This window comes from Homo sapiens, chromosome 20 (genome assembly GCF_000001405.40).
Source record: "Homo sapiens chromosome 20, GRCh38.p14 Primary Assembly".
In the NCBI taxonomy this organism is placed as follows: Eukaryota; Metazoa; Chordata; class Mammalia; order Primates; family Hominidae; genus Homo; species Homo sapiens.
The window spans coordinates 31,248,049-31,317,217 of record NC_000020.11 but is presented as its reverse complement, the minus strand read 5'-3'; the positions used below and the strand labels follow the sequence as shown (position 1 = coordinate 31,317,217).

Sequence of the window (69,169 nt, the reverse complement as noted above, 5' to 3'; positions counted from 1 at the left end):
TGTGATTGACATGGAACCAGATATTTGTTACTTGGCAAAAGTAACAACATACAGACCAATTTGAATATGAAAGTGAAAAATCAACACTGTCCAATAAAAAGACCAGACAGTCGTCACTTTAATTCACTTGTGAATCTGAATAGCAAGGGACATCCAGATATTAAATGACTTCTGATGTGATGCAGTATAAAGAACACAGCTTCAGCTCTGATACATTTTTGCCAAGATTATTAGTGTACATCAATAAAGCCATAAGAACTAACTTCCTACGTACAAAATAAATTGGTGAGGAAGCAAAAGGAAACTAGAAAATCAGAAGGTGGATCAGTGTAAAAACAACTGGCTCAATGTTTTCAACAAATCAGTGTGACAAAATGGGGACTGTGCTAGACTGAAAGAGATCAAAGGGATATAAATAAATCACATTCAGTCATTTAAGCATACCAGCTTCACGGAACATTTCTAGCACAATTGGGGAAATTTGAATATAGCCTGGGCGTTAAATATGAACAAAATGCGTTAAAATTGAAAAATGAAGATTATAAATGAAACAAAGCAGATTATGAAACAATGTGTAGTGAGATTTCATTTTAATAAAATCTATGCATAGAAAAAGATCCAGTAATATACAATAAGATGTTAACTGTGGCAATCTCTAGGTAATAGTGATATAGTGTTTTTATTGTTTCATTTTTTGCTTATCTGTATTTTAACATACAATAAAATATACCCCTTTTGTAATAATATTAGTTTAAAAATAAGCTAAGCATTAAATTTTAGATGCTAGAAAAACAGCAAGAGGATATCTAGAGAAACCAAGAGAAATGACATAATAAGTTCAGGCATTTCATTGAGTTTAACCCAATGGACTATAATAACAACGAATACCCTGGAATATAAATAACAGAACTGGAATCTTAATTCTTGCTAAAGATAAATAGATTTTTGATAATCTTATCAAGAAAAAAATGGAAATAATTAAAAACAGTTAAAAAGCTGGAAATAACTATAGACACCACAGAGATTAAGAATAATAAAACTCTATTATGAGGAAATATACATGATACATTTGAAAAATACTTAAAGGAAATACAGCCCATCAAGACTAGCACTGGAAGAAGTGCAAACCTGAGAAGATCAACCAAGCATAAAGACACTGAAATGGTACTGACAGGCCTCCCCCTCCCACTAAGTCTCAGACTCATAAAGTATTAACATTGAGTTCTACTTTGCTTTGCTTAAAATAGTTCAAGTTCTTTTGTCTTGGAATAATTATTATTAATACCCCCTTTATTCTCAAATGTGTCCTAGTTACATAAATTATAGAAGAATTGTATAATACCCTTAGATCTAGCAAACTTTGAAGGAACAGTTAATTCTTGTATTACACAAATTGTTCCAGAAAATAGAGGAAATGTAAAAGCTGCCTAAATGATCTTAGGAGGTCAGTGTTATCTTGACTTCAAAGGCAGGTAAAAACAATAGGAAAGAGAAACAATAGGCTGTAGCTCCTCTGCATATATATGCCAAAATCCCAAATAGAATAGTGAATAATGGAACCTAATACTGTGTTAAAAATATACTTCCTGTATATCAATTAGGATCTATCTGGAAGCCATGAGGATGAATAACAACAGAAACTCTAGCAATGTAAATCTCTAGCCTAATAGAAAAAAGAAGAATTATATGATTCTTAAATGATACATAGAAAATATTTTATAAATTTCAAAAATTAAGTATAATAGAATATTTAGCTAATTAGGAAGAGACGAGCACTATCAAACATGCTAAAGATTACATGCCAAAATTTTGTGGCAAATGTTAGATTTATTCAAGGATCTTTAGGTACAGTCCCTTTAAAATTGGAAAAAAGGCCGGGCGCAGTGGCTCACGCCTGTAATCCCAGCACTTTGGGAGGCCGAAGCGGGCGGATCACGAGGTCAGGAGATCGAGACCATCCTGGCTAACACGGTGAAACCCCGTCTCTACTAAAAATACAAAAATTAGCCGGGCATGGTGGCGGGTGACTGTAGTCCCAGCTACTCGGGAGGCTGAGGCAGGAGAATCGCTTGAACCCAGGAGGCAGAGGTTGCGGTGAGCCGAGATCGTGCCACTGCACTCCAGCCTGGGCAACTGATAGAGCGAGACTCCATCTCAAAAAAAAAAAAAAAAAAAAAAATTGGAAAAAAAACCAAGGACTCTCATTAATAATGCAAATATTTATTACAACAGTGGAGGGAGAGCCTGCCCTTGTTTTTAGGAAAAAATAAGAAATAAATTCAAGGACTAAAAAGTAGGAGCTAGTTCCACAGATTGTGGAAATCGATAAACAAATTCAAAGATTGATAGAAATAAATGGGCAAAGAATAGCCAATATAATTGTGAAGAACAAAGTTAGAGAATTTACATTCCTGGATATTAAGACTTATTATAAAGCCATAGTAATTAGTAAAATGTACTACTGATGCAAAGATAAAGAAACTAAGGAACAAAATAGAGTCTAGAAAGAGATCTAATCATGTATGATTCCATGAGAAAAGTAGAACAGTAGAGTAATGGCAGAAGGATGGTATTTTCAATAAATGGTTATCAGTTGATCTTTCCTTCACACCTAAAATCAGTTCCATGTAGATAATAATAATAATAAAACAATAAAGTTTTTAGAACAAACATAAGAAAGTATGTTTAAGACCTTGGGGTAAGTAAAGATTTCTTAAGACACAGAATGTACCAACTGTAAAGAAAGAGATTGATAAATTAGACTTCATTAAAATTAGGAACATCTGTTGAACAAAAGATGTCATTAAGAGGCAGAAAAGTTAAGCCACAAAATTGTGACAGCTATTTTCAAAACCTATAACCAACAAAGATCTTGTGTCTTGAATACATGAAGAATTTTTACAATTCATTAAGAAAAACTCAGACACGCACTCCAAGAACAAAAAAGCCAAAGTGTTGAACAGAGCATCCGAATGACCCATAAATATATGAAAAAGCTCTTAATTCCACTGGTCATTAAGGAAATACAAATTAAAACTGTAATGAGCTATCATTACACACAGAGATTAGCTAAACTTAATGAAGATTAACAATATCAAGTATCAGTGGGGGTGTATTAAAATGGTACACCACTTTGGGAAGCTATTTGACAGCAGATTAAAAAGCTGATCACATGCATATCTATGACCTCTCAATTTCCCCAATAGAAAGGCCTACATATGTGCATAAAAAGTTACGAACAAGAGTGTTCATAGTAGCATTATTTATAATGACCCCAAACTAGAAAGAACCCAATGCTTATGATCAGTAGTATGGATAAATTAGTTATGGTAATGGAACACTATGCCATAATAAAAATGAGTGAACAATTGCTATCTCCACACAACATGGACAGATCTCAAAACAATGATGAGTCAAACTTTCTGGAGACTGTAACTTTAATAGTAGAGTTACAGTCTATTCAGTCACTGATGCTTTTCTCACAGGTAAAGCACGTATCCAGGTGTGTTGCTCCTTCCTGTGATAGTGATGTGAGTTACCAGCAACACTTGGTAGTGTCCTTCTCAGCACTATGATAATCTAGCCTGCCATTGGGTAAGTTCAGTGTAGATTGTCTCCTAGTCTGTATTAGCAACATACCGTTTCAGGGGGATTCTTCCATCTTTTGGCCACACGATGGCGTAATAAGCCTAGGGAAATGAGAAAACTCTGTGATTTCCTTCGTATAAAGTAACAGGCTAGGCTTCACTGCTAAACACATAGCGCTTCCAAACATTAACTCAAAAGGAGAAATATCATGCTTGCTACAGGGAGTTAACCTTAAGTTTCATAGAACAAATACTAAGGCTCTGAGTCACTGTAAGCCAGTGGCTTCATTTAATTTAGCCAAATGGTTTTTTTTTCTTTTTTCTTTTCTCGTTTCTTTCTTTCTTTTTTTTTTTTTTTTTGAGACGGAGTCTCCCTCTGCTGGCCAGGCTGGAGTGCAGTGGCGCGATCTTGGCTCACTGCAACAACCTCTGCCTCCTGGGTTCAAGCGATCCTCCTGCCTCAGCCTCCCAAGTAGCTGGGATTACAGGCGCTCTCCACCATGCCCAGCTAATTTTTGTATTTTTTGTAGAGACGGGGTTTCGCCATGTTGGCCAGGCTGGTCTCAAACTCTTGGGCTCAAGTGATCTGTCCACCTCGGCCTCCCAAAGTGCTGGGATTACAGGTGTGAGCCACTGCACCTGGCATAGTTTAGCCAAATAATTCCTTAGAGTAAGTTTCATTTGTTCCATTTGTCCAGAAAACTGGGGATGATAGGAAGTATAAATTATTGGTATTTGTAGGGTTTTACTGAGCCCCTGATTTGCCACAGGGAGAATGATTTTCCATGTCAGATTCTCTATGTTCAGGAATTCCGAAGACTGGGATGTCATAATTTAGTAAGGCCTTGATCACTATTTGAGCACTTCCTTGAGCCAAAGCAAATACTTCTGTCCATCCAGGCATCATACTAAAGAGTATTTCTTAGCTTGTGATGACCGAAGCTCTATAATATTCATTTGCCACCGGGTCCTGGGAACTTTGGCCTGAGTGGGCTTCCTTGGCTTACTGTAGGTATTCCCTGTAAAGAAATTTTCTGACAGACAGCACATGCTCGTATTATTTACCGAATTATTTGACCTTATTACAGGAGTGGTAAGATTCCAAGATTTTCAGTATATTCCTTTTGTTTAAGTGATATTGCTGGTTGGATGGCATGAAAAACCAGTACAGGAATATCTCATTGGGTAATTCTCATATTTTCTGTGGTGCTCTTTTTAGCTTTCCTTGATGTCTAATTTTCTAACTTGGGGGGAGTCTCATATTACTGAAACCATGAATAGGACTCCCCATAGATGTGATGGGACTTCAATTTCCTCAGTCCAAATCTTAGTAGCTATTTTCATGCAAATTTATTTAGATAATTCATCTTATCTATGAGTTCTACAATGAACATAAATCTGTTGGGGAAATTGCAATGACTCTAACAAATCAACAGTCCATTTATGTGTGATATTTTGTTCTCATTAATGTTAGAAAGACTCTGTTCTTCCAAATTTGGTCTGTAGCATGACATGCCCCAAACACATATTTACTATCAGTATAGATATTGACTATATCTATGTAAAGATATGGCTAATTTAAAAGTTCATGTAATAGCTGAGTACTACTGCTTGCCTGCTTTTATGTTTGTTAGAACATCAACCTCTAACGCCTCATGAAGACAGATTGCCATCAGTGAGGTGGTGACCTGGAAGTACACCATCGACATTCACAAGTGCATCCATGGAGTGAACTTTAAAAAGTGTGTCCCTCATGGATGAAGCTGGAAACCATCAAACTGAGCAAACTATCGCAAGGACAGAAAACCAAACACCGCATGTTCTCACTCCTAGGTGGGAATTGAACAATGAGAACACTTGGACACAGGGTGGGGAACATCACACACTGGGGCCTGTCGTGGGGTGGGGGGAGGGGGGAGGGATAGCATTAGGAGATATACCTAATGTAAATGACGAGTTAATGGGTGCAGCACACCAACATGACACATGTATACATATGTAACAAACCTGCACGTTGTACACATGTACCCTAGAACTTAAAGTATAATTAAAAAAATTTTTTTTAAAGTGTGCCCCTCAGGCACTCAATGAGATCCAGAAATTTTCCATGAAGAGATGGGGTCTCCAAATGTGAGGATTGATATCAGGTTCAACAAAGCTGTTTGGGCTTAAGGAATAAAGAATGTCCTATACCATATCCATGTACAGTTGTCCAGAAAATGTAATGAGGATGAAGATTCACCAAACAAGCTCTATACTTTGGTTACCTGCGTACCTGTTACCACTTTCAAAAATCTACAGAAAGTCAATGTGGATAAGAACTGTTGATCATCAAATACACCAAATAAAGTTATAAAACAACCTTCTGAAAAAAAATTCAAGGTCAAGTAGCAAATGCTGATGTAGATGCTGCAGCGAGTTATCCAGGAGATCTAGCTAAGATTATTGATGAGGGTGTCTACACTAAGCAACAGATTTTCAATGTAAACAAAATAGCCTTCTATTGTAAGAAGGTGCCATCTAGCACTTTCATAGCTAGAGAAGAGAAGTCAATGCCTGGCTTAAAAGCTTTGAGAGACAGGCTGACTCTCTTGCTAGGGGCTTATGCAGCTGGTGACTTAAAGTTGAGACTAATGTTCTTTTACCATTTCAAAGATCCTAGGGTCCTTAAGAATTATGCTAAAGCTATAGCTTGTGTTCCAAAAATGGAACAACAAAGTCTGGATGACAGCACATTTGTTTACAGCATGGTTTAGTGAATATTTTAAGCCCACTGTTGAGACCTACTGCCGAGAAAAAAATTTCTCTCAAAATATCACTGATCATTGGCAATGTACCTAGTACCCAAGACCTCTGATGAAGATGTAAAAGGAGATTAACGTTGGTTTTATGCTGGCTAACACAATAATCACTTACAGCCCATGGATCAAGGAATAATTTTGACTTTCGGGTCTTATTATTTAAGAAATGCATTTCATAAGGCTATGGCTGCCATAGATACTGATTTCTCAAGACCAATTAGCCAAGACTCATTATACTCAAGCTATCAAAAATCAGGGAGAAAAAAATTCTGAAAAAAGCAAGAGAAAAGAAGCATATCGCATACAAGAAAGACTCAATACAGCTGTCAGTCAATTTCTCCACTGAAGCCTCACAGGTCAGGAGAGTGAGATGATATATTCAAAATGCTGAAGGAAAAAAGCTTCCAAACAAAAGTATTTTACTGAGCAAGTCCTTGCTTCTGAAATGAAGAAAAGATAAAGACTTTCACAGACAAACAAAATCTGAGAGAGTTCATTTCTACCAGGCCAGTCTATCAAGGAATGCTAAAGAAAATATTTCAAGCTGAAAGGAAAGGATGTTAATAACTAAAATGAAAACAGGTGCAAGTATGAAACTCACTGGTAAAAGTAAGTACACAGTTAAATTCAGAATACTCTAATACTGTAAAGATGATAAGTCACTAATATATTGAGTATAAAACAAAATACAAAACTATTAATAATAAGTTACAATAATCTGATAAGGGATACACACAATATAAACAGTAAATTGTGACATCAGAAACATAAATTATCAGGAGAGATACAATAAAAATGTAGAATCATATTTTGCAACCAAAGTTAAGTGGTTATCAGCTTTAAACAGCCGGTTATAACAACATATGTTTTGTGTAACCCTTATAGTAATCACAAAGCAAAAACTGACAGTAGATACACAAAGGATAAGAAGAAAGGAATCAAAGCATTCTAATATAGAAAATAATCTAATCACAAAGGAAGATAGCAAAAGAGGAAGAAAGGAACAAAGGATGTATAAAATAACCAGAAAAGAATGAACAAAATGGCAAAAGTAAATCCTTACCTATCAATACTTACTTTGAATGTAAATGGATTCAGTTTGCCAATTGAAGGAGTGGCTGAATTGATTTTTTTAAATGACTCAACTGTATTTTGCTTACAAGAGACTCATTTCAGTTTTAAGGAAACACATAGGCTGAAAGTTAAGTGATGGAAAAAGATGTTCCATGGAAAAAGAAACCAGAAAAGAGCAGGAACAGCTTTTCTTACAACAGAAAAAATAGACTTTAGGTAAAAAACCACAAAGTGAGACAAAGAAGGTCATTATATAATAATAAAGGGATCAATTAATTGAGAGATCAGCATGTCCATCACCTCAAATATTTATTATTTATTTGTGATGAGGTCATTTAAAAATCTTTCTTTTAGCTCTTTACATTATTATTAACTATAGATACTGGAGTACTATTCAGCCTTTAAAAAACAGAAAATTCTGTTATTTGCAATCATATGAATGAACCTAGAAGACACTATGTGAAGTGAAATAAAGCAGGCACAGAGAGACACATACCATATGATCTCACTTAGATGTGGAATCTAAAAAAATTGAACTCATAGACGTAGAGATTAGCATGGTTGTTACCAGAGCCTCGAGGGAGGGTGGATGGGGAAAGGGGAGACATTGGTCAATGGGTACAAACTTTCGGTTAGATAGGAGGAATAAGTTCTGGTGTTCTGTGGGCACAGCATGGTGACTACAGTTAAAAATAATTATTTATTTCTTTTTTTACAATTATACTTTAAGTGCTGGGGTACATGTGCAGAACGTGCAGGTTTGTTACATAGGTATACACGTGCCTCACATAGGTATACACGTGCTTATTTCTTATCTAATTGTTTATAAGTTTTTTCAAGTTTGCTTGCTTGCTTGGTTGATTCATTCATTCAAATTCGTTTCACACAAAATGCCAACTGGCTCTAATTTGTCTTTATTTCTTAATGGGAAGAAAGGCCCACACAGACATGAGCACTGCTGGCAAGTCTCCCACGCTTACACAGAGTATCCAGCTCAGATAAGTGATACATGTTGTCCTTCTTCCTGCCTGACATCAGGTATCTCCCATCCCTTTTAGTTCACTGCACAGAACCCTGACGCATTTCCAAAACTAATAAAGGCGGGCTACTGCTCTGCTACAGTGATCTCTGTTTGGTCACCTGCAACACAGCCCTTCATTCTGGTGGAACATGTCAGTCATGAAGCCCTGTTTAATGACCATTGCCATCCTTATGATCCTGGCTCAAAAGACTCCAGGTAACTCAGGCCTCTCTCAAAGGTTCTGGCGTCTTGCATGTGGTACTGGTATCTTGGTGACCTCTGCAGTGACTCCTACTCACATATAGTGGGCAACACCTAAAGCCTTTTCTGGTCTCAGGTGGGTCACAGATGTTATTCCCAAGGTTAATTTCATGTAAAGATCTCCCCTGGTTCTGCTCTGCCAAGACAAATTGAAGAGGTTGTTGATCCTGGCATAGTGGACAGTCTAAGCATGGAACATTTTAGGTAGTGCTGTCATTGGGATGGGGGCTTAATTCATGAGTTAGGTGTGAGAGACTGTGTGCAAGTTGAGGAGCTATAGGAGGGGTATAGCAGTTTGGAGTTGGGTAGGGAGTTGAGGTGGGGAGGTTGTAAGACCTTAGAGATAGGGTAATATCCAAAAAGTGAGTGGGGATGAGCATGGGGTGAATAATTGTATTTATAGGTTGGGCTGAATAGATGTTTTGGTGCATTCTAGAGAGGAAATGGTATTTTTTCTTGAATGGAGCTGGGGTAGAGTTGGTGCAACTGGGAGTTGGGGTATAGAGAGGTTTGTAGCTGGGTTGTGTTTTAGATTGATGCTGTGAATGGGGTTGGGTGGCTTGGATAGTGTTATGTTTGTATGTTTTGCAGTTGGGCTTTTGGTGGTTATTAGAAGAGGTAGGGCTTGAGTTGTAGTTAGTGTTTGCCTAAAGTGGGTATCTTATTCAGTCATGGGTATGTGAGGTTTATCTGGGCAGGGATTGACTTAGCCTGGGTTTGGGGGTGATTAAGCTTGAGTAAGACAGTTGAATTCATCACAGCAGGGTTGTGGCTATTGAAATAAGGAGAATATTGACTCCTTCTCAGATATATGATTTGCAAATATTTTCTCCCATTCCATAGGTTGTTTCTTCATTTTGTAGACTGTTTCCTTTGCTGTGCAGAAACTTTCTAGATTGCTGCAATCCCCTTGTTTATTTTTGCTTTTGTTGCCTGTGCTTTGGTGTCATATCCAGAAAATCCTTCCCAAGGCCAACGTCAAGAAGCTTTTTCTCTATGTTTTCTCCTAGGAGTTTTATAGTTTCAGGTCTTAGATTTAAGTCTTTAATCCATTTTGAATTTGTTTTTGTGTATGGTGTAAGATAAATATCCAATTTTATTATTTTGCATCTAGATACCTAGTTTTCCCAATACATTTATTGAAGAGACTATACTGTCATGAATATGTCCTAGAAATCTACTGTACAACACAGTTCCTATAGTTAACGGTACTGTGTTGGATATTTCAAAAATTACCAAGGGAGTGGATTTTATGTTAAGTGTTCTTAAAATAAGATTTGATGTACCAAAAATAATAAATAAGATGGTGGGAGAAAACTTTTAGGCGTGGATAGGTTTATGGCATAGATTGTGATGATGGTTTCATGGGTGTAATGTATGCTTATCTCCAAACTCATCAAAATGTATAAATTAAATATGTATAGCTTTTTGTGTGCCAATTGTACTTCAACAAAGTGATTTAAATAAGGAAATGGGGAGAATAAACACTGGATGAAAAATATCCAGTATTATTTTCAAATTCTGAAGAAAGTTTCTTAAGTGTGATTTTCAAGGGCACTGAAGAACAATAGATGTGACTGTAGATGGCTGAGATAGAGGAAGTCAGGAGACTGGAATGTTTGGAATTGTCTCCTGTCAAATCTTGGCATGTACAGAGAGATATGGGAGCAGTCTCAGCCCACCCTATAGAAAACCAAGATTGTTCTTCCTTCCTCGATAGTGAGTTCAGATTCATCTGATCTAGAGGTTTCTCCTCCTCTTCCTCTTTCTTCTCTGTTTTTCTTCTTCTTTTCCTCCTCTCTTTTCTCATATTCCTTCTATTTCACATTCTCATGCCTCCTTATTTCTCAGCTTCTTTTATTCCTTTGCTCAAGAGACATTTGTTCTCATGCTCAGTAAAGCTCAGTTCTCATTTCTAATGGTGGTAGAAAACACAAGTGGGTTTGCAAGAAACACAAACAACAACAAAAATGAAGACAGCACTCTATGCTTCAAGAGTTGTACATAGTGTAGCTTCCTTAATAATTATTGAGTACTTTTACTTGGCAGAATTTATGAGCAGGAACAGTTCTGGACAACATTTTCTATTAGGACAATCCAAACAAATTTTTCCTTTTATCCTCCCAAATGTATGCATATGAAATTAAACTGTTTGAAAGCCAAGACTTTGTCTTTTAAATCTACACATTTCTGATGTTGAGCTGAGTGTGTTGAATAGAGTAGGCTTTAGCAAATACTTATTGAATGAATGAATATGTAATGAATCATGGCTAATAAACATATATGAGTAGAAATAACCTTAGAGATTGGATGGGAGAGGATCATGTTTGGTTGCACAGCAGGCAGAGAAATAATATATCACATTGATTTTGGCTTGGGATGGAATTTTTAAAAAGGTCCAGAGGATACCTTTTGTTTTTTGACTTAAGACAGTTTAATTTGCTTTCAATACACTTCCAATGTGGAAAAATGAGCTGGGCAATGTCTATAGCTGAATGTGAGAAGGCTAGGCAGAATCGTGGCTTTCACTGCAAACAGGAGCCCATTAGTATTTTCTGGGGAACTCTTGCAAAGCACCCTTGCTCTGGCCTCTCCTTAGATATACTGAATCAGAAATTCTAGAGACTTAGTATGAATATACGTAAAAATATGCCAGGTTATTATGAAGTATGACATCTTATTAACCTCTTTTTTACACAAACACAGTGGAGACTTTCTAATTTGGTGCAAAGTCTCCCATTCCCATTTTCTGACATGGAGAGACTGGGTCCAGAGGGTTAAAATATAGCATGGTGCAGAGGGCCAGAGACTATGCTGAAATGCAAAAGCTGGTCCTCTGACTTCAATCGGAAGATGGAGAGATTATCAAAGTTAACATTAATTTGATGTGGATGTCAAAATTTGGGGCAATGCAGGGCAATCTAAGGTTAGAAAAGCTGTAGGAGTAAGAAACTGTAACTATCTATGACAAAATCTTTATTTTTATTTAAAAAATTTATTTAAATCACTGTAGGCAGAATCCTCTTGGGGTGGCCTTGACCAACTTTCTAAGGCAGCTTGCCCATTGCTCATTCTTGGTATCTGTGTTTCTATCCATCCCTCCAGTGACTGCAGACAGGAAATCTTGGGTCTCCAACTGCCCTCCAGTGTGTTTGGTAGAAAGGAAAAGTCCTAGAGGTCAGGTGTTAGCCAGAACAGTATGGATATCACTTGGGGGAGGCCCTTTGCAATCTTCTTCTCCCATAAGTATAATGGTGCTGAGAGAGAGAGAGAGTGTGCAGGTCCCATGATAAGGGTGAAGATTAAGGTGGGAAACACAGTGATATCATTGTGCTGGAGCATGGATGAATCAGTATCATTTTCAACCTCCTTTCTCTGGTTGACCAGCAGGCTGGTTGATGTTGGAGCAGTTGAAATCCCTCTCTGGATTCCTGGGGCAGTTTATACACACTCCAGTACCCAAATGTTATGGGACATCTGCCGTGGAGGCATTTCCCTCTTCTTTATTTCTCTTCCCGTTCTCCAACTTCACCTAAAATTGGGCATTTTACTTTCTCTAATCTAAAAATTAGCAAAGTATTCATTTTTTCCATGCAAGAAATAACATTATACTTGCTTTGTCCCATTTTCGTTAATGTTAATAGTGAATAAATTTGATTAATTGGAGACCTCTATCTATTTAGCACTGAGTCCATGGCCTGACACAGAGTGTTCATAAATGGGTGTGGAATGAGGGAGTGGGGGGATGGTTGAAAAGGTCCTTGAATGCCAAGCTAAGGATTTTGAACTCGGTTGAAATCTGTAGAAGGCCCTGTGTGTGTAGACATGATGCAGGATGATGCCGTCTTCTCTGTGCCTATCACAGAGAGGCAATGTGACACAGAGAGAAAAGAGCATAGGCTTGATGTCATGTAGACCAGAAATTGAATACTGGCTTGATCAAGTATAAGCTATGAGAATGCAGACAAAACAAAGCATCTCTTTGAGCCTCAGTGTCTTCATCTAAAGAGTGAAGATAACAGCAGGTTTTTATGAGGTTCAGTGAGCTATCATTTGTAAAATGCCTGTACATAGTTGATGCTGGACCATACCACAGTACATGGTAGTGATTGTTAATATTTCTTTCTAATTGCTCCTTTGTCTGTAGAACATCAAATAGGTAAGTAATACCATTGATGACTAATATTTATAGAATGCTGATTAAGTGTCAGGAACTTTGTCACTGGGGTATTTTCAGGCAAAGAGCTTATGTTCACTCATGTACACACCTGGATGACTTATACATAGCTATCAAGGTGCAATTAGCAATATGTGGAAAGTGCATGGTGAAGGTTTGTACAGTGAGCACATGTGCTCAATTTATGTGAGAATGTGGATCTGTGAATAAAGTGGGTTGTATACATGGGTCTGTGTATATGCCAGTATGCTGCCTGTGTATGCACAGTACCTGTTTCTGTAAGGCCAATGTACAAAGAGAGACAGTTGTAGTACTTGTTTGCTCCTATGTTTCAGAGGATAAAGGCATGCATGCACATAGGCTCAAATATTTGTGTGCTATCTGAGAGTAGATCCTGGCTGCCTCTGATTAGCTGTGTGTGAGGGTCACAGATCTCTGTAGGCACTTGGGGACATATGTGCTCACAGTGGCATACCTTGAAACCTCATACTCTCAGGAGAAGACTTTCATATCAACTACATCATCTAATATTCAATTACTTGTTATGTGCCAGATGCTTTTTTGAAAATACTACATACATGAACCTAGTCATTACTAAAACCTTAGGAACTTGGCTCTATTATTTTGCCTGTTGTGAAGATGATGCAATGGAGGACTGGAGAGCTGAAGTAACTTGCTTGAGGAGGGAGAGATGGTAAATGGCAGAGCCCAGATTTGAATCTAGGTAGTTTTGATTCCAGATCTTGTGCCCTTAATAGTCTTAGGGCGTGTTCCTTTAAATCATGCTTCATCACCCTATTATCACTGCTGCATGGAAACTAAACATGGCCATGTCTTTCCCAGGTGGCCTGTTCAGATCCCACAATGGCAAGAGCCGAGAGCCTTGGAATCCATGTGAGCTTTACCAAGGCATGTGCAGAAACGCCTGCAGAGAATATGAAATCCAATACTTAACCTGCCCAAATGATCAAAAGTGCTGCCTGAAACTTTCTGTGAAAATAACCAGTTCTAAAAATGTGAAGGAGGATTACGACTCTAACTCCAACTTGTCAGTTACAAACAGTTCAAGCTACTCTCACATTTGAATATCACCAACGTCTCCTCTGTAGTAATTTCTCCTCCATTCTGGAATGCTTTCCCTATAAAAAATGCATTCCTTTTTGTGGTGTGTCTTTCATCTGTGGGTAGTCATCATTGGTCTGGAGAGATTAAGCTGAGAGCTGTGAAGCTATGGAGTATAGGAATGGCCACTGGCCAATAAAGCCAATAAGATGTTGGCATCACTTAGTACAGGTGTGCCTAGAAAGGAGAAGGTCACCTTTCTGTTCTGTTTTGATACCATTCTGGTGACTGCAAAGGGAAGATGACAATTGTATTGAGTTTGGATGCTCCTGTGAACATGTAGAGGGATCAGGTCCTCCAAGTAAACGTTGTAGGCTAAGGAAAGAGACAATAGAGCTGCCTTTGATATCCAGAGAACTAACCTGGTATGTTTGCCATAATGATGAGTCCCCAGGAAGAACCAGAACAAGACAGAGGGATGAAAGTGAGTATAGAAATTTGTTAGACAAACTAGGGTAAAACTTTCTAAGTGGAAAGCAGAATAAACAGCCTTGTCATTGGGCATTCTTCCTGCTTTGAGGCTAGAGGACCATTTCTGGATGTGGGACAGAGGTAATGGTGGTTATGGTGCTAGAAAGCGATTTTGCACAGAGGCTGGACACTGTGCTTGATGTCCATACATTCCTGAGAATTGAGGAATATTGTCCTCCAAGTTCAAACTTAGTTCGCAACTAGTACTTGAAATGCTAAGAAATGTTCATTGTGTTATATATACTCCTCTTCTATGGCTAATGTCTAATTTCTCCCCCTGTTTGGATCCAGACTTCTAGAACTAGTGTTCCCAACTAAGTTCTCCAAAGTCTAGAGTCCCAATTTTACCTCAACTAAGAGAAATCTGCTTTTTGTGCCATCACTCCACTGAAATGGCCTTGCTTTTGGTTGCCAGTGTCTTTCTTGTTGAAAAATGTAAGCATTCTTTACATTTTACCATTTGCTTTGCCTTTAGCCAGAGTTTTACAACATTTCTCAATCCTTTGAAACACCCCCCTGCTTTTTTTTTTTTTTTTTTTTTGCCTTGGCTTCTGGTCTCTGCATGTTCTTTCTTAGTCATATTAGTCATATTTGGAGTTTCTTCTTCTGCCATCTGCCCTGTAATATTTCTTTGTCATTTTCACTACTTTTTCTATTTTTTTTATATACTTTGCTGGCATTTGCTCACTGTTTCTTAGATCAATGACAATCCCAGCCTAAACCAATGGATCCAAGGCCATGCACTAAATGACTAATTTATATGTGTGACTTTTAATTTGCATGAAGCTTAAAAGCCTGGTATGAAAGTTAAATGTTTATATACTAGAGATTTTCATTGACATTTAGACATGTTTGTTAGCAGAGGGTGGGGTTTTGACAGAAGCCAGGTTTCAAGGAGGAATGCATAAATTTGCTGGCCTACGTAGCATGACAAGGAAACAAATTTTACAGGAGGCTGAGGCATGAGAATCACTTGAACCTGGGAGGTGGAGGTTGCAGTGAGCTGAGATGGTGCCACTGTACTCCAGCCTGGGTGATGGAGTGAGACTCTGTCTCAAAAAAAAGAAAAAAAAAGAAAAAAAATTTAAAATTTGGAAGAAAGTATTGGCCTTGGATTCAGTAGCATAGTTGAGATATAATGTTTCCAGACTTTCTACTTTGGAAGTATTTGGAGAAGAAAAATTGTTGTGAATTTCAGGTTTAAGGTATAGATTGCTATTTCCCTGCCTCCACGTGTATTGAGAAAGAAACACGAATATGAAGTCAGCAGGATTTTTCTCTTGTTCTGTGACTTACATATCGAATTACATATTTGTTCTAATCTCTTGGATTACTCAGCCATTTCAGGCTCAAGATGTCCCAAAAATTAACTCCAAATCTGTTTACCCAGCTTTTCTGTCATCTTCCTATCCTCAGTAATTAGCACCCACAACTTTTCTTTCTGAAAAGCAGTTCTTATAAATGGCAAACACTTATTTAAAACTTTTGAGTCTGGTCATTCTTGTGGAACAATTTGGCATTGTTTGTAAGATCCTAGGAAGAATGGAGGTGGAATATAGGATGTGGGCTGAATTCACACATGACTGTACTTTCAGATTTTTCTCCATATCTGCTGCCCAAAGATACCATTGCTCCCAACTTGAGCTCAGAAATGCTTTGTATTTTCCAGTAGAGACTATCGGATGAGTCTGACCATATTTTTTGCTTGTCTGTTAACCCTTACCATGTGTACCTGAGAAAAATCAGATTACTCTTTTAGGTTAGACCCCACAGAGTGGGGTCCTCAGTTGAATGACCAAGAAGAAATTCCATTTCTGTTTAGCTTATATTAAACTACTGTGGTATTACTCGATATAATTTGGAATTGGTGACCAGAAATTACCCCCCCAACTAGTGGGCTTTTTTCCTGCTTTGTCCTGAGGACAGGATGTCCCAAAATATCTAAGAGAAAAATCTGGAAATTTCCCATTTTGGCCAGAAAGCAGTCATAGTATTTGTGGAAAGAAGAGGCTTACAAAAGAAATCAAAATTCTAACTTCTCATTCACAGAAAGACCTATAAGAGACTAAAAAGCATCATCAATGAAACTCAAAGGCAAAAATAAATAAATAAATAACCCTCAGAAGCCCTTTCAGATTCATGTAAAAAACCCACTGGCAAAAAGACAAAAAAAAATTAGAAAAACAGTTGTATTTATTTTCAAACTTAAAAAGCAACCAAATACCAGAGTTTCTATGTGCCTCTAGATTTTCTACAGAGATTCCTGAAACTCTATTAAATTGCCTCCATATAAGATTAAGCCCTCAAATCATTTGCACTAAAATTTCTTGTGTTTGGAAGAATATGCCCTAGAAAAAAATGATAAAGAGAAACTATTCCATTTAGATTAAATACACTAAAGACCTTTCACCAGGTTTACTCTGTTTTATGGAAATTAATTTTCCTGCTGTACAAACATAATAGATAAAAATAGAGAACTGTCTCCTCAGAGTATGTTTTAAATTACCAAGGCCAAGGGGGTAGATACATTTATTGTATTTTAATTTAATTTAATTACTTATTTTATTTTTATTTCCATCTTTCCTTTTATTCTTCTGTGCTGTTGCTCTTCCAGATTCCTGGATTACAGCAGTCCTCACTGATTTTACTCTTCTTTACATTGTTAAAGTCTTTATGATTGTATTTTATTTTATTTATTTTTAAAAGTTGTTTATTATTTATACTGTTTTTAAAATAAATTTTTGTGGGTACATAGTAGGTGTATATATTTATGGGATACATGAGATGTTTTGATACAGGCATGCAATGTGTAATTATCATATCATGGAGATTGGGGTATCCATCCCCTCAGGCATTTACAATCCAATTACATTCTTTTAGTTGTTTTAAAACGTACAGTTAGGTTATTATTAACTATAGTTACTCTGTTGTGCTATCAAATAGTAGGTTTTATTAATTCTTTTTTTTTTTGTACCCATTAACCATTCCCACTTACCCCTACATCCCCACTGCCCTTCCCAGCCTCTGGTAACCATCATTTTACTCTCTATGTCCAGAAATTCAATTGTTTTGAGTTTTAGATACCACAAATCAGTGAGAACATGTGATATTTGTCTTTCTGTGCTGGCTTATTTCACTTAACATAATGAATTCCAGTTCCATCCACATTGTTGCAAATGACAGCATCTTATTCTTTTTAATGACTGAATAGTATTCCTTTGAGTATATGTACCATATTTTCCTTATCCATTCATCTGTTGATGGATACTTAGGTTGCTTTCAAATCTTAGCTGTTGTGAACAGTGCTGCAACAAACATGGTAGTGCAGATACCTCTTCAATGTACTGATTTCCTTTCTTTTGGGGATGTACCCAGCAGTGGGATTGCTGGATCCTATAATACCTCTATTTTTAGTGTTTTGAGGAGCCTCCAAACTGTTCTCCACAGTGGTCATACTAACTTAAATTCCCACCAACAGTGTATGAGGGCTCCTTTTTCTCTACACCTTTGTCAGCATTCATTATTGCCTGTCTTTTAGATAAAAGCCATTTTAACTGGGGTGACATGATATCTCGTTGTAGTTTTGATTTGTATTTCTCTGATGATCAATGATGTTGAGCACCTTTTCACATGCCTGTTTGTCTTTTATATATCTTCTTTTGAGGGATGTCTATTCAACTCTCTTGTCCATCTTTGATTGGATTATTAGATTTTTTTTCTATAAAGATGTTTGAGGTCCTTATATATTCTGCTTATTAATCTCTTGTTAGATGGGTAATTTGCAAATATTTTCTTCCATTCTGTGGGTTGTTTTTTTACTTTGTTGATTATTTCCTTTCCTGTGCAGAAGCTTTTTAACTTGATGTGACCCCATTTGTACATTTTGCTTTGGTTGCCTGTGCCTGTGGAATATTGCTCAATACATTTTTGACCAGACTGAGGTCCTGAAGAATTTTTCCAGTATTTTTTTGTAGTCGTTCCATAGTTTGAGGTCTTAGATTTAAGTCTTTGATCTATTTCAATTTTATTTTTGTATATGGTGAGAGATGGGGTCTAGCTTCATTCTTCTGAGTATGGATATCCAGTTTCTGAGCACTATTTATTGAAAAGACTGTCTTTTCCCCAGTGTATGTTTTTGGCACATTTGTTGAAAATGAGTTCGTTGAAGGTGTCTGGTTTGTTTCTGTGTTCTCTATTCTATTCCATAGGTCTATATGTCTGTTTTTTTTTTTTTTTTTTTTTTTTTTTACCAATACCATGCTGTTTTGGTTACTATAGCACTGTAGTATAATTTGAAGTCAGGTAATGTGGTTCCTCCAGTTTTGTTCTTTTTGCTTAGGATAGCTTTCGCTATTCTGGGTCTTTTGTGGTTCTATGTAAATTTTAGAATGGTTTTTTTCTATTTCTGTGAAGAATGTCCTTGGTATTTTGATAGGGAATGCATTGAATCTGTAGATTGCTTTGGGTAGGATGGACATTTTAACAATATTGATTCTTCCAAACCATGAACATGGAATATCTTTCCATTTTTTGGTGTCCTTTTCAATTTCTCTCTTCAGTGTTTTATAGTTTTCATTATGGAGATATTTCACTTCTTTGGTTAAGTTAATTCCTAGGTATTTAATTTTATGTGTGGCTATTGTACATGGGATCACTTTTTTGATTTCTTTTTCACACTGTTTACTGTTGGCATATAGAAATACTACAGATTTTTGTATGTTGATTTTCTACCCTGAGACTTTACTGAATTTATCAGCTGTAAAAGTTTTTGGTGGTGTCTTTAGGTTTCTTCAAATATAAAATCATATTATCTGCAAACAAGGGTAATTTGACTTCTTCCACCCCAATTTGGATGCCCTTTATTTCATTCTCTTGTCTGACTGCTCTAGCTAGGACTTCCAGTACTGTGTTGACTAACAGTGGTGAAAGTGGGAATCCTTGTCATGCTCCAGATCTTAGAGGAAAGGCTTTCAGTTTTCCCCCATTCAGTATTATACTAGCTGTTTGTCTATCATATATGGCTTTTATTGTGTTGAGGTATGTTCCTTCTATATCCAGCTTTTTGAGGGTTTTTATCATGAGGGGATGTTGAATTTTATCAAATGCTTTTCCAGCATCAATCGAAATGATCATATGTTTTTGGTCCTCATTCTGTTGATGTAATGTATCACATTGATTAATTTGTTGTAGTTTTTTGAGGACTTTTGCATCAATATTCATCAGAGATATTGGCCTGTAGTTTTTGGTTTTTTTTTTTTTTGATGTGTCTTTGTCTGGTTTTGGTATCAGGATAATACTGGCTTCATGGATGAGTTTAGAAGTATTGTCTCCTCCTCTATTTTTCAGACCTCATGGATGAGTTTAGAAGTATTCTCTCCTCCTCTATTTTTCAGAATAGTTTGAGTAGGACTGGTATTAATTCTTTAAATGTTTGGTAGCATTCAGCAGTGAAGGCATCTGGTCCTGGGGTTTTCTATACTTGGAGCCTTTTTAGTACAGCCTCAGTCTCATTTCTTATTGGTCTCTTCAGGTTTGGATTTCTTCCTGGTTCAATCTTGGTGTGTCGCATGTGTCTAGGAATTCATCCATGTCTTCTAGGTTTTCCAATTTATTGACATAAACTTGCTCATAGCAGCCATTAATGATTCTTTGAATTTCTGTAGCATGAGTTGTAATGTCTCCTTTTTCATTTTTGATTTTATTTGTTTGGATCTTCTATCTTTTTTTCTTATTTAGTATGGCTAAAGGTTTGTCACTTTTGTTTAACTTTTCAAAAAAACAACTTTTTGTTTCATTGATCTTTTGTATTGTTCTCTTCATTTCAATTCCATTTATTTCTAGTCTGATATTTATTCTTTCTTTTCTTATACTATTTTTGGGTTTGGTTTGCTTTTGCTTTTCTTATTCTTTAAGATGCATCATTAGATTGTTTATTTGAAGTTTTTCCTCTTTTTCTGACATTGACCCTTATAGCTATAAACTTCTTAGTACTGCTTTTGCTGTATCCCATGGGTTTTCATATGTTGTGTTTCTGTTACCATTTGTTTCAAGAAATTTTTCAATTTCCTTAATCTCTTCAGTGTCCCACTGGTCATTCAGGAGTATATTGTTTAACTTCCATGTATTTGTATAGTTTACAAAATTCATCTTGAGGCCAGAGAAGATGCTTGATATTATTTCAATGTTTTGAATGTTTTAAGGCTTGTTTTGTGACCTAACATGTGATCTATTCTTGAGAATGATTCACGTGCTGAGGAAAAGAATGTGTATTCTGCAGCTGTTGGATGAAAACTCTGCAAATATTGTTTAGATTCATTTGGTCTATAGTGGATATTAAGTCTAATGTTTCTTTGTTGATTTTCTCTCTGGAAGATCTATCTTTGTGTTTGAAGGATATATATCAAATATATATTCAAATATATATATGTGTATATATATATTCAAATATATATGTGTATATATATATTCAAATATATATATGTGTATATATGTATTTAAATATATATATGTGTATATATATATTCAAATATATATATGTGTATATATATTCAAATATATATATGTGTATATATATTCAAATATATATGTGTATATATATATTCAAATATATATATGTGTATATATATATTCAAATATATATATTTACCAGATATACTATTCTAGGATAAGTTTTCTTCCTTCAGTACTTTTTAATTTAATTTAATTTTTTTGAGACAAGGTCTTGCTCTATTGCCCAGGCTGGAGTGTAGTAGCATAATCGCAGATCACTGCAGCCTTGATCTGCTGGGCCTAAGTGATCCTCGCACCTCAGCCATCTGAACAGCTGAGACTACAAGCACGTGCCACCACACCTGGCTAATTTTGTTTATTTATTTATTTTAATAGAGATGAGATCTCACTATGTTCTGCAGGCTGGTCTTGAACTCCTGAGCTCGAGTAATTTTCCTGCTTTGGCCTCCCAAAGTGCTGGGATTACAGGCATGAACCACCATGCCTGGACTCCTTCAGTGCTTTAAATATGTTATGCCACTCTCTCCTGGCATAAGCCTATAAGGTTTCTACTGAAAAGTCTGCTGCCAGACATATTGGAGCTCCATTGTGTGTTATTTGTTTATTTTCTCTTATTGGTTTTAGAATGTTTTCTTTAGCCTTGATCTATGGAAGTTTTATTATTATATGCCTTGAGGTAGTCTTCTTTGGGGTAAATCTACTTAGTGTTCTATAACCATCTTGTACTTGCACATTGATATCTTCCTCTGGGTTTGGGAAGTTCTCTGTTATTTTCCCTTTTAATAAACTCTCTACCCCTATCTCTCTTTCTCTACCTCCTCTTTAAGACAACTCTTAAATTTGCCCTTTTGAAGCTATTTTCTAGAGCTTATAGGCATGCTTTATTCTTTTTCATTTTTTTGTCTCCTCTGACTGTGTATTTTCAAATAGTCTGTCTTCAAGCTCACTAATTCTTTCTTCTGCTTGATCAATTCTGCTGTTTAAAAATGCTGATGTGTTCTTCAGTCTGCCAATTGTATTTTTCAGCTCTAGAGTTTCTACTTATTTTAAATTATTTTATTCTCTTTATTAAATTTATCTGGTAGAATTCTGAATTTCTTCTCTGTGTTATCTTGAATTTCTTAGAGTTGCCTCAAAACAGCTATTTTGAATTCTCTGTCTGAAAGGTCACATATCTCTGTTTCTCTATGATTGGTCTGTGATGCCTTATTTAGTTCATTTGGTGAGGTCATGTTTTCCTAGATGGTGTTGATGCTTATAGAGTTCTTTGGTGTCTGGGCAGAGAAGTTAGGTATTTATTGTAGTCTTCACTGTCTGGGCTTGTTTGTACTCGTCTTTCTTGGGAAGGCTTTCCAAATATTTGAAATGACTTGGGTATTGTGATCTAAGCTCTATCTGTTTTAGGGTGCACTCCAAGCCCAGTAACACTGTGGTTCTTTCAACCTCATAAAGGTACTGCCTTGATAGTCTTAGACAAGATTTGGAAGAATTCTCTGGATTACCAGGAAGATACTCTTTTCTCTTTCTTTACTTTCTCCCAAACAAATGGAATGTCTTTGTTCTGAGCCATTTAAAGTTGTGGGGGTGTCGGGGGGAGGAAGATGAGCACCTCTGTGGCCACCACCACTCTGGCTGTGCTGGGTCAGACTTGAAGCCAGCACAGAATTGGGTCTCACCCAAGGCCTGCTGTAACCACTCCCTGGTAGTAACTCCCTATGTTCTCTCAAGGCCGTGGGACTCTATAATCAGGAGGTGGCAAAGCAAACCAGGCCTATGTCCTTCCATTCAGGATGGCAAGTATCCTCAGACCCTGAGTGGGTCCATAGGTGTCATTCAGGAGTCAGAGATTAGAGTAAAAAGCCTTAGAAGTCTACCTGGTGTTCTGTTGTACTGCAGGTGAGCCAGCACTCAAACCACAAGATGCAGTTCTTCCCACTTTTCCATCCCCTTTCCAAAGGCAGAGGAGCCTCACCCCATAGCCATCACCACCATAGGACATGGAGAGTAGTGCCAGACTACTGCCAATGTTCCTTTATGGCCAAAGAGCTCTTAAGTCAGCTTGTGGTGAATGCTGCTTGGCCTGGGAATCACCCTTCAGGGCAGTGGGCTCCCCTTTGGCCCAGGGCAGATCCAGAATTGCCATCCAAGAGCCAAGTTCTAGAATCTAGAGTGCTTGGTATTCTACTCACCTGTGGCTGAGCTGGTACCTGAAGCCAGCAAGTCTCAGAGGCCCACCCAAGGCCCTCAACATAGTACTTGGGTATCTCTGCTGGTTATTCAGCACCCAAGGGCTCTTCAGTTAGCAGGCAGTGAATCGTTCCAGGACTGGGTTTTTTCCTTCAAAGCAGTGGGTTCCCTTGTGGCCCAGGGTGTGTCAAGAAATGTCATCCTGGAGCTAGGGCCAGAAAAAGGGGCCTCACGGCTCTCACTGGCACCCTATCCTGCTGTGGCTGAGCTGATATCCAAGATGCAAGACAAAGTTCTCCCCACTTTTCCCTCATCTCTCCTCAAGGAGAAAGAATGTGTCTCTTTCAGAGCCACAAGCTGTGCAGCTTGGGGTTAGAGGAGAGGTGATACCAGCACTCTCTTAGCGGTCCCGGCTGGAGTCTCAGTCAGTTGTGTGCACCCCTAGTCTACTGTCTCTGGGCTGAGTTCAGCATTAGGACTTGCCTAAGAGTTGCAGTTCTCTGGCCTACAGTGCTTTTCAAGTTTACTTAGACATCCAGAGCACTTTAGCCCTCAGTGGCAAGGTTTGCAAGAATTCAAGTTCTGGGATGGGCAACTCCCCTCTAGCTAGGGCTGATTTAACTGCTCCCACTGTGTGTGTATATGGGAGGGAGGGGGCACCAGCTGAGTTTGGTCTGGTTTTTCTTTCTGCTCTAACAGGAAAGCATTGAGTTCAATGCCTTACAATTGCTGTGCCCTCCCTCCCCCAGCACACAAAAATGCTCTCTGTACCATGCTGCTGCTCCCAGAGGATGGGGGAGGGGTGACATCTGTGATTCAAGACTTTTTTCTGCCTCTTTGGTGCATCTTTCAGTGATATAAAATTCTGAGGGCTCACCTCATTTTTGTTTCTATTGAAGATGGTTTGTGTCTGAGTGTGTGTATGTGTGTGTGTAGATAGTTGTTAAATTGGTGTCCTTGCAGGGCGGGATGATTGGTGAAGCCTTCTTTTCTGCCATCTTGCTTCACCTTCCTCCCCAATCCTTTCTTAAGACTCCATCTCTCAATGCTGTCACATTGGGGATTAAGTTTCAACATGAGTGTTAGAAGGGACAAATATTCAAACCATAGCAATGAGTAAGGAGATTGAATCAGTAATAAAATGTGTTGCATCAAAGAAAATCCCAGGACCTGATGGCTTTACCATGGAATTCTACCAAACATTTGTTTTATTATTTAGTTATTTATTTAACTTTTATTTTAGGTTCAGGGGTACATGTGCAGATTTGTCATCTAGGTGAGTTTCGTGTCATGGGAGTTTGGTGTACAGATTGTTTCATTACCCAGGTATTAAGCCTAGTATCTGATAGGTAGTTTTGCAATCCTCATCCTCCTCCCACCCTCCGCCCTCAAGTAGGCCCCAGTGTCTGTTGTTCCCTTCTTTGTGTTCATACATACTCTATGTTTAGCTCCCACTTATAAGTGAGAACATAGGGTATTTGATTTTCTGTTCTTGCATTGGTTCACGTAAGATAATGGCCTCCAGCTCCATCCATGCTGCTGCAAAGGACATGATTTCATTCTTTTTATGGCTGCATAGTATTCCATGGTGTATATATACCACATTTTCTTTATCCAGTCTACCATTGATGGGCATTTAGGTTGATTCCATGCCTGTGCTATTGTGAATAGTGCTTCAATGAACATACATGTGGATGTGGCTTTATCGTAGAATAATTTATATTCCTTGGGGCAAATACTCGGTAATGGGATTGCTTGGTCAAATGGTAATTCTGTTTTAGGCTGTTTGAGAAATAACCACACTGCTTTCCACAATGGTTGAACTAATTTACATTCCCACCAGCAGTGCATAAGTGTTTCCTTTTCTGCTCAACCTTGCCGGCATCTGTTATTTTTTGACTTTTTAATAATAGCCATTCTGACGGGTGTGAGATGATATCTCGTTGTGGTTTTGATTTACATTTCTGTAACAATTAGTGGTGTTGGGCATTTTTTCATACGTTTGTTGGTCACATATGTGCCTTCTTTTGTGAAGTGTCTGTTCATGCCTTTGCCCAGTTTTTAATGGGGTTGTTTTTTGCTTGTTAATTTTTTTTAAGTCTTTATAGATTCTGGATGTTAGACCTTTGTCAAATGCATAGTTTACAAATATTTTCCGCCATTCTGTAGGGTGTCTGTTTACTCTGTTGATAGATTCTTTTTGCTGTGCAGAAGCTATTTAGTTTAGTTGGTTCCCATTTATTACTTTGTGTTGCAATTGCTTTTGGTGTCTTTATCATGAAATCTTTGCCAGAGTCTATGTCCAGAATGATATTTCCTAGGTTATCGTCCAGGGTTTTTATAATTTTAAGTTTTACATTTAAGTCTTTAATCCATCTTGATTTGATTTTTTTAATATGATGTAAGAAAGGGGTCCAGTTTCAATCTTCTGCATATGTCTAGTCAGTCATACCAGCACCATTTATTGAATAGGGAGTCTTTTCCCCATTGCTTGTTTTTGTATACTTTGTCAAAGATCAGATGGTTGTAGGTGTGCAGCTTTATTTCTGGGCTCTATATTCTGTTCCATTGGTCTATGTGTCTTGTTTTTGTTACTGTAGCCTTGTAGTACAGTTTGAATTCGGGTTATGTGATGCATCCAGCTTTGCTCTTTTTGCTTAGGATTGCCCTTGCTATTCAGGCTCTTTTTTCACAGGAATTTCAAAATAGTTTTCCACATGAATTTCAATATACTTTTTTCTAATTCTATGAAGAATGTCAATGGTAGTTTGATAGGAATAGCACTGAATCTGCAAATTGCTTTAGGTAGCATGGCCATTTTGACAATATTGATTTTTCATATCCATGAGCATGAAATGTTTCTCCTTTTGTTTGTGTTATCTCTGATTTCTTTGAGCAGAGATGAACATTCTTTGAATGTTTTGTCATTCTGATTGTAGAGATCTTTTACCTCCCTGGCTAGCTGTATTCCTAGGTATTTTGTTCTTTTTGTGGCTATTGTGAATGAGATTGCACTCTTGACTTGGTTCTCAGTTGGATGTTGTTGGTATATAGGAATGCTACCTATTTTTGTACATTGATTTTGTATCCTGAAACTTTGCTGAAGTTGTGTATTATATCATGGAGCTTTCGGGCAATGACTATGGGATTTTCTAGGTATAGAATAATATTGTCTGCAAACAGGGATAGTTTGACTTCTTCTGTTTCTATTTAGATCCTTTTTTTTTCTTTCTCTCACCTGATTGTTCTGGCTAGCACTTCCAGTACTATGTTGAATAGAAGTGAGAGAGGGTATCCTAGTCTTGTTCTAGATTTCAAGGTGAATGCTTCCATCTTTTGCCCATTCAGTATAATGTTGGCCGTGGGGTTGTCATAGATGGCTCTTATTATTCTGAAGTATGTGCCTCCAGTGCCTAGTTCATTGAGAGTTTTTAACATGAAAGGGTGTTGAATTTTATTGAAAGTCTTTTCTGTATCTATTGAGACAATCATGTGGTTTTTGTTTTTCATTCTTTTTATGTGGTGAATCACATTTATTTACTTGCATATACTGAACCAGGCTTGCATCCAGGGATGAAGTCTACTTGGTTATGGCAGATAAGCTTTTTGATATGCTGCTGGATTCAGTTTGCCAGCATTTTGTTGAGGATTTTTGCATCTATGTTCATCAAAGATATTGCCATGAAGTTTTCTGATTTTGTTCTGTCTCTCAAAGGTTCTGGGGTCCTGCATGTGTATTGCAGTTTTGATGATGTGGTGTCAGGCAGCTTAGGGATTTTACCCTCAGGTTTGTATCATGTCAGGATCTCTTACTGGCTTTGTACTTCTAAGATCAAATTAAGAATGTGATGCTTTTGGTTGGTAGAGTGGTAGAGAGGATTGGCATAGAACAATTTAGGGTTAGCAATGTCATTGAGATGAAAGATTTGGATACAGGTTAGGTGTGAGAAATTGAGTTCAAGTTGAACATTTATAGGATGAATCAAGGGGCTATTTGGAGATTGGGTAGTGAATTGTAGTACAAAAAGGATGGGACCTTTGTGTTGGTGTAATGATAGAAACAATAAACAATGATGAGATGGAAGTGAGGATCATATTTATAAAATTAGGCTGGGGCAGTGGTTTGGGATAGGCTGGGTTAAGAATTGTATTTGTGGATGAATGTATCCAGCAGTGAAATTGGGTGAAACTGAGAATTGGAGTAGAGGACATTTGTGGATGAGCTGGTTGTTGGGTTGAAGCTGGGTGTTGGTGTTGGATGGCTTGACTAGTGTTGTGTTTGTCTTGGGATTGGGGCTTGAGTGGGCATAACATGGAGGTAGAACTGGGATTGGCATTTGGTTTTGTCAGATGTTTGGTGCAAAAAGAATGAATGTTGGGTTGTTATGAGCAGAATTTGGGTTAGTCTGGGATGAGGGCTGGCTAGAGTTTAATAAAACACCTGAGTGCACCACAGCAAGGGTCTTATGGAATGGCAACTAATTAGCCTTGAATAAAATATATCTAGTGTGTCCTTTCACATTCTTCAAAAACTCCCTTGAGTGTGACTTTCATTGACCATAAACAGCCCTAAATGTAGGAGAAGGCAGTGCAGGTAAATGAAATCAGGGGGCTAGAATGTTTCCAGATGCACACACACACACACACACACACAAACACACTCTCTACAAAAAGGAAATAAGAAACATAGGAGGAACATTAACTAGACATACAGACATATGGACAACCAACCAAAGTTATTTCTCCTTTCTTGGGAGTGAGTTCAGTTATGATGTCTAGCCTTTTGCCTTCTTCCTCCCCTTGCTTCTACTTCTACTGCTCCATAATCCCTTCCTTTTACTCTCCTCACTTTTTCTCTTACACTCCATCCTCCAAAACCCTTTTCCTTTTACCTTTTTTCTTGAGGTATCCTTGTTCCCATATTCAGTAAAACATAGGAATAGTAATCATCACTGCAAATGAATTTACAATAAAATGAAGACAGAACTTTATGTTTCAAGGGTTATAAAAAGTTCTCCTTCCTTAATGATTTTTAACATGTGTCCAGCTGGAATAATTCAGGGCCAGGAACTATTTTGAACAATCTCTTCTAATAAGAAAGTCACTCATTCTTTTCTTTTACCATCTCAAGCATACACATATGAGATTTATCTACTTACATTTTCATATAAGTCTCTGTATCCCTGTTAAGCTGAGTGTTTTATTTACTTTATTTGTAAATGTCTATTAAATAAATTAATATATAAATGATTTATGACTAAATAAATATAGTATGCCATAAGCAGATATAAATGAGACGGAAAGATCTTTGAAGTTTGAGGAGAACACAATTTGGGGTTCCCAGTTGGCAGAAGATAAATGTATCAGGTGTACTTAGATATATTTTTAAGAGCTCTGGATGGAACTATTAAAAAAGTACATGCATAAGTTATTGATGGTGGTTGTAGGTGTTACTTGATTTATGATGTTAAGCCATGGACTATATTGTGAGGGAAGACAGTCTGGGTGATACATAAATGTGAGAGTTAGAAGGTCATGATTGGGAATAGTTGAGGAATTAATATCAAGCGGGGGCTTATGATAGTGGTGAGGGGGACACTCATGCAAGATACCATTCCCTGGGCCCCTATCCAGGCCTACTGAATTTCTAGAGAAGAAGATTTAGTGTGAGAATTTAAAATAATTTCCTCAAATTATTTTAGTATGTTCTTGCCTCTAAAACTTCCTTCTCTATACACACTTGATATCTGATGCCCATATCTGAAACTCCTCTAAGTCCATTTCTGAGATAGAAAAGCTAGTTTCAGAGAGTTGAGACACAAAATCATTGTTAAAGTACATGCTGGGATGTGAAAGCAGGTCTCCTCTGTCTTCTGGTCTGAAGAGGGAGAGATTTCAAAGGTGACATTAATTTGACATGGGAGATACAATGCACAATGATTCAGGACAATATGAAGCCATGGAAGCTGTTCAAGAGAGAAGAGTAGCAAAGGTCTTTTATGAAACTTTTGGGTGCCACTATAGAAGGCTTCCTCCCAAGGCTGTCTTGGGCTACTCCACATGTGGAGAGACTGAAGAAAATGCATTATTTCTCCCTTATTCTTATTGTATATGTTCCTACTCCTCTCTCTGGTGACTAAAAACAGGAAGTGTTCCATCTGGTATGTTTGGGTGAGAGGAAAATTCTCCAGATCTAGTGTTATCCAGAAAAGTGTGGATGCCACCCTGGGGAAACCCCCTGCAGATATTCTCATCCTACTGTAAGTAGGATGGTGCCAGGAGAGACATCATGATGAGGGTTTTGAGGTAAAAAAAGATTGAGGTAAAAAAGACAGTGATACTATGATGCTGAAGCATGGATGAATGAGTGCCATTTTCATCCCCCTTCCTCTGGTTGACCAGCAAGGTGTCTGATGTAGCAGCAGTTGAGTACTTTCTCTGTATTTCTGTGGTAGTTTGAATGTACCACAGCATGCAAATGTCATTTACTTCACTTCTTTCCTTTTCTATCTTCCTGCTTCATCCATGCTTAAAGGAGAAAGGACGGACATTCCTTATAAAGAAAATCACAATCAAGAGTGGTACAGTTTACAGGTTCTTTGGACTCATTTTTATCAGTGTGGTAGGCATTGGAGACCTCTGTGTTCCTAGCCTGGTACAGAGTATGAAATGATAAACTGGTGTGGAATGAGGGGATGGATGGATTGTAGTAGCCTAAGCTGAAATACAGGCTAGAGAGTGTAGGTTTTATATTGAAGGCACTGGAAACTTCTTGTGTCCATTATTCAAGAAGATACCAGCCTCTCCAAGAAATTGTATTAGAAAGGTAAGCAATGTGACCGACAGGATAGAATATGTGTTATGAGTCATGTATGTTGATTTTATATCTGCAACTTGGTTGAATTTGTTTATTAGTTCTAGCATTTATTTTAGTGTGGAATATTTACAAATAAGATCATGTTGCCAAGACATGGAACCAATCCAAATGCCCATCAATGACAGACTAAAGAAAATGTGGTACATGTACACCATGGAATACTATGCAGCCATAAAAAGGAATGAGATCACATCCTTTGCAGGGACATGGATGAAGCTGGAAGCCATCATCCTCAGCAAACTAACACAGAAATAGAAAACTAGATCTCTGGCCTGAAGTGGAAGTGGAGGAAAGATGGAGGACCATCAGCACATGCCCATCGACATCCAGACCAGCAAGCTGCTCGATTGGCTTGTGGACAGAAGGTACTGCAGCCTGAAATGGCAGAGTCTGGTGCTGACGATCTGAGAGAAGATCAGTGCTGCCATCCAGGACATGCCAGAGAGCGAAGAGATCGCCCAGCTGCTGTCTGGATCCTACATTCACTACTTTCACTGCCTAAGAATCCTGGACCTTTTCAAAGGCACAGAGGCCTCCACGAAAAATATTTTTGGCTGATACTCTTCACAGTGGATGAAGGAATGGCAGGAGATTATAGCCCTGTATGAGAAGGACAACACCTACTTAGTGGAACTCTCTAGCCTCCTGGTTTGGAATGTCAACTATGAGATCCCCTCACTGAAGAAGCAGATTGCCAAGTGCCAGCAGCTGCAGCAAGAATACAGCTGCAAGGAGGAGGAGTGCCAGGCAGGGGCTGCTGAGATGGGGGAGCAGTTCTACCACTCCTGCAAGCAGTATGGCATCATGGGCGAAAATACCCGAGGAGAACTGCTGGCCCTGGTGAAGGACCTGCCAAGTCAGCTGGCTGAGACTGGGGCAGCGGCGCAGCAGTCCCTGGGGGAAGCCATCGAAGTGTACCAGGCCTCTGTGGGGTTTGTGTGTGATAGCCCCACAGAGCAGGTGTTGCCAATGCTGTGGTTCGTGCAGAAGCGGGGAAACTCAACGGTGTACGAGTGGAGGACAGGGACAGAGCCCTCTGTCGTGGAGCGACCCCACCTCGAGGAGCTTCCTGAGCAGGTGGCAGAAGACGCGATTGACTGGGGCGACTTTGGGGTAGAGGCAGTGTCTGGGGGGACTGACGCTGGCATCTCTGCCGAGGCTGCTGGAATCGACTGGGGCATCTTCCCGGAATCAGACTCAAAGGACCTTGGAGATGATGGGATAGACTAGGGAGACGATGCTGTTGCTTTGCAGATCACAGTGGTGGAAGCAGGAATCCAGGCTCCAGAAGGTGTTGCCAGGGGCCCAGATGCTCTGACACTTCTTGAATACACTGAGACCCAGAATCAGTTCCTTGATGAGCTCATGGAACTTGAGATCTTCTTAGCCCAGAGAGCAGTGGAGTTGAGTGAGAAGGCAGATGTCCTGTCTGTGAGCCAGTTCCAGCTGGCTCCAGTCATCCTGCAGGGCCAGACCAAAGAGAAGATGGTTATCATGGTGTCAGTGTTGGAAGATCTGATTGGCAAACTTACCAGTCTTCAACTGCAACACCTGTTTATGAACCTGGCCTCACCAAGGTATGTGGACCGAGTGACTGAATTCCTCCAGCAAAACCTGAAGCAGTCCCAGCTGCTGGCTTTGAAGAAAGAGCTGATGGTGCAGAAGCAGCAGGAGGCACTTGAGGAGCAGGAGGCTCTGGAGCCTAAGCTGGACCTGCTGCTGGAGAAGACCAAGGAGCTGCAGAAGCTGATTGAAGCTGACATCTCCAAGAGGTACAGCGGGCGCCCTGTGAACCTGATGGGAACCTCTCTGTGACACCCTCCGTGTTCTTGTCTGCCCATCTTCTCAGCAATTGGGATGAAGATGACAGCCAGGGCTGATGTTTTGGGGCCCTTCAAGGCAAAAGACCAGGCCGACTGGAAGACGGAAAGCCACAGGAAGGAAGCGGCACCTGATGGTGATCTTGGCACTCTCCATGTTCTCTACAAGAAGCTGTGGTGATTGGCCCTGTGGCCTGTCAGGTGAAAACCACAGCTTCTCCTTCTAGTTAGTATAGCGGACTTAATAAAAGAGGAAAAAACAAACAAACAAAAATAGAAACAGAAAACCAAACACTGCAAGTTCTCACTTATAAGTGGGACCTGAACAATGAGAACACATGGACACAGGGAGGGGAACAACACACAGTGGGGCCTTTTGGAGCGGGGAGAAAAGAAGGAGAGCATCAGGACAAATAGCTAATGCATGCCAGGCTTAAAATCTAGGTGACTGGTTGGTAGGTGCAGCAAACCACCATGACACGCATATACATACTTATGTAAGAAACCTGCATGTTCTGCACATGCACATGTATCCCGGAACTTAAAGTAAAAAAAAAAAGAAAAGAAAAGAAAAGAAAAAGATCATGTTGCCTGTGAATAGAGATAATTCTACTTCTTCTTTCCAGTTTGGATGCCTTCTATTTATTTTTCTTGCCAAATTGCTATGGTCAGGACTTCTAGTACTATGTTGGAATAGAACATAGTAGACTAGAAGTGGTGAAAGTGAGGATGCTTATCTTGTTCCTGATCTTAGAGAAAAAGCTTTCAGATTTTCATCATTGAGTATGATATTATCTGTGGAACTTTTATATATTACTTTTATTATGTTGAGGCAAATTCCTTTCATTCCTAGTTTATTGGATGCTTTTATCATAAAAGGTTGTTGAATTTTCAAATGGCTTATCTGCAATTTAGATAATCATGTGTTTTTTCCCCATAATTCTATTTCCCCTTAATGTGGTATATTATACTGATTGATTTTCAAATGTTGAACAATTCTTGTATTTAAGGAAAAAAATCCCATTTGATCATGATGTATAATCATTTTAAATTGCTCTTTAATTCTGTTTGCCAGTTTTTAAAATGGATTTTTGCATCAATATATGTCAGTGATAGTGGTTTATAGTTTTATTTTCTTGTAGTGTCTGTGTCTGTGTCTGTCTTTGGTGTAAGTGCAATGTTGGCCTTGTAAAATAAGTTTGGAAGCACTTCCTCCTCTTCAGGTTTTTGGAAGAGTTCGAGGAGGATTAACGTTAATTCTTTAAATGTTTGGTAGAACTCACCAGTGAAGTAAGTTGATCCTAGACTTTTGTTGTTGTTTTTGGTAGGTTTTTGATATCTGATTCAATCTCTTTACTTATTAAAGGTCTGTTCAGATTTTCTATTTCTTCCTAATTCAGTCTTGGCAGGTTAGGGGTTTCTAGGAATTTATCAATTTTATCTAGGTTATCCGATCTGTTGGCATACAATTGTTCATATAGTAGTCTCTTATAATCCTTTTCACTTCTATAAAAGTGGTAGTAATATCCCCTTATTCATTTCTAATTTTAGTTATTTGAGCATTCTTATTTTTTCCTTTTAGTCTACATAAGATTTTTTGATTTTATTGAACTTCTTTATAAATGTTTTTAAAACGTTCATTTTAGGTTCAGGGGTACTTGTGCAGGTTTGTTATATAGGTAAACTCCTGTTACAGGGGTGTGTCATACAGATTATTTCATCACCTAGGTACTAAGCCCAGTTATTTTTTCTGCTTCTTTCCCTCCTCCTGCCCTCCACCCTCAGATAGGCCCCAGTGTTTGTTGTTCCTTTCTTTGTGTCTGTGTGTTCTCATCATTTGGCTCCCACTTGTAAGTGAGAACATGCAGTATTTGGTTTGCTGTTCCTGCGTTGGTTTGCTAAGAATAATGGCCTCCAGCACCATGTTCCTGCAAAGGACATGATATAATTCTTCTTTATGGCTGCATAATATTCACATTTTCTTTATCCAGTGTACCACTGATGGGCAGTTAGGTTGATTCCATAGCTTGGCCATTGTGAATAGTTCTGCAATAAGCATACACGTTCCTGTGTCTTTATGATAGAATGATTTATATCCCTTTGGGTGTATACCCAGCAGTGGGATTGCTGGGTTGAATGGTAGTTATTTTTTTAGCTCTTTGAGAAATAACCACACCACTTTCCACAATGGTTGAACTAATTTACACTCCCTCCAATAGTATATAACTATTCTATTTTCTCTGCACATCTGTTATTTTTTGACTTTTTAGTAACAGCCATTCTGACTGGTGTGAGATGGTATCTCATTGTGGTTTTGATGTACATTTCTCTAATGATTAGTGATATTGAGCTTTTTTTCATGTGCTTATTGGCAACATGTGTGTCTTCTTTTGAAAAGTGCTGTTCATGTCCTTTGCCCACTTTTTAATGGGGTAGTTTTTTTCTTGAAAATTTGTTTACATTCCTTATAGATGCTGGATATTAGACTTGCGTCAGGTGCGTAGTTTGCAAAATTTTTCTCCTATTCTGTAGGTATATTAATCTGTTCTCACATTGCTATAAAGAAATAACTGAGACTGGGTACTTTAAAGGAAAAGAATTTAAATTGGCTCATGGTTCCATAAGCTGTACAAGAAGCATTGAGGCTTCTGCTTCTGGGGAGGCCTCAGGAAGCTTTCAATCATGGTGGAAGGCAAAGGGGGAGCAAGGCATCTCACATGATGGGAGCAGGAGCAAGAGAGAGAGAACAAGTGGGGAAAGGTGCCACACACTTTTAAACAACCAGAGCTCATGAGAACATCAAGGGGATGGTGCAAAACCATCTTGAAGGATCCACCCCCATGATCCTATCATCTGCCATCAGGCACCACCTCCAACATTGGGGATTAAAATTGAACATGAGATTTGGATGGCGACACAGATCCAAAACATGTCAGTAAGTTGTCTGTTTACTCTGTTGATAGTTTCTTTTGCTGTGTAGAAGCGCTTTAGTTTAATTAGATCCATTTGTCAATTTTTGCTTTTGTTGCAATTGCTTTTGGCATCTTCTTCATGAAATCTTTGCTGATTCTTATGTCCAGAATGGTATTGCCTAGGTTGTCATCCAGGGTTTTTATAGTTTGGGGTTTTACATTTAAGTCTATAATCCATCTTGAGTTGATTTTTGCATATGGTATAAGGAAAGGGTCCAGTTTCAATCTTCGGCATATGGCTAGCTAATTATCTTAGTACCATTTATTGAATAGGGAGTCCTTTCCCCATTGCTTGTTTTTGTCAGCTTTGTCGAAGATCAGATGGTTGTAGGTGTGTGGCCTTATTTCTGGCCTCTCTGTTCTGTTGCATTGGTCTATGTATCCGTTTTTGTACTAGTACCATGATGTTTTGGTTACTGTAGCCCTGTGGAATAATTTGAATTTGAGTAGCATGATGCCTCTTGTTTTGTTCTTTTTGCTTAGGATTGCTTTGGCTATTGGGGCTTTTTGTTCCACATGAATTTTAAAATAGTATGTTTTTCTAATTCTGTGAAGAATGTCATTGGTAGCTTGATAGGAATAGCATTGAATCTGTAAATTGCTTTGGGCAAGAATGGCCATTTTAATGATATTGATTCTTTCTATCTATGAGCATGAAATGCTTTCCATTTGTTTGTGTCCTCTCTGGTTTCTTTGAGTAACAGTGTTTTGTAATTCTCATTGTAGAGATCTTTCACCTCCATGGTTAGCTGTATTCTTAGGTATTTTATTCTTTTTGTGGCAATTGTAAATGGAATTGTGTTCCTGATGTGGCTTCCACCTGGCTGTTGTTAGTATATAAGAATGTTAGTGATTTTTGTATGTTGATTTTGTATCTTGAAACTCTGCTGAAGTTGTGTATCAGCTTAAGAATCTTTTGGGCCGAGACTAGGGGGTTTTCTAGATACAGAATCATGTTATCTGCAAACAGGAATAGTTTGACTTCCTCTCTTCCTATTTGGATGCCCTTTATTTTTTTCTCTGGTTCAATTCCTCTGGATAGGACTTCCAGTAATATGTTGAATAGCAGTAGTGACAGAGAGCATACTTGTCCTTTCCTTTTTCAAGGTAAATGTTTCCAGCTTTTGCCCATTCAGTGTGATGTTGGCTGTAGGTTTGTCATAGATAGCTCTTATTTTGAGGTATGTTCCTCTGTACCTATTTTTTTCAGTTTTTAAAATGAAGGGATGTTAAATTTTATCAAAAGCCTTTTCTGCTTTGATCATCACCACCTATTGAGATGATCATGTGGTTTTTGTTTTTGGTTCTGTTTATGTGATGAATCATGTTTATTAATTTGCATATGTTGAACCAAGCTTGCATCCCAGGGATAAAGCTTATTTGACCATGGTGTGTAAGCTTTTTGATGTGCTGCTGGATTTGGCTTGCCAGTATTTTGTTGAGGATTTTTGCATCAATATTCATCAAGGATATTGGCCTGAAGTTTTATTTTTTTATTGTATCTCTGCTAGCTTTTAGTATCAGGATGATGCTGGCCTCATAGTATAAGTTGAAGAGGAGTCCCTTCTCCTCAATTTTTTTTTGTAATACTTTCAGTAGGAATGGTACCAGCTCTTCTTTATATACCTGGTAGAATTCTGCTGTGAATCTGTCTAATCATGGGCTTTTTTTTGGTTGGAAGGCTATTTACTACTGATTCAATTTCGGAGTTCATTATTGGTCTGTTTGGGGATTCAATTTCTTCCTGATTCAATCTTGGGAGGGTGTGTGTGTCCAGGAATTTATCCATTTCTTCTAGATTCTCAACCTAGACTTTCTAGTTTGTGTGTATAAACAAGGTCATAGTAGCCTCTGACAGTTGTATTTCTGTGGGGTCAATGGTAATATTCTCTTTGTTGTTTCCAATTGTGTTTATTTGGATCGTCTCTCTTCTTTGTTAGTCTAGATAATGGCCTATCTTATGAATTTTTTCAAAAAACCAACTCCTGGGTTCATTGATATTTTGGATTTTTTAAAATGTGTTTTCAATCATGGCCAGGTTGGGGCCCTGGGAGAGGCCAGCAGACTGAGAGTTGCTCAGGTCAAACAGGTCCCATCTCATGGGCAAGAATGCCCTACAGTGTTTAGGTCCAAAAGTTCCCCTAGGGCTAAAGTCTCATATGGGAGCAAGTCGAGCCTAGGAGGATGGGTGTCCCTTGTCATGCTCCATTACAGATACTCCTGCACCAAACCCTCTGGGCTCCACACCGGCTGAAGTTCTGCCTCTACCACTTCTCTAAGCAGCTCTCCTTGCCAGCACAAGTGTCTGTGGTGGTTGAGGGGTCTCCTGCTGGGATTCCAGAGGCCTGTGGCGAGAGGCTCCTTGCCTGTTTAACTCACCCCTTCCACAGGATTTGTTGGGGGCCAGGAACGAGTTCAGAAGTGCAGTAGCCCCGTGCAGGGTTCTCAGCTCCCTTTCCATTCAGCCTAGCATCTGCGTCTTTCCTCTGTCTGCTTTAATGCCTTCCGCCTGCAGAGCTGCTAGGAGTGCACCAGTCTTCCCGATGTCCTGGTACCTCGGTGGGATATGTTCCTCCTGGCTGCATCCGGTTGGCCATCTTGTAGCAGGAGTCTTAAAGTTTTGAAACACCAACTCTTTGTTTTATTGGTCTTATCTGTCATTTTCCTGTTTTCTATGCTTATCTTTATTCTAATATTTATTATTTTCTTCCTTCCATTAGACTTGGGTTTAGTTTGTGTACTTTTAATCTTTAAGGTATAAAGTTAGGTTATTGATTTGAGATCTTTCATTTTCTTAATGTAAAACTTTATACAATAAGTTTGCCTCTTAGTATTGCTTTGATGAATCATATAAATTTTGGTGTGCTGTGTTTTCATTTTAATTTGTCTCAAGATATTTTCCAATGTTCTTTGTGGTTTCTTTTCTTTTTTCTTTTTTTTTTTTTGAGATGGAGTCTCGCTCTGTCCCCCAGGCTGGAGTGCAGTGGCGCGATCTCGGCTCACTGCAAGCTCCGCCTCCCGGGTTCACGCCATTCTCCTGACTCAGCCTCCCGAGTAGCTGGGACTACAGGTGCCCGCCACTGCACTCGGCTAATTTTTTGTATTTTTAGTAGAGACGGGGTTTCACCGTGTTAGCCAGGATGGTCTCGATCTCCTCACCTCGTGATCTGCCCACCTCGGCCTCCCAAAGTGCTGGGATTACAGGTGTGAGCCACCGCACCCAGCCATCTTTGTGGTTTCTTCTTTGACCACTGGTTGCTTATGAATATGTTTTTGGGACTGACATCAACAAGATGGTAAAACAGAACATTGCAGTGCTCATCCCACTGTGGAAACATCAATTTGAACAATTATTCACATACAAAAATAGCTTTAAAGGAGCCAAGGAAACCAGGTGAGAGACTACAGCACCTGGGCAGCCCAGAAATAAGAAAATATGCATTGAAGAAAGTAAGAAGAATCATTTTACATTACCCACCTCATCCCTCTCCCAGTCCCAGGCAGAACACCTAGAAGAGATGTATCTTCTGCTTGGGGGAAGGAGAGGAAAGTAAGCACAAGCCTTTGCCTTGAACCCCAACACCAGGCCCACCTCAATAAAACCCAGTGCAGGGCAGGCCCCTACAGACCCGGACTCCTGGCCGGTACCTGTAGACTAAGCCTCCAGTTCTTTCCCAGCACCACATGGAATCCCACAGCCCCTGCAGACTTGGTCTCCAGGCCTTCCCACTACTAGGCTGACCCCAGCAGTGCAAGCTCCAGGCCAACCCCAGTGCTGGGCTAACTTAATGACCCTGAGCATCAGACCTGCCTCAGTGACTGGACAGCTCCCATAGACTGAAGCTCCAGGTTGGTGCTTGCAGTCCCAGACTCCAAGAATGCCCAGTGGACTTGGTCACCCCAGTACCAGGATGACCCCAGCAGACCAGACTCTGTACTTCCCATAACACTGGGCTGGCCCCCACTGCCCCAGGCTTCATAATTGCCCCAGCACCAGGCTAGCCCCAGCAGCCCTACTCATCAGATCGGTCCCTGTGGATACAGGCTCAAGGCCTACCCAGTGACAGGTCAGCTCCTGCAGCCCCAGACTCCAGGACTGTCCCAGGTTTCAGACCAACCCTGAGCAAGATTGGCCCACACACTCCCAGGCTTTGGGCCCATCCTGGTGCTGGACTGGAAACCCTGGCCTCAGGCACCAGACCAGTAAACATGGACACTGTCCTCAGGCCTGCCGAGTGACAGGCCTGTCTCTGTGGCCCCACACATACTCCTAACTAGCCTCTGTGGCCCACACTCCAGCAGACCCAAGGTCTAGTTCGGGTCTGCCCAGTAGACCTCAGTAGCAGGCTGGCCCCTGTGGACTGAGGCTGCAAGTTCACCCCTGTAGATCTAGGACCCAGACCCTATCTTAGTTTGTGCTGCTAAGATAAAATACTGCAGACTGGGTAATTTATATACAAAAGAAATTTATTTATCATGGTCTGGAGGCTGGGAAATTCAAGATCAAGGCATTGGCTAATTTGGGGTCTAGAGAGGGCTGCTGTCTGCTTTCAAGATGATCCCTCAGTGCTATGTCCTCTGCAGGGGAGAAATACTGTACCCTCACATGCCAGAAGAAACCAAAGGGCAAGAGAGAATTCTCTTCAGTCACAAACACCTTTATAAGGTTGCTAATCCCATTCATGAGGGCTCCACCCTCATGACTTAATAATCTCTCAAAGGTGGCACCCCTTAATCCTATAGCATTGGGTGTTAAGTTTTAACATAAATCTTGGAGGGGACACCATCATTGAAACCACAGCAGGCCAACCCTACTGAACTCAGGCCCCACGCCCATCCCAGTGGACCCATGTGACTGGCCCATCACAGAAAGTGGCTGGCTCCTGCAGACCCAGGCTCAAGGCCCACCCCAGTACTAGATCAACCCCCTCGGACTTAGGCTTCAGGCCAGCCCCATGGATACAGACTCCAGTCTCAGCCTTGGGGACCCAGGCTCCAGGCCCACCTCCATGAACGCAATCAACAAGTCTATCCCACTGGATCCAGGCTCCAGGCCCAACCCTGTGGGTCCATGTGCCAGGCCCTTTGATACGCTGACCCAGACACCAACCCAGCTTGCCTGAGGAATTCAATGCAAGCCCATTCACGGACCATGCCAGACACCATGCTTAGAATGTCTTGTATATAGACATTAACATAAGGAACATCAGGAAACATGAAAAACCAAGGAGATATACATAACGCCACCAAAAAAAAAACAAAACAAAAAACAAAAAACAACACAGTAATCTTCCAATAGCTGACCCCAAATAACTGCAGATATACAAAATGCCTCACAAAGAATTTATAATTATTTATAAATTATTGTTTTAGGGAAGCTCAGTGAACTTTAAGAAAATAAAGAGAAACATTTGGGTGGTATCAGAAAACCATTAAATGACCAAAATTAGAAATTTAACAGAGAAATTGAAATTATTTTAAAAATCAAATAGAAATTACTTAAAAAATCAACTAGAAATATATGCAATGAACAAATGCAACAGAGAGCATCAACAGGAAAATTGATCAAAGAGAAAAAAGAATCTGTGGAGTCAAAGACAGATTATATCAAAATATATAGGCAGAGGAGAAAAATGAAAAAAGAATAAGAAAGGAATGAAGAAAGCTAATGGGATTTATAGGACAACATCAAAAGAACAAATATTGAAGCTATAGAATATCAATAAGGGGAAGAAAGCATCAAAGGGGTAATCTTCTTATTTAAAGAAATGGTAGAACATTGCAGAAAAAGAAAACTACAGGTCAATATTTCTTATGAACATTGATGCAAACATCCTCAACAAAATACTAGAAATATGAATTCAGCAGCACATTAAAAGTATTATTTACCATGACCAAATGAGATTTTTTTCCAAGAATGCAAGAGTGGCTTAATATGTGCAAATCAATAAATGTGATATGCCACATTAAAAATGTGCAGAACACAAACCATAAGATCATCTTAATAGAGGCAGAGAAAGCATTTGATAAAATTAATCATCCTTTCTGATTAAAAACTGTCAACAAACTAGGTGTAGAAGGAATGTACCTCAACACAATAAAGGCTTTATATGATAAACCACAGCTTACGTCATACTGAATGGTGAAAAGTTGAATACTTTTCCTCTAAGATCGAGAACAAAACAAGAATGCCCGTTCTTGCCACTTCTATCCACTATAGTCCTGAAAGTCCTAGCCAGAGCAGTTAGGCTAGAAAAGGAGATAAGAAGCATCCAAAGCAGAAAGAAAGAAGTAAAATGGTCACTGTTTGCATATGATATGATCTTATATACAGAAAACTCTAAAGACTACACACAAAAATTACAAGTAATAAACAAATTTATTAAAGTGGCAGGATACAAAATCAACATACACAAATCCGTAGTGTTTCTACACCTTAACAACAAACTTTGCAGAAAAAAACTACCCCATTCACAATAGGTACAAAAAATAAAATTCTTAAGAATAAGTTTAATCAAGGAGGTGAAAGATTTGTACACTAAAAACTATAAAACATTGATAAAATAAATTGAAGAAGACACAAATAAATGAAAAGATATCTGTGTTTATGAATTGGAAGATTTAATATTGTTAAAATTTTTATACTATCCAAAGTGATCTACAGATTCAATGCAATCCCTATCAAAATTCCAGTGATGTTTTTCCCAGAAATAGAAAAAACAATTTAAATAGAAAAAAACAATTAAATATTCAGGGTCAAGAAAACCTGAATAGCCAAAGCAGACTTGAGCAAAAAGATCAAAGCCAGAGGCATATACTACCAGACTTCAAAATATATTACAAAGCTGTAATAATCATAATAGCATGATACTGGCATAAAAATAGACACATAGAACAATAGCACAGAATTAAGAGCCCAGAAAGAAACTTACACATTTAAGGTTAATTTATTTTTGATAAAGATACAAAGAGCACACAATAAGTAAAGGAAGTCTGTTGTTGGGAGAAGTGGACATGCACATACAGAAGAATGAAAGTAGACCCTCATCTCACACCATATTCAAAATCAACTCAAAATGGATTAAAAACTTAAATATGAGACCTGAAGCTAAAACAATCAGAAGAAATCATAGGGGAAAAACTTCATGACCTTGGTAAGGAAATGATTTTTTGATACGACCTCAAAGTATAAGCAACAAAAGCAAAAATAGACAAATGGGATTATGTAAAACTAAAAAGCTTCTATACTTTTCCCCCCCCACTGTCTAAAGGAGATACTACTTAATTATATAAAACGCAGGTAATAAAATACATTTCTGTCTTTCTAATCAGGCAGTGAGGCATAAACTGTTTGGGCAATTTTTTAATTTTAAAAATTTTTTTAGATGTAAGAAAAGAACTTTATTTCCATATGCTGCTTGGGGCGGGGCCTGATGGGGGCTACAGACAGGTGCTCCCCGGTCCCAACCCCTATAGCTGCCAGGAAAGCCTGAAGATGTACAGTAAGTGGGTCTTTCGGAGGACAGCCCGGAGTGGGAGGAGCCCTGGGTCCCCTCTTTTAGGACGTCCTCGCGGGTCCCCTCGTGGAGCCCATCCTGGATGGCCTGCAGGCGGTGTCGCTTCTCACTGAGCCAGCGGCCGCCCTCCAGGACATTGTGGTGGGACCTCCACCGTGGCAGCTTCATGATCCAGAAGGCCACCCGGGGATGGAGCTCTGCATGGAAGTTGTCCATAGCCTTCCGGATGGACACCAGGGCCGCCGCCTACTCCATCCTGGGTACCTTCCAGTTACCCTCGAAGCTCCCCTCCGCCGGCTGGATGGATGCCACCACCTTCTCGGAGATCAGCACCTCTCCTGTCTTATTGTCGGTCACCTTGTCAATATGGAGGTGGCTGGAGAGGGTGTTGTTCCTCAGCTGGTGCTCCTCGTTCTCCTCTTGTTGGTAGTTCCTAGGGAGGCCCCGGAAGTCCATGGGGGCAGAGAAGAAGCTGTCTATGCCCCGAAGCAGGTCATCTTTCAGGAAAAGTCGGCTGAAGCCTTGGAGTAGGCTCTGGAGGCCTGTAAGACCCAAGGAGCTCTCTTGGGCATGAGCATCGTGGATAGAGGCTGCAGTGAAGGAGGTCACCAGGGCAGAGAGGAGCAGCAGCAGGACCAGCGGATGCCGCATTGCGGGGGGAGTGAGGGAGGTTTCTTCCACCCCACGCCCCTTCTTCTGGGCTCCGCCTTTATGCTAGACAACAGCCTGGTCACTGCACTCCAGGACTCTGGCCGCCCACGGACTGTTTGGCACAGTCTCAGCTCACTGGAACCCCCACCACCCGGGTTCAAGCAATTCTCCTGCCTCAGCCTCCCGAGTAGCTGGGATTACAGGTGTGCACCACCACACCTGGCTAATTTTTGTATTTTTAGTAGAAACGGGGTTTCACCATGTTGGCCAGGCTGGTCTCGAACTCCTGACCTCAAGTGATCCACCTGCCTCAGCCTCCCAAAGTGCTGGGATTACAGGCATGAGCCACTCTGGTGCCATCTGCTGTTATGCTAATGAGGATTTTCTTACATGTGACTTGACACTTTTCCTATGTTTAGAATTCTTTGTCTTTAACTTTTGACAATTTGACTATAATCTGCCTCAGAGAGGACATTTATGGATTGACTGTGTTTAGGGATCGTTGAGTTTCCTGTGTCTGGATGTCTATATCTCTGGCAAGAATTGGGAAGTTTTCAGCTAATATTTCATTAAATACATTTTCTTTGACTTTTCCTCTCTTCTGGAACTTTTAAAATTTGAATTTTTTTTTTTTTGCTTTGGTATCTTATATGTCTTCTTTCTTTTTTTCTTTTCTTCCTTTTTTTTTCATCTCACTGGGTTACTTCAAAAGCTCAGTTTTCAAGTTCAGAAAGATTCTTCTGCTTAATCTAGTTTATATTAGAAGCTCTACATTGTATTTTTGCTTTTATTCATTGTGTTATTCAGTTCCAGGATTTCTGTTTGCTTCTTCTTTTTATGATATGCATCTCTTTGTTGAATTTCTCATTCAGATAGTGAATTGTTTTCTTGATTTGTAATGTTTATCTGTGTTCTCTTGTATCTCTGTGTTTCCTTACAATCATTATTTTGAATTACTTTCCAGGCATTTCATAGATTTCTTTTTATGGGGAGGTCTATTACTGAAGAATTATTTTGTTCATTTGGAGGTGTTGTCTTTGCTTGCTTTTTCATGTTTCTTGTGTCCTTACATTGATATCTGTACATATGGTGTAACTGACATTTCTTTCAATTTTATGGAGTAACTTTTGTAAGGAAAAACATTTCCCTGTAGAAGTATCTATAATGTAAGTTGGGTAGGGTGCTTTGGCTTTGATTTTGGGTGGACACTGTAGTGTGGTCTCCATATGATTACTTTGGCTGTCATTAACATTAGTGATGTCTGCGAACTCCTTAGCATCTTAGGGTGTAGTTATTTGTGGAAGCTGTGGTGAGGCTTTGGCAGTTTCAGATGTGCTGGATGGGCTGGTTCATAGGCCCCTATGTTGAATGTGCAGGCACTGGTGGTGATGGTTATGTGCTTCATGTGGGCTAGTCTTTGGGCCCCAGGTCGGATGCACAGGCACCAGCAGTGGCAGTGTAATGCCCTGAGTGGGATGGTCCTTGGTTACTCAAGCAGAGTGTAAATGCTGGCTGGGCAGTTCCTCCTTGGGCCCCCAGGTGGGCACCCAAGTGCTGGCAATATCTCTAGTTGGGTGAGTGGACTGGTTTCATTTCCTGAGTGGAGTAGTTGGGAGCTGGTGGTTTCTGTAGTGGGTTGGGCAGGTAAGTCTCTGGGCCCTTGGGTGGTATTTATGGTGTTTCATGGCCCCACTGCTGGAGAGGAGTGAGGTTGCTGTTGGTGGCAGCAGGTCCAGGAAGGTTGCTCTCAGGCTCTGGGGAGCTCACACTTTGGTTCTCTATGTCCTTGAGCCAGTATACCGGTTGTGTTGGACCATCTGTTCCCTGGGGTGTGGGATGTTGTGTGGTCTCAGATGCTGGCAGTGTGGTTGTGCCACTGGGCTTAGCCAGCACTATGATGCTGCAGCCCTTTGAGTGGGTGTGGGTGGATATTGGTGAGGTCTCAGGGTTGTGGAGATGCAGGAGCTATTGGTCTCCATGGCGGGATATAGTCTGTTGTTGTATTTGCTCTCAAAATGGCACCATACTATAGCAGCCTGCATTCCAGGGATGGGCCCCTGTGCAAATTCTCTCCCTGGAACAAATGCAGTCACGTGGATTCCAGGCAGCTTTCCAGACTAGGCTCAGGACATGTGAGGGTCTAGGAGCTTTTCTGCAGTTAGAACTTCAGGCATTTCTGGTGGGAGTGTGGACTGATACGTATCTTTCAGTTACCTTTTTCCCAACAATGCGGAGTTCCTCCTGGCTCTGAGCTGATTCAGCTGGCTGCCTTGATTCCTTCTCTATGCTGCCATCTTGAGCTTTTGTGCCTCAGAGTCCCTGTTGCTTCTCTGCTGGATTCCAGCATTCTCTTCTAGACACTTTATTTGATATGTGGTTATCTATTATGTTGGTTCATAGGTAATTGAAGTTTTCTATCATTACCTTTAACGCCCCAAACCACATTTACTTTTGCACCAACCTAATACTGTTTAGTCCTTCTCTGTAAAAGTGGTAAGTTCTGGATGCTTCTAGTCAGCCATCATGATCTATATTTACCAGTGGGTTTTGTACTTTCAAACATTATAGTCTTACTAAGTAGCATCCTTTTATTTCATTAGAAATAATTCCCTTTAGTCTTTCTTGTAAGGCAAGCCTTGTGCTGATAAACTCCCTCAGCTTTTCTGTGTCTAGGAAAGCTTTATCTTTCCTTCATTTGTGGAGTGCAGATTTCCTGCATAAAGTATTCTTGGTTGGCAGTTTTTTTTCTTCAACACTTTGGATATATCATTGCATTCTCCTGGTCTGTAAGGTTTTTACTGAGAAATCTGTTGCTAGCCTTATTGGAACTCCATTACAAGTTATTTGCATATTTTCTCTCGCTGCTTTCAAGATGCTCCCTTTGTCTTTGATTTTTGACTGTTGAGTGTATGTCTTCATGTAGTCTTTTTGAGTTTAATCTGATTCAAAACCTTTAACCTTCTTGTATCTGTATATTTATATCTTTTTCCAGATTTGGGAAGTTTTTTACTCTTATTTCTTTAAATAAGCTTTCTACTCCTTTGGCTCTCTCTTCTTCTTCAGAAACTTATAATTTGAATATTTGTTCTTTTGGTGCTGTCTCATAAATCCTGTAATGTTTTTTCATTCTTTTTGTTTATTTTTCTCATTTGACTGTATGTTTTCAATTTTACAGATTCTTTCTTCTGTTTGATCAATTTTGCTGTTGATGCTTTTTATTGTATTTTTTATTTATTCATTGTGTATTTCAGCTCTATAATTTAAAACAATTTCAATTTCTATTAAATTTCTCATTTTGTCATTTATTGTTTTCCTGATTTTACTGAATTGCTTCTCTGTATTTTCTTGGAGTCTGCTGAGCTGCTTTATTTATTTACTTATTATTTTTATTTTTTTTTTGAGACAGTCTCACTTTATCACCCAAGCTGGAGTACAGTGGTACGATCTCAGCTCACTGCAAACTCCACCTTCCAGGTTCAAGAAATTCTCCTGCCTCAGCCTGCCAAGTAGCTGGGACTACAGGTGTCTGCCACCACACCCAGCTGAGTTTTGTATTTTTAGTAGAGACAGGGCTTCACCATGTTGGCCAGGCTGGTCTTGAACTCCTGACCTCAGGTGATCCACCCACCTCGGCCTCCCAAAGTGCTGGGATTACAGGCATGAGCTACCGCACCCAGCCTGCTTAGCTTCTTTAAAACAATTATTTTGATTTCTTTGTCACACAGTTTGTATATTTCCATTTCTTTAGGGGACCAGGTACTAGGAAATTATCATATTCTTTGTTATTATGTGTCCTTGGTTTTTAAATGTTTCTTATGTTAATATCATCATATTTGATGGAGCAATCACCTTTTTCAGACTTTACAGGTTAATTCTGGTGTGGAAAGACCTGCCTCTATGGAGGGAGGGGAGTGCAAGGGTGCTTTCTGAGTGAAGGGTAACTGTTCTGGCATCACTGAAGGTACAGTGGTATAATGTCTGTGCAGCTCTGTCAACTGATGCTGGTGTTGATTAAAATTGCAGGAATCCTTAGTGACCAATACTGTGGATGCCAGCAGTGGCAGTGAGGATTGCTGAGGTCTTTGATGGTGTTGGCTGCTAAGGTCTTCTGTATCTCTTTTTCTCCCGCTAGGGAAATTGTGGCTGCATGAATCCCTCTTGACACTGAACCTGTCTTGTGGCTTGCTTGTAGTGCTGGTGGCACTGGTGTTTGATGAGTGGCACCCATGGAGTGGCCATGTTGCTGAGGCCTGCAGCACAGGTATGTTTGGAGAGACTATGGCTCTGGGATCTGGAGTGGTAATGACACTGGCACCAAGGGCACAGGCACCCCAACTGCCTCATTAGTAACAATCTAAAGTGTGATACTTGTGAAGCAGTCAGGGGATCAAGAAGGAGAGCATAGGCAGGGTTACAGGGGCTCTGGGCTTGCAGTGGAGCTAGCTGTCTATGGCAGTTGAACTGGTGTCTGGAGAGAACATAGCTTCGGGGCCTGGAGTACAAACTAGCTTGCTATAGTGATGATTTCAGGGTCTGAGATGTGTGTGTGTGAGGTGCAGCCCCAGAGCCCAAATTCTCATGGGGATTAGTGCACATGGGGATTGACAGTGATGGTGGCTTCTTTCCCAAAGCAGTTCAGCAGTAGTGCTTCTTGGAGGAAGGAGGGTTGTGCAGCTGCATCTCTCAAAGGTTCCCCAGTGGGAATGACTATTGTTAACCTTTGTGGCAAATGATGCTGTTGTCTTCTTCAGAGTAGGCCACTGGGACCATAGTGGTTTACACTGCATAACTGACACTCTGCCTTTCTTCTTTGTTTCTAACTGTCTCCTATAGTCTCAGATATGCTGACCTCACTAGCAATCCTTTCTTTGTGGATGTTCTCCATTTTGTTTGTTTGTTTTTGGTCCACTGTGTTGCTACAGATTTTTAAATGTTTAATGGGCCCTTGAGCTGTCTCAGGGCTGTTTTGATTTTGAGGATAGCTAGCTGGATAGATAGAGAAAGAGAGAAAGAGAGAGAGATCTTTTTTGGTAGGGTATGAAGGCTGGTATCTCCTATTCTTATTCTTTTTTTTTTCCATAGGTTATTGGAGTACAGGTGGTATTTGGTTCCATGAGTAAGTTCTTTAGTGGTGTTTTGTGAGATTTTGGTGCACCAGCCACCCGAGCAGTATACCCTGTACTTTATTTGTAGTGTTTTATCCCTCGCCCCCTTCTCACTCTTCCCCTTAAGTCCCCACATTTCATTGTATCTCCTATTCTTATTCTTATAAACACAATAACTTATTTACATATGTTACATGTAAAGAACATGGTAACATAGTAAATGGTTGTGTACTTTATCTTATTTTGACCTTACAATATACTGAGAAAGGTAGTATTAAATAATATCCACTTTATGGAAAAGGAATCTGATGCTCAGAAAGTTTTGATGTCCTCCCCAAAAGAGTGGCAGAACAGGGAAGTGGAATAAACTTTTCTGGCTCCAGGGGATCATTCCATGATGATCAAATAGGAACAGATCCAGTCTACAGGTCCCAGTGTGAGCGACACAGAAGACAGGTGATTTCTGCATTTCCAACTCAGTTTTGAAGAGAGCAGTGGTTCTCCCAGCATCGAGTTTGAGATCTGAGAACAGACAGACTGCCCCCTCAAGTGTGTCCCTGACCCCCGAGTAGCCTAACTGGGAGACACCTACCAGTAGGGGCCGACTGACACCTCATACAGCCGGGTGCCCCTCTGAGACGAAGCTTCCAGAGGAAGGATCAGGCAGCAACGTTTGCTGTTCTGCAATATTTGCTGTTTTGCAGCCACCACTGGTGACACCTAGGCAAACAGGGTCTGGAGTGGACCTCCAGCAAACTCTAACAGACCTGCAGCTGAGGGTCCTGACTGTTAAGAAGGAAAACTAACAAACGGAAAGGAATAGTATCAACATCAACAAAAGGACATGCATACCAAAACCCCATCTGTACGTCACCATCATCAAAGACCAAAGGTAGATAAAACCACAATGATGGGGAGAAACCAGAGCAGAAAAACTGAAAATTCTAAAAACCAGAGCGCCTCTTCTCTTCCAAAGGATTGCAGCTCCTCACCAGCAATGGAACAAAGCTGGATGGAGAATGACTGATGAGCTGATAGAAGTAGGCTTCAGAAGATTGGTAATAACAAACTTCTCCGAGCTAAAGGAGGATGTTCGAACCCATCTTAAGGAAGCTAAAAACCTTGAAAAAAGATTAGATGAATGGCTAACTAGAATAAACAGTATAGAGAAGACCTTAAATGATCTGATGGAGCTGAAAACCATGGCACGAGAACTACGTGACGCATGCACAAGCTTCAGTAGCCAATTCGATCAAGTGGAAGAAAGGGTATCAGTGATTGAAGATCAAATGAATGAAATGAAGCGAGAAGAGAAGTTTAGAGAAAAAAGAGTAAAAAGAAACGAACAAAGCCTCCAAGAAATATGAGACTATGTGAAAAGACCAAATCTACATTTCACTGGTGTACCTGAAAGTTACAGGGAGAATGGAACCAAGTTGGAAAACACTCTGCTGGATATTATCCAGGAGAACTGCCCCAACCTAGCAAGGCAGGCCAACATTCAAATTCAGGAAATGCAGAGAACACCGGAAAGACACTCTTCGAGAAGAGCAACCCCAAGACACATAATTGTCAGATTCACCAAGGCTGAAATGCAGGAAAAAATGTTAAGGGCAGCCAGAGAGAAAGGTCGGGTTACCCACAAAGGGAAGCCCATCAGACTAACAGCTGATCTCTCAGCAGAAACTCTACAAGCCAGAAGAGAGTGGGGCCAATATTCAACATTCTTAAAGAAAGAATTTTCAACCAGAATTTCATATCCAGCCAAACTAAAGCATAAGTGAAGGAGAAATAAAATCCTTTACAGACAAGCAAATGCTGAGTGATTTTGTCACCACCAGGCCTGCCTCACAGGAGCTCCTGAAGGAAGCAATAAACATGGAAAGGAACAACCAGTACCAGCCACTGCAAAAACATGCCAAATTGTAAAAACCATCGATACTAGGAAGAAACTGCATCAACTAATGAGCAAAATAACCAGCTAACATCATAACAACAGGATCAAATTCACACATAACAATATTAACCTTAAATGTAAATGGGCTAAATGCTCCAATTAAAAGACACAGACTGGCAAGTTGGATAAAGAGTCAAGACCCATCAGCGTGCTGTATTCAGGAGACCCATCTCACGTGCAGAGACACAGATAGACTCAAAGGGATGGAGGAAGATCTACCAAGCAAACGGAAAACAAAAAAAAGCAGGGTTTGCAATCCTAGTTTCTGATAAAACAGACTTTAAACCAACAAATATCAAAAGAGACAAAGAAGGCCATTACATAATGGTAAAGGGATCAATTCAACAAGAAGGGCTAACTATCCTAAATATATATGCACCCAATACAGGAGCACCCAGATTCATAAAGCAAGTTCTTAGAGACCTACAAAGAGACTTAGACTCCCACACAATAATAATGGGAGACTTTAACACCCCACTGTCAACATTAGACAGATCAACAAAACAGAAAGTTAACAAGGATATCCAGGACTTGAACCCAGCTCTGTACCAAGCAGACCTAATAGACATCTACAGAACTCTCCACCCCAAGTCAACAGAATATACATTCTTCTCAGCACCACATCGCACTTGTTCCAAAATTGACCACATAGTTGGAAGTAAGGCACTCCTCAGCAAATGTAAAAAAACAGAAATCATAACAAACTGTCTCTCAGACCACAGTGCAATCAAATTAGAACTCAGGATTAAGAAACTCACTCAAAACTGCACAACTACATAGAAACTGAGCAACTTGCTCCTGAATGACTACTGGGTAAATAATGAAATGAAGGCAGAAATAAAGATGTTCTTTGAAACCAATGCAAACAAAAACATAATATACCAGAATCTCTGGGACACATTTAAAGCAGTGTGTAGAGGGAAATTTGTAGCACTAGATGCCCACAAGGGGAAGCAGGAAAGATCTAAAATCGACACCCTAATATCACAATTAAAAGAACTAGAGAAGCAAGAGCCAACATATTCAAAGGCTAGCCGAAGGCAAGAAATAACTAAGATCAGAGCAGAACTGAAGGAGATAGAGGCACAAAAACTCTTCAAAAAAATCAATGAATCCTGGAGCTGGTTTTTTGAAAAGATCAACAAAATTGATAGACCGCTAGCAAGACTAATAAAGAAGAAAAGAGAGAAGAATCAAATAGACACAATAAAAAATGATAAAGAGGATATCACCACCGATCCCACAGAAATACAAACTACCATCAGAGAATACTATAAACCCCTCTATGCAAATAAACTGTAAAATCTAGAAGAAATGGATAAATCCCTGGACACATACACCATCCCAAGACTAAACCAGGAAGAAGTTGAATCCCTGAGTAGACCAATAACAGGCTCTGAAATTCAGGAATAATTAATAGCCTACCAACCAAAAAAAGTCCAGGACCAGATGGATTCACAGCTGAATTCTACCAGAGGTACAAAGAGGAGCTGGTACCATTCCTTCTGAAACTATTCCAATAAAAAGAAAAAGAAGGAATCATCCCTAACTCATTTTATGAGGCCAGCATCATCCTAATACCAAAGCCTGGCAGAAACACAACAAGAAAAAAAGAGAATTTTAGACCAATATCCTTGATGAACATTGATGCCAAAATCCTCAATAAAATACTGGCAAACCAAATCCAGCAGCACATCAAAAAGCTTATCCACCACGATCAAGTTGGCTTCATCCCTAGGATGCAAGGCTGGTTCAACATATGCAAATCAATAAACGTAATCCATCACATAAACAGAGTCAAAGACAAAAAAACACATGATTATCTGAATAGATGCAGAAAAGGCCTTTGACAAAATTCAACAGCCCTTCATGCTAAAAACTGTCAATAAACTAGGTATTGATGGGATGTATAATAAGAGCCATTTATGACAAACCCACAGCCAATATCATACTGAATGGGCAAAAACTGGAAGCATTCCCTTTGAAAACTGGCACAAGACAGGGATGCCCTCTCTCACCACTCCTATTCAACATAGTGTTGGAAGTTCTGGCCAGGTCAATCAGGCAGGAGAAAGAAATAAAGGATATTCAATTAGGAAAAGAGGAAGTCAAATTGTCCCTGTTTGCAGATGACATGATTGTATATTTGGAAAACACCATCATCTCAGCCCAAAATCCCCTTAAGCTGATAAGCAACTTCAGCAAAGTCTCAGGATACAAAATCAATGTGCAAAAATCACAAGCATTCTTATACACCAATAACAGACAGAGAGCCAAATCATAAGTGAACTCCCAATCACAATTGCTTCAAAGAGAATAAAATACCTAGGAATCCAACTTACAAGGGATGTGAAGGACCTCTTCAAGCAGAACTACAAACCACTGCTCAAAAAATAAAAGAGGACACAAACAAATGGAAGAACATTCCATGCTCATGGACAGGAAGAATCAATATCGTGAAAATGGCCATACTGCCCAAGGTAATTTATAGATCCAGTGCCATCCCCATCAAGCTACCAATGACTGTCTTCACAGAATTGGAAAAAAGTACTTTAAAGTTCATATGGAACCAAAAAAGAGCCCACATTGCCAAGACAATCCTAAGCCAAAAGAACAAAACTGGAGGCATCATGCTACTTGACTTCAAACTATACTACAAGGCTACAGTAACCAAAACAGCATGGTACTGGTACCAAAACAGAGACATAGACCAATGGAACAGAACAGAGCCCTCAGAAATAATACCACACATCTGCAACCATCTGATCTTTGACAAACCTGACAAAAACAGGAAATGGGGAAAGGATTCCCTATTTAATAAATGGTGCCGGGAAAACTGGCTAGCCATATGTAGAAAGCTGAAACTGGATCCCTTCCTTACACCTTATACAAAAATTAATTCAAGATGGATTAAAGACTTAAATGTTAGATCTAAAACCATAAAAACCATAGAAGAAAACCTAGGCAATACCATTCAGGACATAGTCATGGGCAAGGACTTCATGGCTAAAACACCGAAAACAATGGCAACAGAAGCCAAAATAGACAAATGGGATCTAATTAAACTAAGAGCTTCTGCACAGCAAAAGAAACTACCATCAGAGTGAACAGGCAACCTACAGAATGGGAGAAAATTTTTGCAATCTACCCATCTGACAAAGGGCTAATATCTAGAATCTACAAAGAACTTAAACAAATGTACAAGAAAAAATCAAACAACCCCATCAAAAAGTGGGCGAAGGATATGAACAGACACTTCTCAAAAGAAGACATTTATGCAGCCAAAAAACACATGAAAAAAGGCTCATCATCACTGGCCATCAGAGAAATACAAATCAAAACCACAATGAGATACCATCTCACACCAGTTAGAATGGTAATCATTAAAAAGTCAGGAAACAACAGGTGCTGGAGAGGATGTGGAGAAACAGGAACACTTTTACACTGTTGGGGGGACTGTAAACTAGTTCAACCATTGTAGAAGGTAGTGTGGCGATTCTTCAGGGATCTAGAACTAGAAATACCATTTGACCCAGCCATCCCATTACTGGGTATATACCCAAAGGATTATAAATCATGCTACTATAAAGACACATGCACACCTATGTTTATTGCGGCACTATTCACAACAGCAGAGACTTGGAACCAACCCAAATGTCCATCAATGATAGACTGTATTAAGAAAATGTGGTACATATACACCGTGGAATACTATGCAGCCATAAAAAAGGATGAGTTCATGTCCTTTATAGGGACATAGATGAAGGTGGAAACCATCATTCTCAGCAAACTATTGCAAGGACAGAAAACCAAACATTGCATGTTCTCACTCATAGGTGGGAATTGAACAATAAGAACACTTGGACACAGGGTAGGGAATATCACACACCGGGGCCTGTCATGGGGTGGGGGGAGGGGGGAGGGATAGCATTAGGAGAAATACCTAATGTAAATGACCAGTTAATGGGTGCAGCACAGCAACATGGCACATGTATACATATGTAACAAAACTGCACGTTGTGTACATGTACCCTGTAACTTAAAGTGTAATAATAAAAAAAAGTTTCTGGCTCCAAAGAATAGGCTCTTAAGTACAACCACATATTGCATCTAAAAACTTACTGGATAAGTATGAGTTTTATGAGATATTCAATGCTAGAGAGTTAATGCTTCTGAAATGAGTATAAGCTGGTTCTATATGTAGAAGGCATGGCTACACCGACAAAAGATCAAGAGGTAGACAATGCCTTATCAAAACTAGAAGCTAACTTTGAATCAGTTTGCTTTATGATTGAATTGTAGCAACTAAATTCTACTATATCAGCCTACCAAGGGAAAGGGTGGACCCTCTCTGGATGAAGATAATATCATTGGAAGCTCTACAATATTTTATACAATGTGTCTGGAAATCAACAAAATATTAGTTGTCCATTAACCTCTGTTCAACCTTTTATGCTATTATTGTTATGCATATTAATTATATAAATATTATAATGCCCTAAGATATTATTTATTATTATAATTGTTTTTTATAGTCAATATTCATTTAGATGTACCAAACAGTTATCACTTATAATATTCTTTATAAGTGGAGTTTTTTGGCCAAAATGAAAATAATTCTAGTTAGAAGCATGAAAATAAAAAAAATACTTTACTGTAGGTTTGCCTTTTTAAAATGTAGCAAAATCACAGTTATTTGCAAAAATATTCTAGGTTCCAATCAGTTTTTCTCTGGGCTTTTCCTTACGCTTTGTTAGTTAAGAAGTGTTTTAAAAAATTACTTCTTATATCATCATTCTTGTCAATTTTCTTTTTAATTTTCAACTAATGTAATTCTTACTGATCCTCATTTATTAATGACTTTGCATATTAACAGTTTAATTTTATAACATGACTATCAATATCTAGAGAAAATCCCGCATATTCAAGAAGGTTTAAATGTCACTTGACGACAATTTGCCATGCATTTTTGCATGTTCACAATTAGTCCATGGAAGACATTGACCTGCTGGGTTTGGGAGAGGCACAGATTCTAAGAAATTGGGATGTTTGAGTGGAGACTTATTTCACCAATGAGTTTTTAAATTAATAAATATTCTTAGGATGACTTTTCTTCCCCACTTAACCTCTTTTCAGAAGGGGATGGAGTAATCTGGTTTGCAATAAGAAACTTTCAGGCAGAAGGGGCAGTCTATAAAAAGAAGGGCAAGAAATTAGATTAATTAATTTCCAAGAATAAGGTTGTTTTGGGAGGTCCACGGTGGGAATTGAAAGGGAGGAGGAACTGGATATAAAACTACTGAGGCAGGCAGGGATTATCATAAAGGGAGTTGAGAATTGATTCCTGAAAGGGTTATGTAGCTTTTGGACAATTTGGAAAGAAAAAAGTTTCATATTTGGATTGTAGAGATGTTCTTCTGGCAACTGTATGAAAAGCCTGGAGTGAGTCGAAGTCCTAATGAGAGAAAAAGAGATGACTAGGATGCTGATGTTATGGTATGTCTGTATCAGTCTGCCAGGGCTGTCACAACAAAGTGTCGCAGATCAGGTGGCTTAAACAATACAAATTTATTTTCTCACAATTCAGGAGGCTAAAAATCTGAGATCAAGGTGTCAGTAGGGTTGATTTCTTCTGAGTCTTCTCTCTTTGACTTGTAGATGGTCATGATCTCCTTGGATCTTAACGTGGTCTTCTTGCTGTGGGTCATAATTATTTGTAAAATAATTCTGTCCTAATTTCTTCTTATAAGAACAGTAGTCCGATCGAATTTGTATCTGTCCTAATGACTTCATTTAAACTCAGTCACCTCTTTCAAGACTCTGTCTCCAAATGCAGTCACATTTTGAAGCACTGGAGGTTCTGACTTCAACACACAATTTTTGGGGGGGTGGGGCACAAAATTCATTCCACAGCAATGGACAAGGAAAGATGATGGCTGAACTGGAAGACTAGAGGCAGAGATGAAGGGCAGGTGCTATAGAAGCAGACTTGGAAAGTCTGCGTGGCTAACATGATATATGCGTATGGGGAAGCAAGGAGGAACAGAAGGTGTATTTTAGGGTTATGGTTTGAGTACCCAGATTGAGGTATACATTTCCTATTTCCCAGTCTCTCTCTTCATCTTCCATGTCTTTGCTCTCTAAGGTGGCATCTTCTGCAGTCATAGGTAGAGAGTGCATGATTTTCACCATAATGTAAAGAATGAAGAAGGCCTTAAAGGTTGAAAGGTATATGGAGTTTATAGTCCAGACCAATGCTTCCATTTTGAAGATGCCTCATAGTATTCTAGTGGGGGGAAATGAGAGAACTGACAGGAAGTACTTTGGGAACTGGGCTGAAGGGTTAGTGGCTGCCATTACTGTGATGATTGCTGTACCTTGCCTTTGGACTGTGTCCTCCAGATCGTTGTGTCAACAGAAGGTATGGATACTGTTCAACTTCAGATGTGATTGGCATTGGCCCCTGAGCTGCAACTCTCTGTAAAGCCGGAGCCATTTCTCGCTAGCCGAGTGCAACCTAGGATAACCTTTATTTGAACCTGGATGAACCTGCTGGGACTGGGTTCATTACACATTTTAACCACAAGAGGGCACACAAAGCTCTTTCTTCACCACACCTTCCCTATTAAAGAGGTTGGTTCTGTGTGGGAAGGGTAAAGTGAAGCTTTTCGTAATGCAGCAATCTCTTTCCACTATGGGGAAGCACGGTACCTGAAGCCAGGCATTGCAGGTTCAAAGTCCTGTTACTGAACTAGCTATCTGTGCCATTTAGGGCAAGTCACTTAAACTCTCTGTGACTTAGTTTCCTCTTCTGGCGAAGGGGCACACTAGTTCCTATCTCCTGGAGCTGTTGTTGGGACAAAATGAAGTAAAATGCTTAGGACAAGACCTTGCACATAATAAGTTCTCACTAAATCTTGGGCCTTTTATTTTCCTCTTCCATTTGCTTGGGAGCAGGAATAGTTTCCTCCTGCTCAGAGGGCATGCCAATCTTTGGACAGCCAAAGGTGCCTAGGAATTTGGGGTAAGGGATAAGTTCCAAGAGTAAGACCATATGGCAGAGCCTTGAGCTAAATTTTGAGCTAAAGACAGAGAAGGACACTTTCTGGATTACTCTGTTTTATTGCAACTCTCCAGGATGAGACATTAGGTAAGAATCTGTAGCTAAGGTCCAATTTGCGTTAACCTGGTAAACTTCTACATTCAGGGACCCGGACAGAGGTTTAGGAATTCAAGATCTAGATCCTATAAAATTTTCTTACCTTGAAAACCACTATTATTAGTCATATCCAGGGACAGCTTAGAGCATTGTTGGGCTACAGCAGGCTAGAGAGATATATTGATAGCAGGAATGAGCTTGTTTTTCTAACGGGCCCTGTGAAGACTTGACAGAGATCTAGGAAAATGCAGGTGCCCCCGATAGCCATTTCATTGACTCATTATAATGACTTAAAATTCTGAATTAGGAGTCGCAACTAGATATATAGCTCACTTGTCTCTTTTTGGTCGTGAATGTGTGATAGTTTATCCTTTTCTTTAGGGACACAGCAAATATGTTTTTCCCCACATTTTTCTTTCTTCCTCTCAATTTCTTTGCATGATTTCCTGCATCTGCCAGTTCCATAATAGCACCTTCTGATCCATCCATCTATCAAAATAAGCAAACACATGAATATATAAATACATTTGAAAAATAAATACAATTAAAGAAAGGATGTTGGTAATAGTAATAATGGTTAGAGTGAAACATTGATTTTGACACTTAAAGGCATTCATGGGAATGTTATAAATTTGTGCATGTTTAATGACTAGGAGTAGTTATCTTCCTCTAATCAGCTCTAATTGAATTTTATTCCTATGCTTATGATACTTTCTTCTCTGTCATTTTTCACAGTCTCACTAAATCTGGTTCTACTTCCTCTCTAAATCTAGATGCTTGCCAGGGAGTGGGACTAAGCCTTCAATTATCTTTTTTATCCTCTCTCCATTCATTATTCATCTAACCACAATTTGTTGAGCATCTACTATGTGCCAGGCATTGTTTGTTCTAGGGGTGCTTGCCCCAGGGGTTGTTTAAAGCAAGACCCTGAACAATGGATGACCAATTTACATTTCTGAGCTGCAGGCTGAAGTTGTGTTTGTGTGTGTGTGTGTTGGGGGGTGGGTGCAGGGAGGGTTTAACACTGTGCCCTTCTCTGATTTATTTTCTGTGACTCTAAGTCAACGCAGACTGCAAACCCAGTTTTCTCAGCACATTGGATTCATTTGAGGGATCATTATATCTTAATCTAAACTACAGATTCTTTCCACTTGTCTTTTCCCCAAACTCTTCTTCTGGGAGATAATTCCTAATTCTCTGTCTTTTACCAGAATGTTCAGGCTGAAAAAAATCAGTCACATTGACTCTCACTTTTCTCTTCCAGTATTTCATAAGTCAATATGTAGATTCTTTCTCCAAAATGTCTCTTGCATCTGCAACTCCCTCTATTCTACTTGCCCTCGCTGGAACATAAGGCATGCTCAAGCCAACTCAGGGTTAGCCCAGAATAACCTTCTTTTGCTTCTAGAACAACTGAGTGATTGGCAAAGGCTTTCAGCTTGAATAGCTGCTCCAAGAGAGGATGTGACTTCCAACAGCAACGACCCAAAGGAAATCACAGAATTAAAAATCATCAACTTTAGAGCCCCTGGGAAGCCTAAGGGGAAAACATTTCCATTAGAAAGTTATTCACCACCTGGCCATGATGCCTGTTTATACTGTTAGAGAGCTTTGAGCGTGTTCAACTTGAAAGCCAAAATCTTCTGCTGTAACCCCAGCTCCATACTGTGAGCCTGTTTTTATAAACCTGTAGATATCAAACATCAACTTACAACTTTTTCACCATATATTCCAAGACAAGAGCAAGTTGCCTCTTCTGCCTGCTTTAAAGGAGCACTCAAAGCCCAACAACAGTGGAGAAGTGAAGTAATGAGACTGATTATTAGAAGAGGTAGTATCAACTGAAAGTGGGGTTGAAGTGAGAGACTCACAGGATGAGACTGTTGACATATGGGCCAGAGGCATTCAGGATACTAGAGATGTTGGGGTTGCTTCTGCATATGGAAGGGACTTCATATAAAACACCTTGGCCTCTGCAGATATTCTCCAGGTTCCCTAATGAGAACCACCACCATGGTCAGGCCTGACAGGCTGCCCTTCTTATGGGAGCATATTCATTATAAGCCTTTCATCAGATCTCAGCCATCCCTGTGGGCTCTCCTTGCTTCTACACATGTTCAATTTTCCAGTGATTCTGTGGTTAGGACCCCATCCTTACTCCCTTTTCCCTTCTCTCCATGGTTCTGTTTACCTGGGGCAGTCTGAGCCAGGACCACAAGGACAACTAAGGCCAGGACAGAGAGTTTAATGTCTCCTGAGAGGGGTGAGAAATGATCTGGCAGCATTCTGAGTGTGCTGGGGAAGCTGGGTGTGCACTCAGCATTTTATTGACCTAGGCAAGGCTGACTCACAGACAAAAAATTAGAGAAGGGCAGAATGTTACACCACCCAGAACATCAGCCTGCCACTCAGCAGTATAAACTGATTATCCGGTGTTCAGGGTCCTGCTCTAGATATCCTTGGGGATGGTGAAAGGCACGAGCAGAGGAGGTACAAGTCCTCTCCAAGGCTGTTGCACTGGCCAGAGAACAGATCCCTTCTCCAAGAAGCCTTTCCTGTCCCTCTCCTTCAGAATTTATCCCCCTCCCCTACATTCTCACAGCTGCTGTTTTCTTTTTCTCTGTGTGTTTATCATGACACACTGGAACTAAGTGTTTTTCTAGTTCCTCCTCCCATTCAGAATGATACCCTAAGGGAAACTTTTAATAGACAGTGAGACCCCTGAGGTTAGGAACAGGCTGTCATTTTGGTACACCCAGAGCATACAGTGAACATGTGTTGAAAAGCACTGAGTGAGTGAACGCACATGTGGCATATAATTGTATCCCAGTAGCTCTTAGAATTGGCATTTCCCAGCTAAGAAAATGCAGGCTGAGAGTGGAAAAGAATTGTCTAGGGTCCTACCATGAGCAAGAAAGAAACGGACTGGGGTGGAAGCCCTCATAACCCAACTCGTTGTCCAGCTCTTAACTCTGAATTTGTATCCTATTTTCCTGCTCCAAATCCTTCATATCAACCATTTCTGGGTCTTTCTTGGACTCCAGCCTCAAACAACAAAGCAAAAAATATTTCATGCTGTTTTTCCAACAAAAAGAAGAGGGCACTGCCCAGGCTCCATTAGGAGGGCTGCCTGTGGGCCCACTGGATCTTCCTTTTTGGGTTCCTTGTCCTTTTCCGCCTTTGGGTGAGTCCAGTGTGCATCGGTTTTACTCTCCTCTTTCTACATGCAGGCAGCGGACCTGATGGGGTTCAGGAAATTTGTTTTGCTTTTAGGATTTGGACAGAACTTTCTTCAGGAAAGCAATGAACATCAATGTCATCCACTGAACTTTCACTGTCAGGCAGCAACTATGCTAAGCACTTTATATATATGACCCCCTGGAATCCTCACAGGAGCCCTGTTAGGCAGGTGTGATGTGCTCAGGGTTACACAGTGACTATGAGTGAGGTCTGGATTCAGATCTGGGTTACCTGTCCCCAGATAACATGTTCTTTCTGTCATCCCAGAGGATTATGCCTGAGCAATGATGGAAGGAGAGGTCTGTTTAACTTGAAAAGCAGTAAACAGCTGGAGAGAGTCATAATTGCTGTCTTCAAGTATCTGAAAGGCATGTTCTCTGTAGGCCCACAGGGCAGAACTAATAGGCCTGAGTGGAAACTGCAAGGGCACAAGTTTTGAAACTCATCAGAAAGACCTCTGAAGATGGGAACCATCTGGAAAATGGTTAGACTGCCTGGAGGAGCTAGCTGGTGGCTCCTGCTGTTTTAAAGCTGCAAACTGAGACGACATGACCACTCCCCTCAGATTCTGCAGGGAGGATGGCTGAATTGGCTGCATGTGGGTCTGTGCACTGGCACAATTCTAGGCACTGAGCTTAAGAGAAGAAAGCAAAGTCCGGCCATTCTAATTAGGGAGAGGGACAACATATAGTGTCAGTTGGTGATAAGTGCTATAAAGAAAAATAGGGAAAGGAGAATAGAGAATAATATACTTGTGTGTGTGTGTATGATAATATGTGTGTGCGGGTGTGCGTGTGAAAGGCACACAGGATTGAGTGTAGAGTAAGAGGAATAGAGAATATTGATATACATCTGTGGGTGTGTGTGTGTGTGTAAGGCACATAGGATTGAGTGCAGTATAAGGGGAATAGAGAATAATATGATATACGTGTATGTGTGGGTGTGTGTGTGTAAGGCACATAGGATTGAGTGCAGTATAAGGGGAATAGAGAATAATATGATATACGTGTATGTGTGAGTGTGTGTGTGACACACAGGTTTGAGTGCAGAGTAAGGGGAACAGAATAATATACATGTGTATGTGTGAGTGTGAGTGTGTGTGTGTGTTAGGCACACAGGATTGAGTGCACAGTAAGGGGAATAGAGAATAACATGATATATGTGTGTGTGGCTATTTTGAGCAGGAGGGTCAAGTAAGGACTCATTGAGGAAGTGGCATAGGGCAGAACCTGAATGTACTAGGAATTGAACCACATAGATATCTAGAATCTTCCAGGCAGAGAGAACAGCAAGAGCAAAGCCCCTGAGGCAAAAAAGTGTTTGGTATGCTGGGAAGAGCAAGAGGTCAAGTGTGGTTGGAGTAGTGGGAGCAAGAGAACAGATAGAAGAAACGGAAATCATAGAGGCAGGCACAGCTACATCCTATCAGATCCAATAGGCCCTCGTTAAGGACTTTGGAATTTATTTAAAATGTGATGAGAAATTGTAGTTTATATTTTAAGTGATCTTTCAAATCTGAAAGTTTATTTCTGTCTATGAGACATCATGTTCTCTATCTAAAAAGTAAAGTATTTGGGCTAAACTAATGTTTCCTGAAATATGTGGTCCATACCATTGATAGTATGTGTGATCATTTAGGCAGCACAAAAAAGCATATGTTTTTAATAGTTATTTACGTTAATGCTCATTTGAGAAAAAATTCACTAGTCCTTGATGTCGTGGTTTTATATATAACATCACTCAGGATTTGGGCTTGGTATGGATTTAAGTAAATGGACTGTGTTGATCTCTATAAGGAATATATATATATCTTTATGAGACAGAGTCTTGCTCTGTCGCCCAGGCTGGAGTGCAGTGGGCAATCTCGACTCACTGCAAGCTCCGCCTCCCAGGTTCAAGCAATTCTCCTGCCTCAGCCTCCCACGTAGCTGGGATTAGAGTCATGTGCCACCACACCTGGCTAATTTTTCTATTTTTAGTAGAGACGGGGTTTTACCATGTTGGCTAGGCTGGTCTCGAACTCCTGACCTCATATGATCCTCCCGTCTTGACCTCCGAAACTGCTGTGATTACAGGCGTGAGTCATCGTGCCTGGCCTCTAAGAAATATTAAGTACACAATATAACAGGCTATAGAGAATATGGCAAAAATTGTTTATAAGGTGGTATACAAATAGCTAATGTTTGTAGCTAGAAAATCGATAAGGACCATTCTATGAAATAGAAAACTGAAGCTCAAAAAGGTTAACTGACTTTCTTAAGGGCACACAGCTGGTAAGGCATGGGGAGCAGAAACTGGGTCTTGGTTCATCTGACTCCAAATCCATTGCTCCTTGCATCAGGGAACACTGTCTCACCAAACACATAAGCCTCTGACTTTGTCTTTCTTTGATTATTTATTAACTTTTTATTTTGAAATATAAATTAACAGGAAATTGCAGAGATAGTAAAGAAATCCTGTGTGCCTTTTACTCAGTTTCCCCTAAATGTTACATTTTGCATAACTATAGTACAATATCAAAACCAGTAAACTGACATTGGCACAATGTTTTTGTATAGTTCTATGTCATTTGATCACAGGTGTAGATTAGCAATTAATATGCAAAACTCTTCAGTCACTGCAAAGATCTCCCTTGTGCTACTACTCCCTTATAGTCACACTCAACCCCCTGCACCCTCCATCCCTAAACTCTGTAAACTACTAATTTGTTCTCCATCTCTATACTCTTATCTTTTTTTTTTTTTGAGATAGAGTCACACTCTGTCACCGAGGCTGGAGTGCGATCTCAGCTGACTCCAACCTCCATCTCCCGGGTTCAAGTGATTCTCCTGCCTCAGCCTCCCAAGTAGCTGGGATTACAAGTGTGTGCCACCATGCCCGACTAATTTTTATATTTTTAGTAGAGATGGGGTTTCACGATGTTGCCCAGGCAGGTCTCAAACTCCTGACCTCAGATGATCTGCCCGCTTTGGCCTCCCAAAGTGCTGGGGTTACAGGCATGAGCCACCATGCCTGGCCTAGTTTTGTCATTTTAAGAAGGTTATATAAATGGAATTATACAGTATATAGCCTTTTGGGGTTGTATCTACCAATAGTTTGTTCATTTCATTCCTGAGTAGTGTTTCATGGTGTGGATGTACCACAGTTTATTTAACTGTTAACCTATTGTAGAATATTTTGATTATTTCCAGTTTTACATTATTATAAATAAAGCTGATATGAATATTTATGCATAGTTTTTTTCTGTGAATGTAAGTTTTCATTTTTCTGGATGAATATCTGGTAACCACTATTCTATTTTCTACTTCTAAGAGATCAACTTTTTAGCTACCTCATATGAATGAGATCATATGGTATTTGTCTTTAGGGTCTGGCTTATTTCACTTAACATAATGTCCTCCAAGTTCACCCATGTTGCCACAAATGATGGGATTTCATTCATTTTTATGGCTGAATAGTGTTTCGTTATGTATATATACTAAATTTTCTCTATTCAGTCATCTGTTGATGGGCACTTTGGTTGATTCTATATCTTGGCTACTGAGAATACTGCTGCAATAAACCTAGGAGTGCCGACATCTCCTTGACATACTGATTTCCTTTCCTTTGGATATATACCCAGTAATAGGGTTGCTGAGTAATATGGTAGTTTTATTTTTAATTTTTTGAGAAACCTCCATACTATTTTCCATAATGGCTGTACTAATTTAAATCTCCATCAACAATGAGTAAATGTTCTTTTTTCTCCACATTCTTGCCAGCATTTTAATCTTTTGTCTCTTTGACAGTAGCCATTCTAACTGGAATAAGGAAATATCTCATTTTGGTTTTGACTTGCTTTTCCCTGATTATTAGTGCTGTTGAGCATTTCTTCATATAACTTTTGGCTATTTGTCTTATTTTGAGGAGTGTCTCTTCAGATCATTTGCCAATTTTTAAATCAGGTTATTTGGTGGTCTTTTTATTTTTTCTCTTGAGTTGTTTCAGTTTCTTATATATTCTGGATATTAACCACTTGTCATATATATAGTTTGCAAATATTTCTCCCATTCTGTAGCTGTCTGTTCACTCTGAATGTTTCCTTTGCTGTAGAGTTTTTAGTTTGATTTAATCCCATTTGTCTATTTTTGCTTTTGTTGCCTATGCTTGTAGAGTCATAGCCAAAAAATCTTTCCTTGACACCCATCCTCTTGTGAAAATAGTACTTTTGAAAAATAAAAAAAGTAACAAAAAATCTTTGCCTCAGTCTAATGTCATGAAGTATTTCTCCAATGTTTTCTCCTACTAATTCCTTAGTTTCAAGTCTTACATTCAAGTCTTTCAATCATTTTTAGTTGATTTTTGAATATGGTGAAAGATAAGGATCTAGTTTCATTTTTGTTCATGTGGCTATCCAGTTCCCTAGTACCATTTATCGAAGAGACTGTCCTATTCCCAATGTGTGTCCTTGGAAATTTTTTTTAAAGTCAGTTGGCTATAGATGTGCAGATTTGTTTCTGGTCTTTCTATTCTGTTCCATTGGTCTATGTGTCTGATTTTATGCCAATATCAACCTATTTTGGTCACTAGATCTTTATAGTATATTTTAAAGTAAGGTAGTGTGATACCTTTAGATTTGCTGTTTTTGCTCTAGATTGCTTTGGTTATTAAAAGTCTTTTGCAGTTCAATAGAAACAAGGATTGTTTTTTCTATTTCTGTAAAGAATGTCATTAATATGTTGATGACATTCATGGTCCAGGACACATAGCCCTCCTGTGCAAATAACTCATAATCTTCCTGAGCCCAGCTATCACCAGACACTTGCAAGTTAGCTCACTGCAACTTTGGGGTTATGAGTACTGCTCGCAGCACTCTGCAGCCCAAGAACCATTCTTTAAAATCTCCAGCAAGCTTTTGTTTCCTTTCAGTCAGCTCCTCTCGTGCTGATTCTGTTCATTGCTTCTTTGCAACATATTTTCATACTTTCTCTAATAAATCTGCCTTTCTTTACCTACATCTGTCATAGTAAATTATTTTAACCCTGTGCCACTGGCCCAGATAGTTGTCACTCATCTGCGACAGTTTCCCAAAAACTTAACTACTAATAGCCTTGTGAAAGTTGTCAAAATCAAAATGGGTTAAGAAAATCCGGACAAATAGAGCCAGGGAAGGTCATGAAGAGAGGGTTCTCATATTTGTGTGCCTGATAACAAAAATCATCACAAAAGACTGCAAAAGCCACAACCTTAAACAAAGGCCACTGCAACCTTATGCAAAAAAATACTTCTAAAAGGACATCTGCCTAGCAACTACCTGTCGGACTTCAGACTGGCATCACCCTTATTATTGATCTTTGTAATCAAGGATAATTATTTCAAAATAATTATGTCATCCTCCTCATTTTTTCCTTTAAAAGCCTTTGTCATCCTTGACTTCCCTGAATATGCACATAGTTTACTGCGGCATGTGTATTTCCACTGTAATGTTTTATTCCCAAATAAATATATATATGTATTTTTAGAGAGCCACTCTCTGTTATTTAAATTGACAGCCTACTATTGACTGGAAGCCTTGTAAATAACATAAACAGTCAATTAACATATATTTTGTATCTTAAATGTATTATATACAGTATTCTTACAATGAAGTAAGCTAGACAAAATAAAATGTTATTAAGAAAATTATAAGGAAGAGAAAATATATATTTACCATTCATTAAATGGAAATGGATCATCATAAAGGTCTTCATCCTCATTGTCTTCACATTGACTAGGCTGAGGAGGAGAAAAAGGAGGGGTTAGTCTTCCTGTGGCAGGGTGGCAGAGGCAAAAAAAAAATCCACATATAAGTGGAACTGTGCAGTTCAAACCCATGCCGTTCAAGAGTCAACGTATTTGAAAAGCAGCCATGTCTTCTGATCAGCAAAAATACTCATGTATTTAACTTTAGAGTTCTTGCCTATCATTTGCATGCTGTAGAAATTGTTAGCAGAGAAATAACTTGAGATGATGGAGAGTTTTGTTCAATGCCTTACAGAAGTTTTATAAACAGTTCAAACATGATTGTCAAAAACAAGTAAATTAGGCATAAGTGTTCACAAATAAACTCCTCATAGTTTCAAAAAATGTTTTTGGTAATTTGAAATCTTAAAGCAGAATTACATAATATATACCAGTTAAATGTCTTGGTAATTGCTAAATAAGTTAAAATACTAAAACATTAATTATTAAGTATAAGCTTTAAGTTTGTATACTTTGGCATTTTGTTTCTATATGATGTAGACAAACTAAATATATTTGAATCTCTGTTAGTAAATTAAAAAAACTTCTTTGAGGAGCAAAAAACTTGTTTTTTCAAGAACAATTTTTTTCACAATGTCTAAAAATTGTGAAATATATAGTCATAAAATGTTGGTATATTACAAATAGCTCAAATAACTTACTTCCTAGTTATTCACAAAAATTTGTTTGCAAAGTAAGTTTATTCTCAAACTTGGCCTGATTATTAACATAATGAAGCAAGAATAACTACATAGGCTTCTTTTAAAGTTGTTTTGCTGGAAATTTTTACAAGGAATCTCAGATTAGATTTTTAAAAACCTCTCAATGCTAGGAAGCCAAACCAAGGCAGTCATTGAATTTTACCTGCTGTATCTAATATCTTGAGGTTCCTGGGTCTACCCAGAAGTGAAAACTTTTACTCATTCATTATAAGGTTGGGAAACCTTGAAGCCAAGAAGTCTATGCACATTTGTAAATATGACATTCCAGTCAAAGCCTTGGAAATACAATTTGTGTTTTCAGTTGTATCCTGTTATAAAGAGAACTAAGTCTTATTGAACTTATGCAAATAGCCATAAGGCCATAAGAATAAGAATACTCACAAATAGTTTCCAAATTCTGGAGGGATTACACATGGAGGAAAATCAAAAGTCTCAATTTTTGTTTACAAAAGTATATTTCACCAAATTGCTATAAACTATAAAGAGCTTAAAAGAAAAAACTTTTTTTTTTTTTGCAAACAAATTGGTCTTACCATGGTGGTTATTTTTGGTAGAAATGGAGAAAACTGTAGAAAGAAAAATTACATTTCAAAAGAAAACTGTATTACACCTATTATTAGATTGTAGCCCTGTTCATTATTTTGAGTTGTGATTATTTACCTGTAGACTGGACTGGATTCTGATTTCTTCCAGTTTTCTATAATACTTGGCCAGAATTCTGCAACAAAGAATGAGAACTGCTCAGTACCTGAAACCTTATAGGCTAAAGCTGGACAATTCGATATAAATTTCAAGTAACACCTCTCATGCCTGATGCATGGGTCACAGATAATTCACGAGAATGCTGATGCTACAACCAGAGACATTCAAACTGCAAACCATGATTTGAAGTTGCCAACTTCATGCTGTGGACAGCTTTTCCCAAGACCATTGGAACAAAGCTGTCTACCATAATAAAGTTCTTACCTATCTTCATTTTTTCTTACTTATGCCTAGCTCTTTCACTTGGCAGGATAATGGTGTAGTTAAAATTTTACAATCAGTAGCTTCTGTGGGTAACCTGCACTCCCTGATTTCATTTAATCCAATCATGAGATGTTAGATTACTTACTAACTCAATAGGGAGGAATCTGCAGTTGATGACATTTCTTATTGTGCGTAGATAAATACATCAGGTTTTATAGAGCAGATACCTTGATTCAAATGGGTAGACTCCTAGTTTGTGTATTTGATGTTGGTTGGTTTAGGTCATGGGGACCCTGGCTAAGAAGCATACTCCAAACTCTTGGTGTTATCGTCTTTTATTTATATTTATTATTATTATTATTTTTATTATTTTTGAGATGGAGTCTCGCCCTGTTGCCCAGGCTGGAGTGCTGTGGCGTGATCTTGGCTCACTGCAACCTCCACCTCCCGGGTTCAAGCGATTCTCCTGCCTCAGTCTCCCGAGTAGCTGGGACTACAGGAGCTCGCCACCACGGCCAGCTAATTTTTGTATTTTTAATAGAGACCAGGTTTCACCATGTTGGCCAGGATGGTCTCAATCTCCTGACCTCGTGATCCGCCCGCCTCGGCTTCCCAAAGTGCTGGGATTACAGGCGAGAGCCACGGCGCCCAGCCCAGTGTTATCCTCTTAATAGTCATAATATTAGTCCCGTGGTGCGTTTTATCCTCTTAAAGTTTTAAATTTTCGATACAGCCATCTGTCAAATCTCAAATGATCTCTCTCTAGCTGGAACAACCAAATCTCAAAGAAATGCATAATAAGGAAGACACTAATGGATGCAGGCGACAGATAAGGGAGAAGGTCCCCAGAGAATCTCCAACAGGCCGGTGCACTGGGAGGGTGGGGTGGAGCCTCGGAAGTTCACGCCATTTGAAGAGGGGAGGAGCCTGGCCTCTCCTGTTCGTGTGTGGTAACCTGGGATTCAATAGGTGAGGTGGAGACCCTGTTAACAGGATTCCATCCCACTTTGCTGAGATGTTTTTTCTTTTTCCTTTTCACCCAATAAATTCTGTTCCCTGTCACCCTTCAAAGTGTCTGGGAGCATAATCTTTCCTGGTTATGTAACAAAAACCTGGTTTTTCCTAGAACACCGTAAACTATGGACACTATAATCTACAAATGGCATGCTGAGGCTGGAAACCCAAAATCATGGTAACAGTAATGTGGATGCC

General features: G+C 39.4%; 2 protein-coding genes and 3 pseudogenes across 2 annotated transcripts; 3 read left to right on the top strand and 2 right to left on the bottom strand.

The window, feature by feature from the left end:
• Nucleotides 5,653–5,953, top strand: RPL31P3 (ribosomal protein L31 pseudogene 3; annotated as a pseudogene).
• Nucleotides 8,633–14,006, top strand: DEFB116 (defensin beta 116). Its single transcript, NM_001037731.1, has 2 exons — nt 8,633–8,699; nt 13,765–14,006. The coding sequence occupies exons 1-2, from the start codon at nt 8,633–8,635 to the stop codon at nt 14,004–14,006; spliced, it is 309 nt and encodes a 102-aa protein (NP_001032820.1).
• Nucleotides 30,353–32,169, top strand: CDK5RAP3P1 (CDK5RAP3 pseudogene 1; annotated as a pseudogene).
• On the bottom strand, nt 42,262–43,165 carry DKKL1P1 (DKKL1 pseudogene 1; annotated as a pseudogene).
• On the bottom strand, nt 57,586–59,554 carry DEFB115 (defensin beta 115). The gene is made up of 2 exons (NM_001037730.1): nt 59,461–59,554; nt 57,586–57,758 (listed from the first exon to the last, which is right to left on the bottom strand). The coding sequence occupies exons 1-2, from the start codon at nt 59,552–59,554 to the stop codon at nt 57,586–57,588; spliced, it is 267 nt and encodes an 88-aa protein (NP_001032819.1).
• Nucleotides 59,555–69,169: the final 9,615 nt, after the last annotated feature.

What these genes read in the sequence shown, in the direction of transcription:
- DEFB116 (NM_001037731.1), top strand. Translation starts at nt 8,633, where the DNA reads ATGTCAGTCATGAAGCCCTGTTTAATGACCATTGCCATCCTTATGATC. An exon ending in CCTGGCTCAAAAGACTCCAG is followed by an intron (nt 8,700 to 13,764) that starts GTAACTCAGGCC and finishes TGTCTTTCCCAG; the next exon opens with GTGGCCTGTTCAGATCCCAC.
- DEFB115 (NM_001037730.1), bottom strand. Translation starts at nt 59,554, where the DNA reads ATGCTGCCAGATCATTTCTCACCCCTCTCAGGAGACATTAAACTCTCT. An exon ending in CCTGGCTCAGACTGCCCCAG is followed by an intron (nt 57,759 to 59,460) that starts GTAAACAGAACC and finishes TTATTTTGATAG; the next exon opens with ATGGATGGATCAGAAGGTGC.